This window comes from Triticum aestivum, chromosome 4D (genome assembly GCF_018294505.1).
Source record: "Triticum aestivum cultivar Chinese Spring chromosome 4D, IWGSC CS RefSeq v2.1, whole genome shotgun sequence".
In the NCBI taxonomy this organism is placed as follows: Eukaryota; Viridiplantae; Streptophyta; class Magnoliopsida; order Poales; family Poaceae; genus Triticum; species Triticum aestivum.
The window spans coordinates 504,137,686-504,200,419 of NC_057805.1; the positions used below are offsets into that span (position 1 = coordinate 504,137,686).

The window sequence follows — 62,734 nt, forward strand, 5'->3', positions numbered from 1 at the left end:
AGGGTTCCTACGCATAAACTTACCAAATATTTACCCTAAAAACAGATCTGACCATCATACAAAATAACACTAAGAAACATTGGCATGTATTTCTAAACTACTACTGTTTACACTAGGCACAAATCTGACAATGCATACCGGAGAGGTGGAATGCTTAGAGTTCGAATGCAGCCCGAGATCTTCGATGTTGGCGGGGGAGGGGGACATGGCCGCACGGCTAGCCATCGGGGTGGAGCTCGACGGTGGTGGCGGCGGCGATGAGATGCCTCCACCAGTGTTCGAGGAGGAAGCCATGCGCGCCCGCACTACTAGGGAAATGCTTATAGGTAGGACATCAGTAGTAGCGCTGAAAAATAGCAAGCGTTGCTGCTAATTAGCAGTAGCGTTGTTCTGGGGGGCGCTACAAGTAACGCTTTAGCAGTAGCACTGGAAAAGGAAAAAAGTGCTACTACTAAGTGGGGCCCAACGAGCCCACCGACGCTAGCCACAGTAGCAGCGCTGTCCAGAATACAGCCCTACTACCAAGATTTAGCAGTAGCGCTTTATTTGACAGCACTGCTACTGCTAATGGGCCCCACTTAATAGTAGCACTTTTCCTGGAAAGCGCTAGTACTAAGTAGCATAGCAGCACCGCTTTCTAGAAAACATCGCTACTGCTAGCCATGGCTGGTGCCACCTTTTCACTCCCTCTCCCCATCCTCCCCCTTTGCCCTCTCTCCCCCTCCTTTCCCCTCTCCCCTCTCTAAGTTAGTTCTCCACCACTATTCCCCTTCTTCTCTCTTCCTCCTACCTCTCTTCTCTCCCCATTAATGCCCCCTCCACCATAACTCTCCTCCATAAATGGCCTTCTCATCTCTATCTAGCTACCTCATTTATTTGGCTCTCCCTCCATTCCATACATATAGATCTAGCTAGCTCATCTCTCTCCCTCTCCATTAGTTAGCTAGTCATCTCTCCTCCCCAACAACTAGATCTAGCTAGCTATTTAGCAATCCACACTTTCGATCGTCCCTATAGGTAGCGAAAGGCCTCATCTAACCGTGCTCGACCTCTCTCGGGAGATAGGTGAGTAAAAAGTTGTGCATTTCAAGAACGGGAATATGTGTGTTTGAGATATGGAGATATTTGTGCGAGTGACATGCCCCTGAGTTGCTTATGTTTTGCCGAAATGTCGATTTCCGTTTCGGTGAATTTTGAGCAAACTCGATATGTCCTATTTTTAGGCAAGGTCATGCCAAATTTTTATATGACTTTGATGCATGCATGCATTTTGTTTATAACCCTTTTGCTTGTTATACCGTGCAGTCGGTCATGAAGGTGAGTGGATGGAAGGTGGAGCGTTACTTGCAATCCGCGGTGATGGACACGTATGCAAATAATCGGACTAGGATTAGATGTCCGTGTACAAGATGCAGAGAAGGAGTCCTTTTGGACTCTTTTGATCGTGGCAGTTTGAAGGTGCACCTGCTAATGAATGGTTTCATGTATGGATATACTTGGTGGATAAGTGAAGATGATGATGAGGACGTCCACATGGCAGGGAATAACGGCATGGGGCTAGACAAAGAGATGACCGATCGACACGAAGACGATGGCGCCGGACATGGCGGCGGAGAAGAGTTCGGACATGGCGGCGGCAGAGAAGATTCCAGACACGAGAAGAAGAGTCCGGGCATGGCGGACAAGAGGCGGCGGTCACACCGCAGTCTTTGATGCTACTAAGTGCAGTTGTGCAGGACCCTCATGTTCAAGACCTCCTTCGCAAGAGTACGACTAGCAAGAGAGATGCTTCTAGATAGGAGGCCAAGCTGGCGCAACTTAAAGTAGACTCAAAGACTCCATTGTATGACGGTTGCGATCTCGAGGTGACCCGCTTGAGTTTCATGCTCGAACTTCTAAAGACGAAGGCCAAAAACAAATGGACAGATAAAAGCCTCGATGAGCATTTGAAGTGTCTACATAATAAAGTTCTTCCCGCGGGGAACCCGTGTCCTACTAGTGTCGAGGAGGCCAAGAAAATCGTTTTCCCTTTTGATTTGCCGTACATTGGATACCACGCATGCATCAACGATTGCATCATTTATCGGGGGGAGTACGCGGAAAAAACCAGTTGTCCAATGTGCAATGCTTCTCGATACAAGATGGCAGGAAAGAAAGCTCCTCAGAAAGTTGTATGGTACTTTCCGATCACTCCCCATCTGCAGCGGTATTTCGTAGATCCGAAGGAAGCAAAGCTCATGCACTAGCACGCGGAGAGGAAGAAGCCCGACGATGGAGATGATCTGAAGCTGAGACACCTCGCAGATGCTAGCCAGTGGAGAGCATTCAATGTCGTATATGGATTTGCTGCAGAAGATCCAAGGAATATCATGCTTGGTGCGAGTACCGATGGCATGAATCCATTTGAAACCAGAACACCAACCATAGCACATGGCCCGTCTTTGTATGGATGTACAACCTCCCACCATGGAAGTGCATGAAGACAAAGTACATACACATGAGCATGCTGACTCAAGGACCGAAACAACCGGGAAATAATATTAACATGTATATGGGGCTTCTGAAAGAGGAGCTAGACACGTTATGGAAAGAAACGGCATGGACATGGGACGCCAGCAAAGGAGAGTATTTCTATATGAGAGTCATGCTAATGATGACGATGCACGACTATCTCGGTTACGGGTACACCTCAGGGAAGGTGTGCCACGGATACTGCGGATGCATGAGGTGCATGGATGATACAATGTCTTAGTAGCTTACATCAACGAAAGATGGCGGGTCTGGGAAAATCGTGTACATGGGGCATCGTAGATGGCTCGAGAAGGATGACATGTGGAGAAAGATCTCCACATGCCGCCCCGTAAAAAGTCGACGGAGGAGACGGAGACGGAGACGAAGGAGGGGGAAAGGGGCAGAAAAGTCAACAAGAAGGAGGAGAATTATTGCCCCCCTTGTTGCTTCACCTTAAGTGCGAAGGAGATCGATCAATTCAGCAAGTGCCTTACGGGATTCAAAGTCAGTTCCAGTTACTGTGGGAAGATAAGCAGATTTCTAGACACCAAGAAGAAAAGGTTCAGCGGGTTGAAGTCTTATGACTGTCACGTGATGATCATGCAGATACTCCCGTTTGCCATTAGAGGGATAATGGACCAGCACGTCCGTGACACGCTTACTGGTCTCTGCAACTTCTTTGATGTTATCTCTCGAAAGTCCATCAGTGTGAAGCAGCTCCGAAGGCTACAGGAAGAGATCATTGTGATACTATGTGAGCTTGAGATGTACTTCCTTCCCACGTTCTTTGACGTCATGGTGCATCTGTGTGTCCACATCGTGGACGACATCATCGACCTCGGGCCGACATTCCCTCACAGCATGATGTCGTTCGAGAGGATGAATGGGGTCATCAAAGGATTCGTTCGTAACATGTCCCGTCCCGATGGGAGCATCGTCCAGGGGTATCTGACGCATGAGTGCATCTCCTTTTGCGAGAATTATGTAGGTGTCAGAGACCCTGTTGTTGGTTTGCCCGTCAAGAAGCACGATGGGAGGCTCGATGGAGAAGGTCACAACAACGGCCGGAGGGAATTGCCCGTGGACTACTCGGATCGATGGAAAACTTTGATAGGGCTAACTTAGTAGTGCTACAAAACCTAGATGTGGTAGGTGATTATGTGACACAGCACAAAGAAACCATCGCAAAGAAGTACCATGATAAGGGGATGCGCAACAGCGCAAGACGGACGACGAAGTTACTGTAGAGCACAACACTACTTTCTTGCATTGGTTCAAAGAGCAAGTTCTTGCTAATCCCCCGGAAGAGGGCAGTTCGGACGGATTGCTCATACATGCCTTAGCACATGGCCCCGCACCCAAACTCGCGACCTAACAGGCATATGATATCAATGGGTACACGTTCTAGACGGAGGCCAAAGACATGGGCAGTGATTACCAGAACTCAGGGGTGACGATTGAATGTGTCACCGGCGCCAACGGCACAACTGAAAGATTCTATAGAAGGGTCGAAGAGATCTGGGAGCTTGACTACGCTGGAATGCATGATGTGATGATGTTCCGTGTCAGATGGGCTAAGTACGTCGTAAGAGAAAACAAGTATTTCACTACCATGTCTATACCCGACGCGAAGAGCGCTACTGTGAACATTAACGTGATCGCCAAAACTGAGCCATGGGTACACGCTAAGCACGTGACACAATGCTTCTTCATAACCGACCTGACCAATCCCAGCCGTGTTGTGATGAGGAGAGGCAAAAGGAGCATCGTCGGAATGGATGGAGTCACCAACGAGGAAGACTGACGAATACGGCAACCCGATGAGGGAAGAAGACGATGACGATGAAGCATACGTGAAAAGAAGAATCAATACTACATTACCTAAGAAAGATCGTACTCCATGGTGCCGGAAAAGTCCCAAGGAGGGGCTCAATTATTCAACAATTATCCTAATCCAGCGCTACTGCTATGTGTATTAGAATAAAATAAAGAAATAATGGAATAGTTAGCAGTAGCGCTGGATTAGGACCCAGCGCTATAGCTAAGTTATCTATAGCGTTGGATCCCAATCCAGCGGCTACTGCTATTTTGAGTTAACCCCCCGCCGCGTAGGCTCAAAATTTCACGAAGTCATTTCCCCCCTCCCCCCCCCCCCACTTTGTCGCCGGTCGTCGCCCCTGCCCGCCATCGACCTCGATGCTAGCTGTTGCCCGAGCACTTCCTCGACCTTACCGTCGCCGCACGGGCCCGCCCTCGACCTCGCTGCCGCTGCCCTATCCCCTGCCCTCGACCTCGCCGCCGCCGCCCTCTCCCCCGCCCTCGACCTCGCTGCCGCCTCGTAAGCCTCTCCCTCTCCTCTCCCCTGCCCTCCTCTCTCTCTCTCTCTACATTGTATCTGCTCTCTGCTCTCTCTCTCTCTCTCTAATATGAACCCTAGCCTAGCTAGGAGTTGGATGTATGAACCCAAAGAGATGTAGCAGAGAGAGAGAGAGAGCAATTTAGTTAAGGGCAATTTAGTTTAAGGAAATTTAGCAAATTTGTTTAGGGCAATTTAGTTTAGGGTATATAAAATACCTATAAATAAAAAGCAGTAGGAAATTTTTGTTTAGGGCAGTAGTAGAGAGATCATTTATGAAAAAGAAACGGTAGCAAATTATTGTAGGGAAATTTAGAAAATTTGTTTAGGGAAATTTAGTTTAGGATATATAAAATACCTATAAATAAAAAACGGTAGCAAATTTTTGTTTAGGGCAGTAGCAGAGAGAGAGAGAGAGAGAAAGATCATTTAGGACAAAAACAGTAGCAAATTTGTTTAGGGCAATTTAGTTTAAGGCAATTTAGCAAATTTGTTTAGGGCAGTTTAGTTTAGGGTATATAAAATACGTATAAATAAAAAACAGTAGCAAATTTTTGTTTAGGGCAGTAGCAGAGAGAGAGATCATTTAGGAAAAAACAGTAGCAAATTTGTTTAGGGCAATTTAGTTTAGGGTATATAAAATAGCTATACATATGTTGGTTAGGGCAGTAGCAGAGAAAGAGCTTTTAGCAATCTTTGTAAGTATATATAATAGCTATAAATAAAATACAGTATCAAAGGTTTAGTGAGGTCATTTTGCAAAGGTTTTTGGTTTTTGAAAAGACCACTATTTTGCAATGTTTAGTGAGGTCATTTCCCTATGTGTTCTTGTTTTATATATGTGCTCCTGTGATGCTCATATGTCATTGATGTTATATGATATATGTCATTGTTGTTATATGATTTTGCAATGTTGGTTGAATGTCGAAGAATATCCGAGTGGCCTATGTTTTGCCGGAATGTTGATTCATTTCCATTCCGGCAAATTTCAGGCGCTCCATATGTCCACTTTTTAGCAAAGATCATGCCGAAAATTTCCATGATTTGTGCTAGAAACTAGGACATATGGAGTGCCCGGGATTTTCCAAAAGAGGAATGAATCATCATTCTGACAAAATATAGGCCCCTTTTTTCTCTTCATTATATCTTTTATTTTCAATTTTTGAATAGGAAACATGTCTAGCCACGCCGAAATCGGGGGTTCTGGTCGCCTCAAAGAAGACCCCGTCGAGGCAGCAAATCATTATTTCGATTACCTGGACGAACACCAGTTGCGGGTGCAGGGTGGCGGCAGTGGCTGGCATCACGGCTCACTTCCAATCTTCAATTATTACCAGCTTGATTCTGGCAATTATCGATTGGTCGAAGAGCAATCCGGATAAAGGGCCAGCGGACTTTGCCCTTCCCAGCTACGTCGGGAGCAATTCGGTGAACATCACACCACCAGCACCTGCTCAAGCAACCGTGAAAAGTCCCGCTCCTGTTCATAGCAGCCCGACCTCCGTCTCTGGCATGCTCGGCGGGGCTTCGTCTATGGCTGAGCTTGACGACCTCACGGTAATTACGCATCATACCCTTTTCACCAGCATGTATATAGTCTTCCATTTCAGTTGCCTTTTGGATGTTTGACGTCGCAGACATGTCTTCGTAGACCGACGATACCCCGTGCACCCTACTGTACGACATCAACGGCCAGAAGGTGGCCGTGGGAAAGGCAACGATCGTGAAGCCGAAGGACCACATGTTCCACAACCGAGAGATGCCCCATGGCGTCTTCAAGGTTAACATGGCCAATGTCTTAGCGGGCTTCGAGCATTTGCCTCCTCCGGTACCAGTCGATGACGAGGAGACCCCTAAATGGATTGGCGCATGCAAGAGCTGGTTCTTGCCTTGGTCGAAGACTCTTCTTCGTGTCGAGGAGCCCAGTATCACACCAACGATAGCTTCTCAAGAAGGTATTAACACAACCCCACCTACCAAATTACCTGCACCTGTCGTGGCGGGTGATAGCGGACGACGAGAGGGAGAGCCTCCATTAGTGCCAGATGACGTCGCCCCCATCGAAGAAGCAAATGCTGATGATTTCATGGAGGAGGATGATGATGACCCTCTCAAGTATATCAATACCGTGTTGGAAATATGCCCTAGAGGCAATAATAAAAATGGTTATTATTATATTTCCTTGTTCACGATAATTGTCTATTGTTCATGCTATAATTGTGTTATCCGAAAATCGTAATACATGTGTGAACACATAGACCATAACATGTCCCTAGTGAGCCTCTAGTTGACTAGCTCGTTGATCAATAGATGGTTACGGTTTCCTGACCATGGACATTGGATGTCATTGATAATGGGATCACATCATTAGGAGAATGATGTGATGGACAAGACCTAATCCTAAGCATAGCACTAGATCGTGTAGTTCGTTTGTTGAGGCTTTTCTAATGTCAACTATCATTTCCTTAGACCATGAGATCGTGCAACTCCCGGATACCGTAGGAATGCTTTGGGTGTGCCAAACGTCACAACGTAACTGGGTGGCTATAAAGGTGCACTACAGGTATCTCCGAAAGTGTCTGTTGGGTTGGCTCGGATCGAGACTGGGATTTGTCACTCCGTATGACGGGGAGGTATCTCTGGGCCCACTCGGTATTGCATCATCATAATGAGCTCAATGTGACTAAGTAGTTAGTCACGGGATCATGCATTACGGAACGAGTAAAGTGACTTGCCGGTAACGAGATTGAACGAGGTATTGGGATACCGACGATCGAATCTCAGGCAAGTAACGTACCGATTGACAAAGGGAATTGTATACGGAATTACTTGAATCCTCGACATCGTGGTTCATCCGATGAGATCATCGAGGAGCATGTGGGAGCCAACATGGGTATCCAGATCCCGCTGTTGGTTATTGACCGGAGAGTCGTCTCGGTCATGTCTGCGTGTCTCCCGAACCCGTAGGGTCTACACACTTAAGGTTCGGTGACGCTGGGGTTGTAGAGATATTAGTATGCGGTAACCCGAAAGTTGTTCGGAGTCCCGGATGAGATCCCGTACATCACGAGGAGTTCCGGAATGGTCCGGAGGTAAAGATTTGTATATAGGAAGTCCAGTTTCGGCCACCGGGAAAGTTTCGGGGGTCACCGGTATTGTACCGGGACCACCGGAAGGGTCCCGGGGGTCCACCGGGTGGGGCCACCTATCCCGGAGGGCCCCATGGGCTGAAGTGGGAAGGGAACCAGCCCCTGGTGGGCTGGTGCGCCCCCCATGGGCCTCCCCTTGCGCCTAGGGTTGGAAACCCTGGGGGTGGGGGGCGCCCCACCTGACTTGGGGGGCAAGTCCCCCCTTGGCCGCCCCCCCCCTTGAGATTAGATCTCTAGGGGCCGCCCCCCCCCCCCCAGGGCCCCTATATAAAGGGGGGAGGGAGGGCTGCGCACCCAAGCCCCTGACAACTCCCTCTTCCCCGTAACACCTCTCCCTCTCGCTGAGCTTGGCGAAGCCCTGCCGAGATCCCCGCTGCTTCCACCACCATGCCGTCGTGCTGCTGGATCTCCATCAACCTCTCCTTTCCCCTTGATGGATCAAGAAGGAGGAGACGTCTCTCCCAACCGTACGTGTGTTGAATGCGGAGGTGCCGTCCGTTCGGCGCTAGGATCATCGGTGATTTGGATCACGACGAGTACGACTCCATCAACCCCGTTCTCTTGAACGCTTCCGCTCGCGATCTACAAGGGTATGTAGATGCACTCCTCTCTCTCATTGCTAGATGACTCCATAGATTGATCTTGGTGATGCGTAGAAAATTTTAAATTTCTGCTACGATCCCCAACAGTGGCATCATGAGCTAGGTCTATGCGTAGTTTCTATGCACGAGTAGAACACAAGTTATTGTGGGCGTCGATTTTGTCAATTTACTTGCCGTTACTAGTCTTATCTTGATTCGGCGGCATCGTGGGATGAAGCGGCCCGGACCGACCTTACACGTACGCTTACGTGAGACAGGTTCCGCCGACTGACATGCACTAGTTGCATAAGGTGGCTAGCGGGTGTCTGTCTCTCCCACTTTAGTCGGATCGGATTCGATGAAAAGGGTCCTTATGAAGGGTAAATAGAAATTGGCATATCACGTTGTGGTTTTGGCGTAGGTAAGAATCGTTCTTGCTAGAAACCTATAGTAGCCACGTAAAAGTTTGCAACAACAATTAGAGGACGTCTAACTTGTTTTTGCAGCAAGTGTCATGTGATGTGATATGGCCAGAAGGATGTGATGAATGATATATGTGATGTATGAGATTGATCATGTTCTTGTAATAGGAATCACGACTTGCATGTCGATGAGTATGACAACTGGCAGGAGCCATAGGAGTTGTCTTAATTTATTTATGACCTGCGTGTCAACTGGAACGTCATGTAATTACTTTACTTTATTGCTAACCGTTAGCCATAGTAGTAGAAGTAATAGTTGGCGAGACAACTTCATGAAGACACGATGATGGAGATCATGATGATGGAGATCATGGTGTCATGCCGGTGACGATAATGAACATGGCGCCCCAAAGATGGAGATCAAAAGAAGCAAGATGATATTGGCCATATCATGTCACTATTTGATTGCATGTGATGTTTATCATGTTTTATATCTTATTTGCTTAGAACGACGGTAGCATAAATAAGATGATCCCTCGCTAAAATTTCAAGAAAGTGTTCCCCCTAACTGTGCACCGTTGCGAAAGTTCGTTGTTCCGAAGCACCACGTGATGATCGGGTGTGATAGGTTCTAACGTTCGCATACAACGGGTGTAAGCCAGATTTACACACGCAATACACTTAGGTTGACTTGACGAGCCTAGCATGTACAGACATGGCCTCGGAACACAAGAGACCGAAAGGTCGAACATGAGTCGTATAGCAGATACGATCAACATGAAGATGTTCACCGATGATGACTAGTCCGTCTCACGTGATGATCGGACACGGCCTAGTTGACTCGGATCATGTATCACTTAGATGACTAGAGGGATGTCTGTCTGAGTGGGAGTTCGTTAATAATTTGATTAGATGAACTTAGTCTAAAAATCTTTACAATATGTCTTGTAGATCAAATGGCCCATGCTAATGTTGCCCTCAACTTCAACGCGTTCCTAGAGAAAACCAAGCTGAAAGACGATGGTAGCAACTACACGGACTGGGTCCGTAACCTGAGGATTATCCTCATAGCTGCCAAGAAAGCATATGTCCTTGAAGCACCGCTAGGTGATGCACCTGTTTTCCCAGCAACTGAAGACGTTCTGAACGCCTGGCAGTCGCGTAGTGATGATTACTCCCTGGTTCAGTGCGGCATGCTTTACAGCTTAGAACCGGGGCTCCAAAAGCGTTTTGAGCAGCACGGAGCATATGAGATGTTCCAAGAGCTGAAAATGGTTTTCCAAGCTCATGCCCGGGTCGAGAGATATGAAGTCTCCGACAAGTTCTACAGTTGTAAGATGGAGGAGAATAGTTCCGTCAGCGAACACATACTCAAAATGTCTGGGTTGCACAACCGCTTGTCTCAGGTGGGAGTTAATCTCCCGGATGACGCGGTCGTTGACAGAATCCTTCAGTCGCTCCCACCTAGCTACAAGAGCTTTGTGATGAACTTCAATATGCAGGGGATGGAAAAGACCATTCCTGAGGTATATTCAATGCTGAAATCAGCGGAGGTGGAGATCAAAAAGGAACATCAAGTGTTGATGGTGAATAAAACCACTAAGTTCAAGAAAGGCAAGGGTAAGAAGAACTTCAAGAAAGACGGCAAGGGAGTTGCCGCGCCCGGTAAGCAAGCTACCGGGAAGAAGACAAAGAATGGACCTAAGCCTGAGACTGAGTGCTTTTATTGTAAGGGAAACGGTCACTCGAAGCGGAACTGCCCCAAGTACTTAGCGGATAAGAAGGCCGGCAATACCAAAGGTATATGTGATATACATGTTATTGATGTGTACCTAACCAGCGCTCGTAGTAGCTCCTGGGTATTTGATACCGGTGCGGTTGCTCATATTTGTAACTCAAAGCAGGATCTGCGGAATAAGCGGAGACTGGCGAAGGACGAGGTGACGATGCGCGTCGGGAATGGTTCCAAGGTCGATGTGATCGCCGTCGGCACGCTACCTCTACATTTACCTACGGGATTAGTTTTAAACCTCAATAATTGTTATTTAGTGCCAGCTTTGAGCATGAACATTGTATCTGGATCTCGTTTAATGCGAGATGGCTACTCATTTAAATCCGAGAATAATGGTTGTTCTATTTATATGAGAGATATGTTTTATGGTCATGCCCCGCTGGTCAATGGTTTATTCTTAATGAATCTCGAACGTGATGTTACACATATTCATAGTGTGAATGCCAAGAAATGTAAGGTTGATAATGATAGTCCCACATACTTGTGGCACTGCCGCCTTGGTCACATTGGTGTCAAACGCATGAAGAAACTCCATGCAGATGGACTTTTGGAGTCTCTTGATTATGAATCATTTGACATGTGCGAACCATGCCTCATGGGCAAAATGACCAAGACTCCGTTCTCCGGAACAATGGAGCGAGCAACCAACTTATTGGAAATCATACATACTGATGTGTGCGGTCCAATGAGCGTTGAGGCTCGCGGTGGCTATCGTTATGTTCTCACCCTCACTGATGACTTGAGCAGATATGGTATGTCTACTTAATGAAACACAAGTCTGAGACCTTTGAAAAGTTCAAGGAATTTCAGAGTGAGGTTGAGAATCAACGTGACAGGAAAATAAAGTTCTTACGATCAGATCGTGGAGGGGAATATGTGAGTCATGAATTTGGCACACACTTAAGGAAATGTGGAATTGTTTCACAACTCACGCCGCCTGGAACACCTCAGCGTAATGGTGTGTCTGAACGTCGTAATCGCACTCTATTGGATATGGTGCGATCTATGATGTCTCTTACCGATCTACCGCTATCATTCTGGGGTTATGCTTTAGAGACTGCCGCATTCACTTTAAATAGGGCTCCATTGAGACGACACCGTATGAATTATGGTTTGGAAAGAAACCTAAGTTGTCGTTTCTTAAAGTTTGGGGATGCGATGCTTATGTCAAGAAACTTCAACCTGAAAAGCTCGAACCCAAGTCGGAAAAATGCGTCTTCATAGGATACCCTAAGGAAACCATAGGGTATACCTTCTACCTCAGATCCGAAGGCAAGATCTTCGTTGCCAAGAACGGGTCCTTTCTGGAGAAAGAGTTTCTCTCGAAAGAAGTAAGTGGGAGGAAAGTGGAACTTGATGAGATGACCCCTCTCGAACCGGAAAGTAGCGCAGCACAAGAAAATGTTTCTGTGGTGCCTGCACCGACTAGAGAGGAAGTTAATGATGACGATCATGATCAAGTTACCACTGAACTTCGTAGGTCCACAAGGACACGTTCCGCACCAGAGTGGTACGGCAACCCTGTCTTGGAAATCATGTTGTTGGACAACGGTGAACCTTCGAACTATGAAGAAGCAATGGCAGGTCCAGATTCCAACAAATGGCTTGAAGCCATGCAATCCGAGATAGGATCCATGTATGAAAACAAAGTGTGGACTTTGACAGACTTGCCCGATGATCGGCGAGCGATAGAAAATAAATGGATCTTTAAGAAGAAGACGGACGCGGATGGAAATGTTACCATCTATAAAGCTCGACTTGTCGCTAAGGGTTATCGACAAGTTCAAGGAGTTGACTACGATGAGACCTTCTCACCCGTAGCGAAGCTGAAGTCCGTCCGAATCATGTTAGCAATTGCCGCATTCTACGATTATGAAATATGGCAAATGGACGTCAAAACGGCATTCCTTAACGGCTTCCTTAAGGAAGAATTGTATATGATGCAGCCGGAAGGTTTTGTCGATCCTAAGAATGCTGACAAAGTATGCAAGCTCCAGCGCTCAATCTATGGGTTGGTGCAGGCATCTCGGAGTTGGAACATTCGCTTTGATGAGATAATCAAAGCGTTTGGGTTTACACAGACTTATGGAGAAGCCTGTGTTTACAAGAAAGTGAGTGTGAGCTCTGTAGCATTTCTCATATTATATGTGGATGACATACTATTGATGGGAAATGATATAGAATTCTTGGAAAGTATAAAGGCCTACTTGAATAAGTGTTTTTCAATGAAGGACCTTGGAGAAGCTGCTTACATATTAGGCGTCAAGATCTATAGAGATAGATCGAGACGCCTCATAGGTCTTTCACAAAGCACATACCTTGACAAGATATTGAAGAAGTTCAATATGGATCAGTCCAAGAAGGGGTTCTTGCCTGTATTGCAAGGTGTGAGATTGAGCACGGCCCAATGCCCGACCACGGCAGAAGATAGAGAAAAGATGAGTGTCGTCCCCTATGCCTCGGCCATAGGGTCCATTATGTATGCCATGCTGTGTACCAGACCTGATGTAAACCTTGCCGTGAGTTTGGTAGGAAGGTACCAAAGTAATCCCAGCATGGAACACTGGACAGCGGTCAAGAACATCCTGAAGTACCTGAAAAGGACTAAGGATATGTTTCTCGTTTATGGAGGTGACGAAGAGCTCGTCGTAAACGGTTACGTCGATGCTAGCTTCGACACAGATCTGGATGACTCTAAGTCACAAACCGGATACGTGTATATTTTGAATGGTGGGGCAGTCAGCTGGTGCAGTTGCAAGCAAAGCGTCGTGGCGGGATCTACATGTGAAGCGGAGTACATGGCAGCCTCGGAGGCGGCACATGAAGCAATCTGGATGAAGGAGTTCATTGCCGACCTAGGAGTTATTCCCAATGCATCGGGGCCGATGACTCTCTTATGTGACAACACTGGAGCTATTGCCCTTGCCAAGGAGCCCAGGTTTCAGAAGAACACCAAGCACATCAAGCGTCGCTTCAACTCCATTCGTGAAAATGTTCAAAATGGAGACATAGATATTTGTAAAGTACATACGGATTTGAATGTCGCAGATCCGTTGACTAAACCTCTTCCACAGGCAAAACATGATCAACACAAGAACTCTATGGGTGTACGATTCATCACAATGTAACTAGATTATTGACTCTAGTACAAGTGGGAGACTGTTGGAAATATGCCCTAGAGGCAATAATAAAAATGGTTATTATTATATTTCCTTGTTCATGATAATTGTCTATTGTTCATGCTATAATTGTGTTATACGGAAATCGTAATACATGTGTGAATACATAGACCATAACATGTCCCTAGTGAGCCTCTAGTTGAGTAGCTCGTTGATCAATAGATGGTTACGGTTTCCTGACCATGGACATTGGCTGTCATTGATAACGGGATCACATCATTAGGAGAATGATGTGATGGACAAGACCCAATCCTAAGCATAGCACTAGATCGTGTAGTTCGTTTGCTGAGGCTTTTCTAATGTCAAGTATCATTTCCTTAGACCATGAGATCGTGCAACTCCCGGATACCGTAGGAATGCTTTGGGTGTGCCAAACGTCACAACGGAACTGGGTGGCTATAAAGGTGCACTACAGGTATCTCCGAAAGTGTATGTTGCGTTGGCTCGGATCGAGACTGGGATTTGTCACTCCGTATGACGGAGAGGTATCTCTGGGCCCACTCGGTATTGCATCATCATAATGAGCTCAATGTGACTAAGTAGTTAGTCACGGGATCATGCATTACGGAACGAGTAAAGTGACTTGCCGGTAACGAGATTGAACGAGGTATTGGGATACCGACGATCGAATCTCGGGCAAGTAACGTACCGATTGACAAAGGGAATTGTATACGGGATTACTTGAATCCTCGACATCGTGGTTCATCCGATGAGATCATCGAGGAGCATGTGGGAGCCAACATGGGTATCCAGATCCCGCTGTTAGTTATTGACCGGAGAGTCGTCTCGGTCATGTCTGCGTGTCTCCCGAACCCGTAGGGTCTACACACTTAAGGTTCGGTGACGCTGGGGTTGTAGAGATATTAGTATGCGGTAACCCGAAAGTTGTTCGGAGTCCCGGATGAGATCCCGGACATCACGAGGAGTTCCGGAATGGTCCGGAGGTAAAGATTTGTATATAGGAAGTCCAGTTTCGGCCACCGGGAAAGTTTCGGGGGTCACCGGTATTGTACCGGGACCACCGGAAGGGTCCCGGGGGTCCACCGGGTGGGGCCACCTATCCCGGAGGGCCCCATGGGCTGAAGTGGGAAGGGAACCAGCCCCTGGTGGGCTGGTGCGCCCCCCATGGGCCTCCCCCTACGCCTAGGGTTGGAAACCCTGGGGGTGGGGGCGCCCCACCTGACTTGGGGGGCAAGTCCCCCCTTGCCCCCCCCCCATGAGATTAGATCTCTAGGGGCCGGCGCCCCCCCCCCCCAGGGCCCCTATATAAAGGGGGGAGGGAGGGCTGCGCACCCAAGCCCCTGGCGCCTCCCTCTTCCCCGTAACACCTCTCCCTCTCGCTGAGCTTGGCGAAGCCCTGCCGAGATCCCCGCTGCTTCCACCACCACGCCGTCGTGCTGCTGGATCTCCATCAACCTCTCCTTTCCCCTTGCTGGATCAAGAAGGATGAGACGTCTCTCCCAACCGTACGTGTGTTGAACACGGAGGTGCCGTCCGTTCGGCGCTAGGATCATCGGTGATTTGGATCACGACGAGTACGACTCCATCAACCCCGTTCTCTTGAACGCTTCCGCTCGCGATCTACAAGGGTATGTAGATGCACTCCTCTCTCTCGTTGCTAGATGACTCCATAGATTGATCTTGGTGATGCGTAGAAAATTTTAAATTTCTGCTACGATCCCCAACATACCGCCTATGACGATGGAGGATTGACGGCTCGGCACTATGACTCAGGCTATGAGCGTGGAGATGATGACTTGATGCTACCTGATTTGCCAGAGCCGGAACGTCCTAAGGCGGAATGCAAAAAGTCTCTCTTCATGCGATCCTCGCAGGAGATGCCTCCAGATGCCGCCTCTACCCAGCAACAACCCTAGGGCCATCCACTGATTAGCCCGACGACACTGGGGGTGGTGGTTAGGGAAGGTATGGTGGGCTCACTACCGCCACCCGCCAAGAAGCAAAAGAGGAGACCGGACAAGAAAGGCCCTAAAGGCGCCAGAGCTGCCTCAAGCAGCTCGCCGCCTCTAAAGTCTCGGGAGGTAGACAGAATACATGTCGAAGGTGCGGAGCGTTTGCATGTCGCTGGCCACCCGAACCTACCTCCAAAAGCGCTAGAGCACATACTGCACAATGATATAAGGAGACTTCAAGAAGATGTGCCGGTTAGAGAGAAAAACCTTCTCATCTAGGAAAACCCAGGATACCCGCTTTACGCGGCTCAGGTGCCGGGCGGGAAGTTGTACGTCGAGGGATGACCCGCGGATAAGTTCGTCCTGCGATTTGACTACATCTATGACATGTTCCACATGACCAAGTTGGATTTCCAGTTCATCCGCATGTATGCGATGTATGTCAACTACTTCATCAAGTGCGAGAACATAAAATATATCTGCGTCACGGACCCGTACTATATGCACGAGAGCTTCTTGGCAGTTTGCAAAGAGCACCGTGACTATGCGAGCAAGTACATGGGCGAGTTCATGTACGCTAATAAGGACAAGGAAGCGATTCTCCCGCCTTATCATCCCACGTAAGTCATCCGCGGATATCCTTTCATAAGGTTTAATCATTCCTTTGCAAGCATGGAGGCTAATTTGAGGTGTACTTATTTTGCGCAGCGGGGGGGGGGGGGGGCGTCCTCATCGTTCTGTACCCAGAATTCTCCCATGCTATTTACTTGGACTCATCGAAGAACATCGAGAAAAAGGATTACACGCACATAAAGAGTGTTCTCGATAGTGCCATGTTAACCTTCAGCCTGTCTGGTGGATATATCAAGGTGAAAAAAGTACAGGAAGAACGGGCTGTGTTTTGGCCATAAGACTGACTTCTGCTGCATCAAGCAACTGTACACCAGTAAGGCTGATGGATTCTACCTCATGCATCACCTGATTGGGTATAGAAGGGATAATCAACGCCTTCACATGTCAGCTACTACCAACGATACTGAGATTGTCAACTGGGCCACAAGCATAGGAAAGGCACTGGATCATCGAATCCGAGCTGAGTTTTATCACATACAGTGTGAACTTGCCCAAGTGATCATGAAGGAGGTCCTCGAACCAACAGGGATGTTCTACCATGCGCCAATCACGCGGGATGATATCCGAGCACTGCTACTCGCTCAGCGTATGGACCTGAAGCCTTTCAACAAGCTCAGGTGCTTCCACCCTGACTGTGAAGATTGGACCGCCGACATGGAGGACTGATTATCAATGACAATGTGTCACTACTGTCTTTCTATGGCAAAACTTTGAATTTATGCACGGCGAAACTTTGTGATGTAATTAAATCGTCCTCCTGAACTAGCGTAGATCGCTCTAGTTAATTAGTTTGGGTATGAGAAACTTCGTTATTTATGTTTACTATAGGTTGCTTGTATTTTGCTAATTATGCCTCTTTGTTTTCTTAAGTACATTATGTTGCATATTATCGTTGAATTCATCAACTGGTGATGCAGGTACATAGAGTATAGATGGCGAAGGACTGCTACGCCGTATTCGTTGGGAGGGTTCCAGGAGTGTACGACCACAGGCCAGACGCTCAGGCCCAGGTGGACAGGTGCCCGGGCGCTAGCCACAGAGGGTTCCACAGCAGAGCCGAAGCGGAAAATAGTTACTTGAGGTGGACGCTCCGGCAAGAGAGGGGGCGAAACCGGTGCGTCAAGAAGTACTACATAGTCGCGGTCTTGCTCATACTGATCGCTCTTCTCTTCTACATCATGGTTTAGATAGAGATGATGAAACTTGTGTGTGTGTCATGACCATGCAGTTGCATTTGTTCGAGACATGACATAACTTGTGTATCGCTATTTTCGAGATGTGATGATATTTGTGTTGAATGATGATGATGATGATGATGATGATGATGGTATGACGAGACTATTGTATGTGTATGATATGATGAGAATAGTGTATGTTTATTATGATCTGATGGAACTACTATAGGGAGCATGCACAAATACATCACAAATACGTAGAGGGGAAATAAATCTGTGAAAGCAGGAATATTAGCAGTAGCACTGGTAGGCATCTAGCTGCAGCGCTGGATTAGCAGCGGCGCTTGCTTGGGTGCAGTGCTACACATAGTTAATAGTAGCGTTGGTCCGGGCAGCGCTACTGCTACAACTTAGTTGTAGCGTGTTAGCAGTAGCACTGCCTCCGACGCTACTGCTAGAGGTATTTCAAGCGCTACTAGTAGGCTTTCTCCTTGTCGCGGCAGTGCGAGGAGGGGCGCGGCGGCGACGAGGAGCGTGGGGACGAGGGGCGACGAGGGGCGCGCATGGCAGCGAGGGGCGACACGGCGACGAGGAGCGACAGCACCAGGGGCACGTGCGGCGGCGTCTCGGGCGATATTTGAGGGGGAAAGAGACGGAGCAAGGAGAAATGACAAGTTTTGGGAAGTGGGGGACGGTTTTTGTGTGAAAGTTGAACCGCCAGCGTAGTGGAATTATAAGTGGCGGACGTGGTACAAAGCCCACCACACGTATGGTAACAAGCAGTGGCGGTCCGTACCAGGAGACCGCCACTGCTAAAATGACCTCCTGGAACCCTCCCCCCCCCCCCCAAACGAAATTTACCGCGATTTAGCTGTGGCGGGGCAAGAGACTTGCCCGCCACGACTGATAGAAGGAGCAGTGGTGGGCGCCATATGTCGCCTGCTGTTGTCGTGTTTCATCACGAGATAAGATTTGGAATGGTTCACCTGTGGCGGGCTATAATACGCGCTCGCCACTGCTACTCATGTAGTTGTGGCGGGCTGGTTTTGCTACCCGCCACCGTTTGCTTTCAAAAATAGTTGTGGCGGGTGCCCCGCCGACCGCCGTGCCCGCCACTTATTGGGGTTCACCTATAAGACCTTTTCCATTAGTGTAATCTGGCCTCAGGGATTCTTCCTCATCGTCATCACCAACGTCTTCACCATCATGATCTGCCAACTCATGTGTGAGTAATTTTTCTATAGGGACATTGGGTTGATGGAACTGGACGAGTTCTCTTATGTAATAGTTGACGTATTTGTTAGGGGTTGATGCCTAATACCCTTTACATTCTGAGATTGATGTTGCTATGACTTTGCTATGCTTAATGATTGGCATGAGGGCTTGAGTGTCGTGATTTCAGATCTGAACCGTTTATGTTTTCGTTAATATATGTGTGCTTTGGATCATATGTACAAGTTGTGTGATCATGCTATAGTTTTGAACCGAAGAGCTTGAACTAACAACAATCAGGGTATTAAATGAAATGGGTATGATTTGAGGATTACATGTGTTCGTTTATTGTAAATGCTTTGATCAAGTGCTTTCTGAAAGGAATGCCTTAACTACCCTTAATTTCCAAGGTAGGATCCCTAGAAACGGGGGGGGGGGGGGGGGGGGGGGTAGGACAAAAGATGTTGTGCAAGTTTTTACTGCAAGTATGCACAAGTACATACGGAATACATGCATGACTACATATGATTGATGAATTGGAGCTAGTTTATTATCGCTCTATGTTACCGCTATTACATAGTTTATTATATCCACACGACGTCCATTATCCAAGCATGTGGTTGCACTTTTGATCATTATTTCTTTCTAAGTCACTTTTGTTCTTGGCAATTGCTACGAACTACTGCTTTTGTTACTGTTCTGCAATCACCACTAAGACCAATACAACCCATTTCTACCAATAAATTCTTATGAGCAAGTATTTGTTTACAGGCGGGGTTGAATTTACAATTCAACTGCTAAGGCTTGTAAATTTTCTTTGGAACCCCTTGTGTCAAACCAATGAATTTTGGTTGTGATACTTCCCTCAAAGAAGGTTGTGATATCCGACACTTGTGGATTATCATTACCAACTCCTCTTGCCACCGACAAGGCCGCCATACGAAGTAGATGAGGGGAACATATGTGGCTACGGTTGGGGGGGGGGGGGGGGGGGGGTAAATAATTCATATGGACCCCCCTCGGGAGCATTGTTCGGTAATGGGCCATCTCATATAGGCAAAGTTTTCCAGCCAGTAGTGTCAAGGTTATAGAAGGTTTTGCACCCGTTTTCTATTTTTTTTTCTGTGTTTTTTCTTTCCATCTTTTCTGTCCTGTTTTGTTCTTTTTTTTAATTCTTGTTTCCATTTTTCATTCATGAACATTTTCATAATTTGTGACATAGTTTTAAAAATTTATGAACATTTATGAGATTGGTGAAGATTTTTAAAATTTCCAAACATTTTCTAAGTTTTGTGAACATTTCTTAATTCATGAGTACTCCCTTGTTCACTATTATAGTACATATTAGAACTCCTATTCTGTTCTAATTTTTTTCTGAATCGGATGTATCTAGACATATTTTTGTGTGTTTGTTCACTTGTTTCTGTCCACGTGTAGTCCATATTAAAATATCCAAAATATCTTTAATTAGTGAACGGAGGGAGTACTTTTAAAAATCCATGAATATTATTAAATGTAACAAATTTTGGAATCGGTCACTCAATTTTTCACTGAGCCAACATGCGCTGCTTTTATAGAGTAGCGAGTGATCTAAAAGATCTTATAAAAGTTTACTGAGGGAGTACTCGCAAGCAGAGGCTGCACAATGAGGCGAGCAAGCGGAAGAAGCTATTGGACCCGTGTGGGGTCTGCATTATAGCTGACTAAAATCATGTAGGAATTCGCTAAAAAACTTTCAAACCGGATGAGGCCTTAGTTGAAAGTTGTGCATCTTCAGTTGAAAGTTTTCAGTAAAAATCAGTTGGAAGCTTTCCATGTTTCCGTGACAACACAAAAAAAATGTATATCGACACTTGGTGATGACAGCCCAACCACCCAAGCAAGATGAGTTGTAGCCATCTGCAAGTTGACTTGGGGGCGAATTATTTTTCTAAGTCATTGCATAGCCATGATTCGTTATAGAATACTCCACTAATAATGTCGTTACGCCGCTGTTATTATACGTGCCCATGAACGGCTTTCTAATCTCGTAGTCTTCTTGACGCGTAACCTGTATAGGTGACCCTGGCACCCGGCGAAGACTACAGGCCAGCTCGTCGAAGAAGCCATCTAGGCGAGGAGTGACCCTTCAGCCCTTTTCTTTTGGATATTTAGTGGTTGATTGATTGATCCGCTTTTTTAAACATATTTTTGTGTCTAGTTTTTCTACAGTAGATTATAAATTAGAGGATACATGTACATTTCAACAACCGCGAGATGAGCCTAGCTTAATGAATAGGAAATAAGTAGTCGTGTTTTCCTTCAGAATAATCCGATTTAATGTTTGACAGGAAGCTATCTATCACTTCTAGTCCCTCCGTTTCTAAATATTTGTTTTGTAGAGATTTCAACAAATGACTACGTACGAAGCAAAATGAGTGAATCTACACTGTAAAATATGTCTACATACATTTGTGTTGTACTTCATTTAAAATGTCTAAAAAGACAAATATTTGGGAACGGAGGGAGTAGTTATTTATCTTGAGTTGATTTAACACTTGGGTGTTGCTTCATATTTCGTGATTATGTCTGATCCTGGATCCGTTGAAATTAACCTGACTGAACGAATGTATACTCCGTGTGTTCCACCTGGGTTCGCATACTTCACACTTTTCATAGAATGCTTTCGGTGTTAGCTTCTATTGGTCCTATTTAGGTTATCAAATTCGCAAGTGATTGTCTAATATGCACTGAGTCTAGCTTAAGGATCTGCTGCTGCGTCCATGCAGAAGAATCGATTTATTCTTTTCCCTCCCATGACCGTCTTCATTCCCTCCAAGCTCGCCTCCGGCGAACCTGTTGGTTCCTTCCAAACTCCTCCGACAAATCTGTGGACTCGCCTCCGGGCTCCGGCAGCTAGCGGTAGGGAGGGGAGTTCGGCTGCCTTGGTCCGGTTAGTAGTTTAGGTTTGGAATCTCTTAGTACCCGCAGTTGTGGTGATGTCACAGATGGTGACACTTCATTTTTGAGTTGGTCTTCCGGGTTCGGACCCACCTTGAGTTCGTCGGTTACGAAGTAGTTGACGGAGCTTACATGCGCGTGCGCGCATCTAGTACTCCTTCCGGTCCTTTTTAGTCTGCATATAAGTTTTATACAAAGTCAAAATGTATCTACTTTGACCAAAACTCATAGGAAAAAGTATCCAACATTTACAATACCAAATTAATATTGTTAGATTCATTATGAAATGTAGTTTCATATTATGTATATATTGGCATCGTAGATGTTGATATTTTTTTAATATAAATTTGGTCATCAACATTGGGTAAGAACGCTTTTTATGAAATGTAGTTTGACTCGGCACAAATCTAATACGGCAGAGTAAAAAGGATGGGAGTACAAGTCGATATATAAAGCCATCAACATTGGGTAAGAAAACTTTTTTCACGGGGAATATTGGGTAAAAAAATTGGTGTCTGTTTGCTCGGTAAGCACGCACCCACCGTAGACAGGTAATCTTCATCAGCTAAACATGTGGGTTTGTGACCAATCCATTGACTTTAGATGCTTCTCCACTAGGCTCATACCAGGCGCGAAAGTGCCTAGCTAGTTTAACAAGTGAGGAATAATCTGCTGCGCACCGTGCCGTGAGCTTCCATCACCTAGCTATATAGCTAGCTAGCATTCAAGGTCGAAGACATTATTAGTAGTTGTGACGAGACTAGCAAGGGCTGAGCAATGGACGACGGTGGCCGGGTGCTGACAGTTCCCCTCCTGGTGCTCCTGCTGGTCAGCCTCGCTGGCTCGAGCCCTCCGCCGGCGCCGGTGGTCTGTGCCCACGGCACGTCCGATTGCACTGTCTCCAACGCGTACGGCTCCTTCCCGGACCGCACCGTCTGCCACGCCGCCAACGCCACCTTCCCGCGCACCGAGAAGGAGCTAGTTGCGGCCGTGGCAGCAGTGGCGGCGGCCAAGCGCAAGGTGAAGGTGGCCACCAAGCACTCCCACAGCTTCCCCAAACTGGCCTGCCCCGGCGGCCGCGATGGCACGATCATAAGCACGGAGCGCCTCAACCGGGTGGTAAGCGTGGACGCCGTCAAGGGGCTTATGACGGTGGAAAGCGGCATGGTGCTCCGCGACCTGATCCAGGCGGCTGCCGAGGCAGGGCTCGCGCTGCCGCACTCGCCGTACTGGTCAGGGCTCACCATCGGAGGCCTGCTGGCCACGGGCGCGCACGGCAGTTCGCTCAAGGGTAAGGGTGGCGCCGTTCACGAGTACGTGGTTGGGATGAGGATCGTCACGCCGGCGCCGGCGAGCCAAGGGTTCGCGGTGGTACGGGAGCTCTGCGCCGACCATCCTGACCTCAACGCGGCCAAGGTCTCCCTCGGCGTCCTTGGCGTCGTTTCCCAGGTACGCCTTTGCCCTTTGCGGTTGCTTAGGATTCAGGCATGCATCAATTTCTCGACGGATTTTTGTGCGCGGGCGAGCCAAGGATTTTCCTTTTGCGAGGGACATCAGGGACTAGGTTAACCGTTGACACACCTTCAAATTGTCGAACGCAACCGCGCCAATTACACGCGTTATATGCTTTTCCTTTTTCCTATTCGTTTTTCCTTTTTCAAAAACTGACGACCATATATTAAGTATCACAAGCTCTTAAAATACATATTTATAGAAATTGAAAATTACACCAGAATTCATGAGGAACTGAAGTCTTCTTTCTCCTGCATACACTCGCAGCACGTCGTGAGCAAAACTCGTTGCCGTTTCTGGGTCTCTGCCTCAATGGAGAAACTTGTTAAAACCTTTGTTCGTCGTCGTCAGAACTGGAGCTGGAGGACCAAGGCACATAGTTGTGCCATCTGCTCTATAGAGGGGGAGGGGGCGTGATCTTAACGTGGAGGAGGTAGATCGACGACGCCGGTTTAGCTCCTAGGGTTCCACGGGAGGGAGGGAGAAGGGAGGAAAACTTTTCATGTAAGCCTTCTCTCAAAGTCTCACTCATTTCAGTTTGAGTGATTAGGATTTAGGCGTTGATGTGCGTGCCTTATGGCTCAAGGGTTAATTCTTGAAGTAGTACTAAAGACATTTAAAAGTTCAATTAATTAGTTTTAAGGTATATATAATAAATTAATTAATCAATCCTTTCTCATAGAATTTTCATAGCAATGTGTATGTGCAGGTTACACTGGCCTTACAACCGATGTTCAAGCGGTCGGTGACGTTCGTGACGCGTGACGACTTGGACATTGTAGAGCAGGCATCCAAGTGGAGCGACCTGCATGAGTTCGGTGATATGGCATGGTTGCCACAACAGGGCAAGGTTATTTACCGCGAGGACGACCGCATGTCCATCGAGTTGATGGGCGACGGCCTCAATGACTACCTAGCCTTCCGCTCCACCCCAACGGCAGTGCTCATCAACGCCAGAGTCGCCATGGAGCCTCTTGAGAAGAACATCAATGCCATTGCTCGGTGCAAGGCCGCTGAGGCGACAATATCATTGTTTGAGATGGCAGCATACGGCTACTCCAACAATGGCAGCTTGTTCACTGGGTACCCTGTGGTGGGGTTTCAACACCAGATCCAAGCTTCTAGCGGATGCATCGGCAGCTCAAAAGATGCGCTCCTCACCTCATGCGCATGGGACCCGCGCATCGAGGGAACCTTCTTCTACAGCAATGGCTACAGCATTGCGCTCTCTAGGGTGTCGGCATTCATCGCCGACATGCAGCAACTCCGTGACCGCAGCCCGCTGGCCTTCTGCGGAATCGATGCTAGTGTGGGTATGCTCCTCCGCTACGTCAAAGCATCCTCCGCCTACCTCGGCAAGCCAGAGGACTCGATCGACTTTGATATAGCCTACTATCGGAGTTACACCAAGGGTGAGCCCAACCCACACTCTGATGTATTCGACGAGCTCGAGCAGATGGCACTGCACAAGTATGACGCCATCCCACACTGGGGCAAGAACCGCAACTTTGCCTTTGAGGGCGCCATTGCCATGTACCCCAAGGCAGGTGAGTTCCTGGAGGTGAAGGGCAGGTACGACCCCGACGGGATCTTCTCCAGCGAGTGGAGCGACCAGGTGCTCGGCATCAATGGGAGCCCGGTCATTGTCGAGAGGCGTTGCGCCATCGAGGGGCTTTGCATCTGCTCAGAAGACTCGCACTGTGCACCGGAGGAGGGCTACTACTGCCGCCCGGGGAAGGTGTACACGGAGGCGAGGGTCTGCTCGTTCGAACCCATCTCGCACTGTGCACTGGAGGAGGGCTACTACTGCCACCCGGGGAGGTGTACACGGAGGCGAGGGTCTGCTCCTTCGAACCGGCCATCTGATGAATTGTTTTTCTTTAGATGGCAGCTTTGAAATTATTTCTACAACGTGCCCTTGGATAATATCGTGAACATGAATAATGCTTTTGCCTTCCAGGTCCTATCCTATGCGAAGGTTGTTACTTCACTTGTTGTAACTCAACTCCCACGTTCGTTCGTATGGGAAAGGCAAATGATTCTGGTCGGGCGTCCGGCCGAGCGCAGCGCCGGTCGCTCGCTCACGTGACACGCGGCAACGGGCCAACGCACCGCTCACGCTCCCTTATCTATTCACACGAATGGTTGCTCCTCGTCCACGCATTTTTCTCCTCGCGCAACACGTCTTCTTCTCTACCATCTTTTCTATAACTTCCACCTCCTGCCATGGAACTGCCAACCCCGTCGTGGCACTTCTCCATCTCAAAGGGCCATCGATGCACAAGGGGATGGGAGGAGTTGACTCCTTTGGAGACACCGCGAGCCCGAGTCTCCAAAGCAACTCTAGCAGACCCCTTAAATTGCCCCGACCCGCAAAATAATCGCCAGTTTACGGTTTTGGACGGAAAAAGTGACTCGAACAGGAAACTTAAAAGCGTCCGACCCGTAAAAAAATTGTGGGGCGCGGTAAAATACCCCTCCGACCCGCGAAAACACAGCCCCCCCCCCCCCCAACCCGTCGGTGCCATGTATCCCGCGGAAGCGGTTGGCGGGAGGGACATTTCAGCTCGCGCGCTCCCCCACATCCCCTCCCGCAGACGCCCGCCACCGTCGCCGCTAGCCGCCGCCTATGATTTCGGCCATTCCGGCCAGCGGAATTGCGCCGCCCGCCTCGGATCCGACGAGCCGAGCCACTGCGACGTTGCCGCCGCCCCGGATCGACCGCGTCGAGCTGCCGCCCGCCCCGGATTCGCCGAACCGCCACCCCGGTGAGCCATTTTTCCCTCACCTTGAGCTCGGCCGTAAAAAATTCGTTGATGCGATCTTCGAAGCGGGTTTTTTTAGATGGATTTGAGCCCGTGCGAGCAATTTTTGCTCGAGGATTCATCCTCATCCGACAACTCGGACGTGGAATCGATGCTCGAGCGCCATCGTCAGCAGATGGTCGTGGTGGTCCTAGCCGTGAAGGAGGAGGAGGATCAAAACCTCAAAAGACGGCGAGGTTCGACTGTCGGCCGTCTTTGCATCCCTCGCAACCGCCATCTCAGAAGTATGATGTTGATGCAAGACTACTTCGCTGACAATCCAACATATCCGCTGCACTTCTTCCGGAGAAGGTATTGAATGCGTCGATCACTCTTCGTACAAATCGTGCAAGCTTGCGATGCCAATTGCCGGTTTTTTAATCAAAGGAGAAACGCCGCGGGCTTGTTGGGTTTTAGCACCTATCAAAAAATATCCGCGGCTATGCGTTTGATTGCATATGGTATTCTGGCTGACTATGCCGACGAGTATCTTCGCATTGACGAAGATACTACATTTGAGTCAGTGCGTAGGTTTGCCAAAGTGATGATCCGCGTCTTTGGTCATGTCTATCTTCGTGCACCCAACAAGGAAGACACAATAAAGTTGATGGCAGCAAATGAGAAGCGAGTTTGGCCCGACATGCTAGGAAGCATTGGTTGTATGCATTGGACTTGGAAAAACTGCCCGAAGGCATGGCATGGGCAATTTTGTGGCAAGTCTCGTAAGGCAACAATTGTGCTAGAGGTTGTAGCATCCGAGGATTTATGGATTTGGCATTGTTTTTTGGTATGCCGGGTACTCTCAATGATAACAATGTGTTGCAACGGTCTCATTTGTTTGCTAGACTTGCTAGTGATGATGCTCCTGTTTGCAACTTCATGGTGAATGGGCAGGAGTACACAAAGGGGTACTATCTTGCAGATGGTATTTACCCTCTTGTTGTACATTAGTGAAGAGCATCAAAAGCCCAAAACCAAATGGCATACTGAATTTGCAAAGGTGCAAGAGGCTACCCAGAAAGATATAGAAAGAGCCTTCGAGATTTTGCAAACTAGATTTGCCATTGTTCGTGGTCCTGCTTGTTTTTGGGACAAGAAAACCCTGAGCAACATCCTGATATGTTGTGTCATTCTTCACAACATGATCATCGAAGATGAGAGGGACTTGAACTTGGAGTTCTTCACGACAATGTCGGTAGCCGTGTGAAGCTAGCTAGAGACCCTGACCGCATACAATCATTTCTTCAGACATACCGGCAGGTTGAAGATGCAGACACCCACCATCGGCTCCAAGAGGATCTCATTGAGCACCATTGGCAGAGGCATGGCCAAAGGCATTGAGCACATTTGCCAAAGGCACCGGCCAATTTTACATTCATTTCATTTAATTCATGTGTGATTAGTATCATTGTTGTATTCGGTGTTGGATTAATTATGCATCTATGGGATGCCATTAGTAGGAATTGATTGCAACTAGAACACCTAATTGACATGAACAGAGAAGGGTTTAGGGATCCTTTACATGTCACGGGAGTGGACATGATCGTCTGCTCGGTGCAGGCGTGATGCAGGGGTGATGTAGTCGAAGCAGAGGTTCTCCTTGACGTTCTGTTTCCTTCAGGACGCCACCGGCACTGGCCGGGGACAGCAGTGGCGGCTGGCTTAGGTCTTCCCGTCGCTGCAGCGCTCCCCCTGATCGGGTGGGGTGAGAATATCGGGAGGAGAGTAAACCTTACGTGAATTGTGATCTCGCTGGTGGCCAGCTCTCTCCCATATCCTTTTAATATGGCGCTGGCGACAGGGGACCCAAAACCTGAGTTGGTTTTTGGGCGCCCCCGATCAGGGCGCGTTAGTTCTGATCGAGGCTCACGTACGTTGGTACGTGGACCCCTTCACTTATCGTTATCCCCTTATTTTTTCTGTTAGACTAATAGATCTAACTGGCCTGTTAAGCCGTCAGATCAAAACCAACATTCTCCCCCTTGATCGTTAGGCTTAACTTCATTTGCCCATTCTACATAGGAATGATGTACAAAAGTGAGGTGTTACAACAGCTCGAAACGCCATAGAACCTCAACACTTATAGCACACCCGCCTATTTTGAAATGGAAAACATTTTGGTAATTGGGGAGTGGTTTATTTTAATGGTCCTCTTATTCCAGAATCATAAGGCTTCCAGTAGTCCCATGCCGGCAACATGCTCACGAAAAATACTGGGTGGTAAGCCTTTTGTTAGCGGATCCGCAAGCATATGCTTCATTCTTATATGTTTAACATCAATTGTTTGATCCTGGATTCTATCTTTCACAACACGATACTTTATGTCAATGTGTCTGGCAGCACTACTTGACCTGTTGTTACTCGTATAGAAAACTGCGGGTCCATTATCACAGTACAATAAAATTGGTCTAGATATGCTGTCAACCACTTTAAGTCCGGGAATAAAATTCTTTAGCCATACAGCCTGCCCGGTGGCCTCATAACATGCTACAAATTATGCTTGCATCGTAGATCCAGCAGTTAACGTTTGTTTGGAGCTTTTCCACGATATAGCTCCTCCCGCGAGTGTGAATATATAACCTGACATGGATCTCTTACTATCCACACACCCGGCAAAATCAGAGTCTGAATAACCAACAATTTCTAGGTTATCAGTTCTTTTATATGCAAGCATGAAATCCTTAGTCCCTTGCATATAACGCAAGACTTTCTTTGCGGCCTTCCAGTGGTCCGATCCTGGATTTGATTGGTATCTGCCAAGCATCCCGGTTATAAAACATAAATCTGGGCGTGTACACACTTGAGCATACATGATACTTCCGACAGCTGCAGCATAAGGAACAGACTTCATCTGATCAGTTTCACACTGGTTCCTTGGACATTGAAATGTCCCAAACTTATCGCCCTTAACTATAGGAGCAGGTGAGGGTGAGCACTTATGCATATTGAATTTTTTCAGTACTCTTTCAAAGTATGCCTTTTGAGATAGTCCTAACGTTCCTCTGGATGCCGAGGACATACGAGGATTCACCAAGATCTTTCATATCAAAATTGGATGACAGAAAATTCTTGGTCTCATGCAGCGTATCCTTATCGCTACATGCCAACAATATGTCATCAACGTATAGGACTAAAAATGTGAACCTACTGTCTTTAAACTTAACGTATATGCAGTTGTCCACAACATTTTCGGTGAAACCAAAAGTTTTGATAATTTTATCAAACTTGAGGTACCACTCTCTTGAAGCTTGCTTCAAGCCATAAATTGATTTCTTTAGACGACATGCTAAATGTTCTTTTCCTTCCACAACAAAGCCTTCTGGCTGAGCCATGTAAACGTTTTCTTTTAAGTCTCCATTCAGAAATGTCGTTATAACATCCATTTGGTGTAGTTCTAGGTCGTAATGAGCTACTAATGCCATTGTGATTCTAAAAGAATCCTTGGTTGACACAGGAGAGAAGGTTTGCTTATAATCAATGCCTTCTCTGTGTATACCCTTTTGCCACTAGCCTTGCCTTGAACCGTTCGACATTCCCTTTGGAATCATACTTGGTTTTGTAGACCCACTTGCAGCCTACTTTCTTAGCTCCATCGGGAACTTCTACTAAGTCCCAAACGTCGTTTGAGCCCATAGACTTCAACTCGTCTTCCATGGCAACCAACCACTAGGACGAATTTTCGCTTTTAATGGCTTCCTTATAAGAGGTTGGATCCTCCACCTTTCCCAGATCATTCATATCCTCAAGCAAGTATGTGATATAATCATCTGATATGGCTTTCTTTCTCTCACGACGTGGCCTGCCCACAGGAGGAGGTGGTGGAGGAGCATCATAGTTCTGAGGGTCATCTTCATTACGCGACTGTTGATCCTCTTCACCTTCTGGATTGACATTAGTCTCGGGATCACCATCAGCCTCAGGACCTGAAACTAGATTGAGGATTAGCTTGAGACGTCACTACACTTTGTAGTGGCAAAACAATCTCTTGAATAGTCGGGGATGGAACACACACCCGTTTCTCCTCAAGATTGATCTCCCTTATTTCGGTGGCTTCGTTATCCTCAAAAAATACTGCTTGTCGAGTCTCCACATACTTGGTGGTGTGACTTGGACAATAGAAACGATATCCCTGAAGGAAATATGCCCTAGAGGCAATAATAAAGTATTATATATTTCCTTATATCATGATAAATGTTTATTATTCATGCTAGAATTGTATTAACCGGAAACATAATACATGTGTGAATACATAGACAAATAGAGTGTCACTAGTATGCCTCTACTTGACTAGCTCGTTAATCAAAGATGGTTATGTTTCCTAGCCATAGACATGAGTTGTCATTTGATTAACGGGATCACCTCATTAGGAGAATGACGTGATTGACATGACCCATTACGTTAGCTTAGCACCCGATCGTTTTGTATGCTGCTACGCTTTCTTCATGACTTATACATGTTCCTATGACTATGAGATTATGCAACTCCCGTTTACCGGAGGAACACTTTGTGTGCTACCAAACGTCACAACATAACTGGGTGATTATAAAGGTGCTCTACAGGTGTCTCCAAAGGTACTTGTTGGGTTGGCGTATTTCGAGATTAGGATTTGTCACTCCGATTGTCGGAGAGGTATCTCTGGGCCCACTCGGTAATGCACATCACTATAAGCCTTGCAAGCATTGTGACTAATGAGTTAGTTACGGGATGATGTATTACGGAACGAGTAAAGAGACTTGCCGGTAACGAGATGGAACTAGGTATCGAGATACCGACGATCGAATCTCGGGCAAGTAACATACCGATGACAAAGGGAACAACGTATGTTGTTATGCGGTCTGACCGATAAAGATCTTCGTAGAATATGTGGGAGCCAATATGGGCATCCAGGTCCCGCTATTGGTTATTGACCGGAGAGGTGTCTCGGTCATGTCTACATAGTTCTCGAACCCGAAGGGTCCGCACGCTTAACGTTATGATGACAGTTTTATTGAGTTTTGATGTACCGAAGGAGTTCGGAGTCCCGGATGAGATCGGGGACATGACGAGGAGTCTCGAAATGGCCGAGACGTAAAGATCGATATATTGGACGACTATATTCGGACTTCGGAAAGGTTCCGAGTGATTCGGGTATTTTTCGGAGTACCGGAGAGTTACGGGAATTCGTATTGGGCCTTAATGGGCCATACGGGAAAGGAGAGAAAGACCCCAAAGGGTGGCCGCACCCCTCCCCATGGGCTAGTCCGAATTGGACTAGGGAGGAGGGGCGCCCCCTTCCTTCTTTCTCCTTCCCCCTTCCCTTCTCCTACTCCCACAAGGAAAGGAGGAGTCCTACTCCCGGTGGGAGTAGGACTCCCCCCTTTGGCGCGCCTCTTCCCTTGGCCGGCTGCCTCCTCCTTGCTCCTTTATATACGGGGGCAGGGGGGCACCCCATAGACACAACAATTGATCCTTGAGATCTTTTAGCCGTGTGCGGTGCCCCCCTCCACCAGATTACACCTTGATAATACCGTTGCGGAGCTTAGGCGAAGCCCTGCGTCGGTGGAACATCATCATCGTCACCACGCCGTCGTGCTGACGAAACTCTCCCTCAACACTCGGCTGGATCGGAGTTCGAGGGACGTCATCGAGCTGAACGTGTGTAGAACTCGGAGGTGCCGTGCGTTCGGTACTTGATCGGTCGGATCGTGAAGACGTTCGACTACATCAACCGCGTTGTGATAACGCTTCCGCTGTCGGTCTACGAGGGTACGTGGACAACACTCTCCCCTCTCGTTGCTATGCATCACCATGATCTTGCATGTGCGTAGGAATTTTTTTTTGAAATTACTACGTTACCCTACAATCCCTTTCCCCTATGAGAGTATCCAATGAAGAAACAACTAACTGTCTTTGGATCTAATTTCTTAAGTTGTGGATTGAAAATTCTAGCCTCAGCAGGACAGCCCCCATACACGTAAGTAATTCAAGCTCGGTTTCTTTCCCGTCCACATCTCGTAAGGTGTGTTCGGTGCTGCTTTAGTAGGAGCGAGATTTAGCACATGTGCGGCCGTCTTTAATGCCTACATCCATAGGCTGACTGGTAAACTTGCATGACTGAGCATGCATCACACCATGTCCATAAGTGTGCGGTTTCGGCGTTCAGCCACGCCATTTTTTTGAGGTTCACCAGGCATTGAATACTGGGCAACAATTCCATTCTCAGAGAGAAACTTAGCAAAAGGTCCTGGAATTTGCCCATAAGGGGCATGCCTACCATAATACTCCCCCGCAATCTGATCGTACAACTTTTATTTTAGCGTTTAGTTGGTTCTCAACTTTGGCTTTGAACACTTTGAATTTGTCCAAAGCTTCCGATCGATCACGTATAGGATAAATATATCCGTATCGAGAAAAGTCGTCTGTGAAGGTAATGAACGAATCAAAACCATCCATTGACTTAACATTAAGGGGTCCACATATGTCAGTGTGTATGAGTTCAAGGACACCCGTGGCTCTTACCGCTCCTTTCTTAATCGTTTTTGTGTATTTACCTTTTATACAGTCAATGCATTTGTCTGCATCAGAGAAGTCTAACGGAAGGAGTACGTCATTTTTAATAAGTCTTTCAATTCTCCCCCTCGAAATGTGGCCTAAACGACGGTGCCACAATTTCGAAGAGGTACTCGTACCCTTCCATTTTTTTCTCATTATTACATATATCACTCACATGCAGGATAGAATCATTCAATGATAACATATATAATTGGCCTCGTCTGACGCCGAGGCCTACGTTCTTATTACAATAATTCAAAACAAATTGTTTGTTCCCAAACTTGCTCTCAAACATGTTATCATCTAGGCAAGAGACAGAAATCATATTCCTACTTAAGGTAGGGACATAAAGAACATTATTTAAATGAAGACGGAAGCCAGTGTGGAGTTCTAAGGTGATTGACCCTATGGCTTCAACATCAACTTCAACTCCATTTGCCACCTTAAGTCTTCTTGCCCCCCTTGCCATGGTTTGGATTATATTTGAGTCCTGCATAGAATTGGCAACGTGAGAAGTTGCACCTGAATCAATCCACCAAGAGGTAGTAGAGTAATCAACATATAACATTTTATCAACGAAAGTAATTTCATCAGTACCTTTCTTCATCAACAATTTGAGAAATTCTGGACAGTCTTTCTGATAATGACCCTCATGCTTGCAGAAGTTGCACTTGTTGTCTTTAGGCTTATCGTCCGCCTTCTCCTTTGCTTTATATGAGTTTGATGAATTTGTCTTAAAGAACTTCTTTTGTGGCTGCTGCTTAGAAGAGCTTGCTCCATCGTGTTTTCTCTTGGAGGAACCAACCAAAAAGGCTTGGTCCTTTCCTTGCCTCTTAATCCTCTCTTCTTCCTCGACAATTCTTGGAGATATCTCCGCGATTGTCCATTTCTCTTTAAGAGAGTTATAGTTAATCTTAAATTGATCAAACTCTTCAGGGAGGGAGTCCAAGATCATGATGACAAGGAGATTGTCATTGAGCTCACATTGTAATGCCTTCAATTTGTTACAAGCATTCACCATCTTTAAAATGTGAGCCCTGACATCACCATCATTATTATACTTCCCAAGCAGCTTGTGAAAAAGTTCTTGCACATAAACCTTGTCGGAGCCTTTGAATTGCTCCTCCAGGGCTGCCATGAATTCCTTAGGAGTATCTTTATTGGGTAGTGCCCCAATTATGTCAGGTGATATAGATGATCTCATCACAAGCATAACAATGTGATTTGATTTTTCCCATATCTCCATCTTGGAATCATAAGTTTTCTTTAGTCCAGCATACCCCGTGACACCAGCAGTGGGAGCCACGGGTTTATCCTCCCGTAAAGCATAATCAAACTGATGGACGGCTAGGCATAATTCCATCGAGTTCTTCCAATGAGGGAAGTTACTACATGTCAACGGTTCGACAGTAAACGCAGCGGAAGCTGTAACGGACATGAAAGAATTTATGAGTAATTAACATGAATATGAAATTTTATGTTGGCAAAATAAAATAGACATGCCATGTATTTAATTTCAACTCCATGTCAAAACACCGTTGGGCAGAAAAAACATGGAATTAAAATATCATAAGTGATGACTCATAATAATAAAACAGCATTGGTCCGAATTAAAATCAGAGCCATTTCATTCTCAATTTAGACATCAACATAAGAAAAATATCATTATTTTTTTATGTCTAAAAATTCATCATGCAAACACATAATAAATCCTGAACAAAATATCTCGTTGGTTCAATTTTACCCAGAATACTAATGTGTTCATTATATTTTTTTAGGCATTTTCTGTTTTAAACAATGCAAAACATAAAAGATATTAACTTAAAATCACCGGGTCAAACAGAAAATAACTAAAACTTGAAGTGGGCCCAAAACCCACGGTTAGACTAAATGTAGCCTAGCCCAGCAGCTAAATATGTAAAAAAACAATTGCTGCTGGTAATTCATAAACGGGCCGAAACCCGTGGCCTAGAAGAGGCCGGCCCAACTTGTTGCTCGGTGCGCTGAGAGTCGTCCGATCGAAACGGACGCTCCAGAGATAACCCGAGCAGGCTAACCCTAGCATTCATGGGGAAAAAATTTGTCCCGCACTCATTCCCGATCACGCTGGCTCCATTTCGAGGTCGACGGTGGCGACGAAGCGCCGGCCACCCCAATCCATACCGACGCGGCGGCGGTGCTCGCCGGAGGCACTACTAGAAAAAGGCTTATCCTCAATATCTCTACTAGTGGCGCACCATGAATCAGGTGCACCATTGCTATGTTTTTACTAATGGCGCACCACATGAGCAGTGCGCCATTGCTTTTTTTTTGGTCCATCCCCCCACCACCAGACATAGCAGTGGCGCACCACACCTAGGTGCACCACTGCTATGCTACATAAGGAGTGGCGCACCTAGGCGTGGTGCGCCATTGCTATGTCTGGTGGGGGTGTGCCTGCGTGTGTGTGTGAGGTTAGTAATGGCGCACCCTCCCTGGTGCGCCATTGCTAGGGTTAGCAATGGCGCATCAGGAAGGGTGCGCCATTACTAACGTCTCACACCCGATGGATCGCCTTTTAGGTTTTTAAAAAATAAAAGATTCAAAAAATATATTAAAAAAACAGATGCCCTTGTGTTATGTGTTCTAGTTGTTAGGAAAATTAACCAACATGAATTTTGAATTCTTTTGCAAAAGGTCGCCGTGTTTCGGTAAAATGGCCGTAACTTTTGCATACGACCTCCGATGAAAAAGTTTTTTATATGAAAAATCATCTACTCGAAAAGTTACATCCAAATTCAACTGGCTATGCCCGTTATCGATTTTCTAGAATCCTCAAAAACCTAACAGAAAAAAGTTACGATGCTTTTAAGATTTGGAGGCAAAAAATGCAAGAAATAAATAAATTAGCAATGGCGCACTAGTGCATGGTGCGCCACTGCTATTTTCCCGCCTACAAAATTCAGCGGCCTACAAAAATAAAAAACAAGTTAGCAATGGCGCACCTTATGAAGAATGCGCCACTACTATTTTCCCGCCTTCACAATTCAAAAAATTCAAAAAAAATAAAAAAATTAGCAATGGCGCATCAGTGAATAGTGCGTCACAACTATTTTCCCGCCTTCACAATTCAAAAAAATAGCAATGGCGCACCAGTGCACGGTGCGCCACTGCTAAGTTGGGACAGAAGTTTAAAAGGGCCGGCCAGCCACTTACCCCTTCATTCTTCTCCTCCTCTCCTCCACTCCATCTCCTCCTCTCCTCCTCTCCTCCACTCCATCTCCTCCTCTCCGGCGACCTCCTCCTCCTCACGGTGCTCCTCCTCCGGTGACCTCCTCCTCACGGTGCTCCTCCTCCGGCGACCTTCTCCTCCCTCCTCTCCTCCTCACGGTGCTCCTCCTCCCTCCTCTCCTCCTCACGGTGCTCCTCCTTCCTCTCCTGCTCACAGTCCTCCTCCTCCTCTCCGGCGACCTCCTCCTCCCTCCTCTCCTGATCCTCACGGTCTCTCCTCCCTCCTCTCCTCCTCACGGTCTCTCCTCCCTCCTCCTCTACTTCCGGCCACATGTGGAGCTCCCCCGGCACAAAGAACGTACCAGATCCAGGTTGAGAACGAAATTTGAAATAAATTCAAGCCAAAAAACGAGCAAAAAACAAGCCAAAAAAATGAGCCAGATCTAGATCCAAATTCAAAATTCAAAAATAGCAATGGAGCACGGTGGGGGTTAGATGGTGCGCCACTACTATTTTCCCGCCTTCAAAATTCAAAAAAAATCAAAAAAATTCAAAAAAAAGTTACCAGTGGCGCACCTGTAGCAATAGTAATGGCGCACTACAAGGTGCGCCACTGTTACCTGCAATACTAATGGCGCACCAGAGTTGCGCCATTAGTATTTATTACTAGTGGCGTGGTAATAGTGGCGCACCTATAGTGCGCCATTAATGGCAAAAATAGGTGCGCCACTAACAGTCCTTTTCTAGTAGTGAGGAGCGGGCGCAGGACTAAGTCCGCGCGCTCTCCCGTCGAGCATGGCGGCCGGGTCATGTCCGAGCGGGGCGGGGAGGAGCACCCCGGCGGGATGGTGCACGCCAGTGGGCCAGCGGCCTTCTGAACGGCGACGTCGAGGCACGGCGGCCCACGGCGTCCTACCGCACTATCTCTCCGTTGGGAGGGAGCGGCGTGGCGTTCCGTGCGCCGACCTGAGGGACGGCGGTGTCGCGGCGTCTCCGCCCTCGCACTGCGGTGGACGCAGTGCGGCCCCCGAAGGGAAAAGGCGGCTACGCGGCGCATTAGGTGAGGATTCTCCTCATTTCTTCTCCAATTCGTGTACATTAGTGCTTGATTTGGGGGAAAAACAATCCTAATTTCAGAATTAGGGTTCTACCGAATTGGGGAAAACAAAAAACTAGGGTTCTTGAACAAGGGGTTTGCTACTGTTGGCGTACGTGTATCCCTCTACCTTCTAACTTGCTAATTCAAACGGAATCAACACTTAAAAACGATCAATTTCAATTAACAGGAACTTAATCATGAGCATGAATTCTTCAGAAGCATAAGTAAAACTGATTAGGCATAATAGGCAGTAGAGATCCGTTGCAAATTAGTATATAACATGATGATTTACAGAGGGCATCAAGATAGTAGCATGCATATTTGGGCTAACCAGGGGCTAAAACTTTCAATCTTGATCATGAACCCTAAACCTGACATTGATCTAAACATGATAGTGATCTACTGATCAACAATAAAGGGATCTATTGCAATCAAAATTGGCAATTGATACCATTGTTGGATTAATTATGCATCTATGGGATGCCATTAGTAGGAATTGATTGCAACTAGAACACCTAATTGACATGAACAGAGAAGGGTTTAGGGATCCTTTACATGTCACGGGAGTGGACATGATCGCCTGCTCGGTGCAGGCGTGATGCAGGGGTGATGTAGTCGAAGCAGAGGTTCTCCTTGACGTCCTATTTCCTTCATGACGCCACCGGCACTGGCCGGGGACAGCAGCGGCAGCTGGCTTAGGTCTTCCCGTTGCTGCAGCGCTCCCCCTGATCGGGTGGGTGAGAATATCGGGAGGAGAGTAAACCTTACGTGAATTGTGATCTCGCAGGTGGCCAGTGTTGGGGATCGTTGCAGAATTTTAAAATTTTCTACGCATCACCAAGATCCATCTATGGAGTTTACTAGCAATGAGGGGAAAGGAGTGCATCTACATACCCTTGTAGATCGCGAGCGGAAGCGTTCAAGTGAACGGGGTTGATGGAGTCGTACTCGTCGTGATCCAAATCACCGATGACCGAGCACCGAACGGACGGCACCTCCGCGTTCAACACACGTACGGAGCAGCGACGTCTCCTCCTTCATGATCCAGCAAGGGGGAAGGAGAGGTTGATGGAGATCCAGCAGCACAACGGCGTGGTGGTGGAAGTAGCGGGGATCCCGGCAGGGCTTCGCCAAGCGCAAGCGGGAGAGAGAGGTGTCACGGGAGGGAGAGGGAGGCGCCAGGGGCTAGGGTACAACAGCCCTCCCTCCCCCCCCCCTTATATAGGCCCCCTGGGGGGGCGCCGGCCCTGGGATCCCATCTATGGGGGGCGGCGGCCAAGGGGGGGAACTTCCCCCCCAAGTCAGGTGGGGCGCCCCCCACCCCCAGGGTTTCCAACCCTAGGCGCAGGGGGAGGCCCATGGGGGGCGCACCAGCCCACTAGGGGCTGGTTCCCCTCCCAATTCAGCCCATGGGGCCCTCCGGGATAGGTGGCCCCACCCGGTGGACCCCCGGGACCCTTCCGGTGGTCCCGGTACAATACCGATAACCCCCAAAACTTTCCCGGTGGTCGAAACTGGACTTCCTATATATAATTCTTCACCTCCGGACCATTCCGGAACTCCTCGTGACGTCCGGGATCTCATCCGGGACTCCGAACAACTTTCGGGTTTCCGCATACTAATATCTCTACAACCCTAGCGTCACCGAACCTTAAGTGTGTAGACCCTACGGGTTCGGGAGACATGCAGACATGACCGAGACGCCTCTCCGGTCAATAACCAACAGCGGTATCTGGATACCCATGTTGGCTCCCACATGTTCCACGATGATCTCATCGGATGAACCACGATGTCGAGGATTCAATCAATCCCGTATACAATTCCCTTTGTCAATCGGTACGTTACTTGCTCGAGATTCGATCGTCGGTATCCCAATACCTTGTTCAATCTCGTTACCGGCAAGTCACTTTACTCGTACCATAATGCATGATCCCGTGGCTAACTCCTTAGTCACATTGAGCTCATTATGATGATGCATTACCGAGCGGGCCCAGAGATACCTCTCCGTCATACGGAGTGACAAATCCCAGTCTCGATCCGTGCCAACTCAACAGACACTTTCGGAGATACCCGTAGTGCACCTTTATAGTCACCCATTTACGTTGTGACGTTTGGTACACCCAAAGCACTCCTACGGTATCCGGGAGTTGCACAATCTCATGGTCTAAGGAAATGATACTTGACATTGGAAAAGCTCTAGCAAACGAACTACACGATCTTTTGTGCTATGGTTAGGATTGGGTCTTGTCCATCACATCATTCTCCTAATGATGTGATCCCGTTATCAATGACATCCAATGTCCATAGTCAGGAAACCATGACTATCTGTTGATCAACGAGCTAGTCAACTAGAGGCTTACTAGGGACGCGTTGTGGTCTATGTATTCACACATGTATTACGATTTCCGGATAACACAATTATAGCATGAACAATAGACAATTATCATGAACAAGGAAATATAATAATAACCATTTATTATTGCCTCTAGGGCATATTTGCAACAGCCAGCTCTCTCCCGTATCCTTTTAATATGGCGCTGGCGACAGGGGACCCAAAACCTGAGTTGGTTTTTGGGCGCCCCCGATCAGGGCGCGTTAGTTCTGATCGAGGCTCACGTACGTTGGTACGTGGACCCCTTCACTTATCGTTATTCCCTTATTTTTTCTATTAGACTAATAGATCTAACTGGCATGTTAAGCCGTCAGATCAAAACCAACATTCGGAACAATTGTTGTAACGAATTATTAGTTTTATTTGGTGACTTGAATAATGTAATTTGGATTCATAATATTCACATTTTATATTATTTGAGATATGTGTTAAATTCTAAAAATCACGCGTTTTGCGGGCTCGAGCGGGCTGCGGCTGAACATAACCCGCGTAGCGGAACCGTAAAACAGAATCGGCCGCAGCCCGCGCGAGCCCGCAAAACGTGTTTTTCGCGAACTGTAAACGCGCAATACGGGTGGGCAATTTAAGGGGTCTGCAATAGTTGCTCTAAGGTACTCCCCACTATGACTATTGACTAGCCTTATGTGTTGCTGGAACATGCTAGTTTTTTTTTTTTTGCCACAATATTTTTCTTTGAGTTTGTTGGTGTGGCTATTTTATTGCAACTGATGTTATATCTAGTTGTACCCAACCAAATGTTTTGCTTCAACTGAACATTTGGAGGTTTTGTTGCTGACATTTTTTTGTGCTGCATTAGTGGTTGTTTTTGTTGCAACCGATGTTATTTTTAGCTAGAACCGACTAAATTTTTTTTGCTTCAATCGACCATTTTGGTTTTTGCTACTGAATTTTTTGCTGGATCATGGCAGTGCTAGTCGATGATGCCGGGAAGCCGGAGCCAGTGACGTGAGAGATTTTGCTGCAACCGTGGCGACTGTGCGCTGGAATCGGCCACATTTCGAGTTACTGTCATCGACAGCAGACGCCGGCACACAACGGCGGCCCTACTGCAATCTCGGCAGCCGTGACACGAGGGACGGCAAGCTGATGGAAGTGCTGGTGCTGCCAGGGCTGGTGACATCGACGAACGCGGCCGCTGCGTCTCACGAAGGAGCAGCCCAATAGAGAGGCGCGGTGCGCAGCGACTACGAGCTCCGCCTGGGTGCGTTGTGTGGGGGCGGAAGGTTAGGGACGAAGGAGATACCATATCTGAACGGCTAGGAACGAAATAATCAAATGGACAGGGTGAGACCGGCCCAAATTTGGACCGGCCGACCGCCGCCAAGCGCTGCCCTTTGAAATGTTGAAATTATTTACTGGACGCAACTTGGTGGCGCTCGTGCGCTCTACCACAGCCAAGGCGCACACACCATTATTAATGAAAAATAATCATCCTTGTCTTCCGACATGCCAAAAAGGCAAAAAGGTTGCTCTGTACGTGGTCTATTTCTCACATACAAAGATCAGCGGGACACAAACACCCAGCAGTACTACATCTACATATATACCGTCTGTAGAGGATGTCAATGTCATGCAAAAGTTGTCACGGGAATTAAAAATCACAACATTCATAAACGGTGCTTCTAAATTATATATTTTTTCACGGTGGTGTACCTCTGGTCGCAAGACCTTTAAAATAAGATCCCACATGCCATGTTCCGATGAATAGTATAACTTGTGCTAATACACATTTAATTATTAACTTGCAGTTGATGAAAATACTTAAAATCACAAGCAAACCCACAATTTGCACGAGATAGAATAGTGGAGGTTCATTTTTGGACACTTGGAATTCTCTACTAGCCACAATATTCTTATTGGTGTATAATGCTAACAAAACTAGTCACATTTATGTCATTAATTGATTATCTCTATGACAAATATAGCACCACAGAAGAAAGCATCATCTTCACTGCAGCCATGGAAAGCTAAGTCACCTCTTGTTTTCCTTTTCATATAGTATTTCTTGATCTTTCACGGGGGGAAATAATCTACACGAAATTCCTCAAAAAGTGTGCTTAGAAAAAAGCTCCCTACTTGTAATTATTTCACTAACCTTATATAGCTAGAATCATGTAGAACATATATAGTTTTGTTTCAGAGTTCAGTTGATTACTGGCATTTCTGCCAAAATTATGTGTAATAATAATATCTCTGGAAAAATTATATATCATGGAAAGATGGGCCATTTATCGGTATACTTAAGACAAATTTGGTAATATATGATTTGAATTCTTATGACAAGAGAGGCAGCATCCGTGTAGTGAACACATGTAAGTTGGTAGGCGTTCTTATAAATACCACACTAGGTTTCTGCTTGACTCGAGTCTAATGCATGACACATATAAATACTTCTTATATGCCGCACATGATAAACTAGAGACGGATTTGTAAATCACATCATTTTGTAAACAACTTGGGTATAGTCAAGTTTATCGTCATGAGTCCGTGTTTGTAAATCACATCCTTTTGTAAACAACTTGTGGTATACCACACTAGGATTCTGCTTGACTCTAGTCTAATTCATGACACATATAAATATTCCGCACATGATAAGCTAGAGACGCATTTGCAAATCACATCATTTTGTAAACAACTTCTGGTATAGTCAAGTTTATCGTCACGAGTCCGTGTTTTTGTTTTCAGCAAGGTTTTTTCATGTAGCGTGCAAGTTCTTGACTGTTCTTCTTATTTTTCTCAATTTGTAAGAAAAATCGATAGTATTTAAAAATACAGCTCTTTTGCATTGTTTTGACATCAAAACAAAACCATTTTGCCAAACGGTTGCATAAGATAACAAGGCATGCAAGTTATCCATCTAATTAACCCTCTGAATGTTTGGGTCTCAAAATAAATTATACTAGAGATGATACCCCATGCGTTCGTACAGGAATCGGTTGCTTTTATTTCAATGGAATTTGGTTGTATAAAACACTCACTACTGCAGGAATGCCTAGTATTGGCGGGAGCTAAAAGTCCATCAGTGACGGGCGAGTCTCTCAGGGGCTCCCACCATTGCTAACAGGTCATCTGTGGCGCGCACGGAGCCCGCCGCTGATAGGATGGGGGCAATAATACGGACTTGCCACAAGTCAGTGGACATACGTGCGGAGGGCATTTTCTTCCGCCTGACACTGCTATGTTTACTAGGATGCACTGAAAACTGACGGCGTTGTTCGCGCTGGTGATTCCTCTAGTTACCTCTTTGCCGGAGAAAAGGTGAGGGAGGCGGTGTTCAATTCACGTTGGTTGTTAGAAATTAGGAGATAAGGAGAGGGAGGCGAAGCAGTGGTGGCACTGTTGGGGTTCTGGATCTAATGACGCAGGGCACCACAGGTGTCGCATCCCCATGCTCCCGGCGATGCAACCATCTATAGGGGAGGTGGCCGAGTAGCAGCAGCATGGTCACTCTCGAGCTCGGGACGGGGAGAAGCTCCATGGGAGGAGGTGGCTTTGGACCCTACCACGGGTCCTCGTGGAGCTCGCTGGCAGGGAGAACTTCCACGGGATAGGTGGCATCGATGTTTTTTATGTAAGTATCTTTGCCACTGCATTTTTTCATATCGAAATTCTTGCAATTAACTGCCATATGCTTTCTTGTAGGAAGCATTTTCTTGCGTGGATGGTGAGAAAGAGAAAGCGACAAAAGGCATCGTGAAATCAGCCCGGAAGATACTCTCCGACGTCAAGCACACGCTGCGGTACAAAGCCGTGATGCAGTGTCGGTCGTTCGCTGACAAGGGGCTTAATATGACGAGGAAGTTTGCTTGCCAGACCAACTTGGAGAGAGAAGACTACTTGTCGATGGTAAGTGACAACATTGGCTGCTGGTACTTTGATTCGTCCGCCTCTTGTTAGTCAATGATTTGATTATGTCTGCCTAGGTGAGGGAACCCTGGATGAAGGAAGATTGTTGAAAGGCCTTGGTTGACATGTGGTGTGACCCGCATGGCAGGCACAATATGTGGAGAAGGGAAACGGTCGCGCCAAAATGCCAGGCACAATATGTGGAGAAGGGAAGGATGGCGCCAAGTTCTGCAGCCTGTCGGCGCAGGAGAAGTACGGGACCTTCAAAGAGGTCTTCCAGGAGGTGCACGGGTAGGACGCCGAACCTGCGTCCAAGCCCCTTGATCCTGAGCTGCTCATCATTGCTGGCGAAGGGAAGGGCCATGGCCGCCACCTCCTTTGCAACAGGATGATCGCCACCTCCTCGCATCGCAAGCTCGACGAGATACGCGCGTCGAGCACAAACTCAACTCTGTCCATATGGAGTCGCCCAACCGCCGCGTCACGTGAGATAGCGCATCTCAAGGTTAGTGTCATAACCATTCATTTATGTCCATGCCTCGAAATAGCATCCTTGCAACCTATATTAGCCTAATGCCATATTAAAGGATTTAATGTACCAGCGGGCTGCTGAAGAGGAGCAAAGGCGGCAGGCTGAGCTGGACAGCAGAGATAAGGAACGAGCAAAAATGAACGAAAGGTTCAAGCTGCTTGAGAATCAACTACAGGTAGAACATTTTCTAAACTAGAGTAGAACATTCATTATCTAGCGACGAACAATGCTTACATGACTCTACTCTTATAGGCTCAATCTCAAAGCAGTGCAAATGATGCCCCTCCTCCTCCTCCTCCTCCGGAAACTTAACCCGATGGAAATGATGCCCCTCCTCCTCCTCAAGATGTTGTATGAACATGTGAACTTCTATGTGATGTGCATGTGTTTTGCAAGTGATGAACTTTCATAAGTTAACATACTACCTCCGTCTCGGTGAATAAGTCATTCGCGTAGTTCTAGATCGACGATTTAACTACCTAAATATGTATTATATGTGATAAAAAATATATATTTAGAAACTACATCCGTGTAGAAATCTAGTGATATACTTTCATGACATATAACACATATTTAATTCCTCAAATCGATGACCTAGAACTACGCAAATGACTTATTCACCAAGACGGAGGTAGTATGTATGAATTTGTGAACTTGTGTGTGATGTGTACTAGTATGAAACATTCGTCTAGCTATATGAACTACTTTAAATTATGCCTATGTGTGTGATGTGTCGCTCGAAGAATTTCTAGGGAGCTAGGAGCTCCCATGCATGTTCATTTGTTATGATAACATTTTCTACATTGCATTTATATACAGAAATTGCACTGTAATTGTTTTCAGTTGCAGGGATCAGATAAGAAAACGCTTAACAACAGAAGCAATGGGACACATTTCCGAGAGCTACAGTCGGAAAAAGAGAGACTACCGAGCGCAGTTCGAGTACACCTTTGCCATCCTCATCAACTGCTGGCTGCTGCAAGTCATGCCGCTTCGATCTGATCCCCGCGGTTCTCGAACGAGATGTCGTACACTGAGATAACTGATGGGTACGGCAAGGCCGGAATGCTAGAGGAGATGGAGGATGCGCTGTCCAACATGCTTCAAGACGGGGATCGGCAACTTAGCGAAACAGCGCTAAATTGGTTAGCTGTCGCTGCATTTTCGCTGGATCGGCAACGATTCCATTTTTAACGGGCCGAAATAGAGGCCCATCCAGATATGAGCCCATTTTAAGCCAGAAAACCTAGCCTCGTTCCCCTTTCTCTCCATCCCGTCTGAAAAGTTGCGGCGGCTGGGCGGTGCGGGCAGGACGCAGCGGCGGCGAGGTGGCAAGGTGACGACTAGGGCTCCAGGCAACAAGCTGCGACCGGCGATGAGGGACTCTCCGCCTCTGCACCACGATTTGTCTCAACCAGTTCCAACTCCCAGTCCATCGCTAGCAGGTACTGTACATGTAATGTGCTGTCCATGGACTGCAGACCTCCGTTTCTGCATATGAGATGAACTTACGTGGTGAAGTAGTGATACTTGTTTGTAATAGTCCTTGAGACCTTGAATATATGCTGGTTTTGTTTGAGTTTCTTCTGAAAATCCCCTGTTTCTCTGCTGAAAACACTCTGTTTCTGATTCCCGCTAAATGTCTTAGCGCCCGCTATTGCGGCTGTAGCGTTTGGGAAAGGCAGCCGCGAAATGGTTTTGCCCGCGATTTTAATCTTTGATCTGATCTGATTGCACAAGTACAAAACCAGACAGAGGCAACTTGGAATATCTGAAAATGGAAGGGACTTTGGTGCAGCAAATAAGGTCAGGTTCAGAACTTCAGTCGAGTCCTAATTCTTTCTATGCGCAAAAAAAAAAAGAGTCCTAATTCTTTCTCAAAAGTGTCCCAATTCTTTCAAAATGCGCATCTAGGTCCTAATTCTTTCTAAGTTGTTCACCCGAGGTCCTATTTTCGGCTGACCGGCTCGCTTGGCGCTTTGACCGCTGCCACGTCGACACCCGAGCCCACGCGGGATAACGACCGGCCATGAGTTTTTTGCAAAAGAACCCCACAACCCTAATTTCTTCCCAACTGCACTCCTTTCCTCTTCTCCACTTCTCTCTGGCGACACAGAGGCGATCGACGGCTGTGGCGTTGGTCCTGCGAGAAGAGCCGGCAATCGCAGGCGTTTGCTCGGCAGCGGCGGCGCTACCCGGAGATCCTCCTCCGCGATACGGTCAGTGCCGTGCCCGTAACCCTAACCCTCGATCCTATTTTTCTGTGGAGGTGAAGCTGAATAGGTGGAGGCCTGAGAACATGAAAGAAGTTAGTTTTCACATAGGCATCGTGTTCTTGTCCATCATTGAACTGAGAGTAGAAATTCAAGAGTACATTGTGAAGCAAAGAATGCAAATTTAGTACATAAAGAAGGATAGGCAGAGGATAAGGGCAGGTTGTGTTGGAGATTATCCCTGGTTCCTGTTTGCTGCATCTGACAGCAGGACCAAAGCTTGAGTTGTGAAGAAGTATGTGGGTGAACATACATGTGAAAGAGAGTGGGCACTCAAGCAATTTACAGCCAGATATTTGGCTGGCATGTATATGGAAACCTTTAGAGCAGATGAGAAGATGTCACTGCAGAACTTTGCCAGACCAACGACAGCACACCTGCTGGTGCCGGCGATGAGAGGGGCGGCGAGAAAAGGGCTAATGCGGGAGGTGGAAGAGACGCTTGGACAACCTTCTTCCCGCGGAGCTTCACGGCTGGAGAGCTAGTGGCAGTGGACATGGCGGTGACGGCGACGGTGGCAGAGAGGGAGAGGAGAGAGCGAGCAATAGACCTAGGGATGAGGGAATGACAAAACCAGACGCTCCAGGGGCCGAATTGCAAAAAGACCAACTGCGAGCCGCGGGAAATCTCCTGCCTGGGCCCGGGTGTCGACGTGGTGACGGTCAAAGCGCGGTCAGACGAAAATAGGACCTTAGGTGAACAACTTAGAAAAAATTAGGACGCAGATGTGCATTTTGAAAGAATTGGGACTCAATCAACACTTTTGGAAAAGAATTAGGACTGTGCTTGCATTTTACTCTCGAGTATATATCCATGTCAGAGCGTGTAAACCTTCCGCCGTTTGGTTCTACAGGAAATTTCACTACCAAAACTAAGGGAGAAACAAAACAATGCAACAGAAATGAAAGACCATGTGGATTTTCTCAGAACTTTAAGCGCAAATGTCAAGAGCACAGAGTACACATTCTCAAAGAGAAGTTCAGTTCTGCAATCGACAAACCAGACACTTTAATTTTTATCAAGGAAGGGTTTACCCCTCCGATTTCCATTAAGAGAAACCAACAGCAAACTACAAGAACCAGTTATCTTACAAAGATAAAACCAAAAGCTACTTAGGAACCGCACCAGGCAACGCAGCAAATCCCGCAAGCGCAAAACCCAACAAGGGGGGAATTGTCACCACAACATCCAACCGCACACATGAAGACTAGGAGCAGGTCTATTACAAGTTTTATCGCAGGACCACCAAAAGCAATATCCAAAGTAGACAAACGCAAAGCCTACAAGACTGCTACTGCTTCAAGGCGGAGGATGCAACCATGCCCTGCCTGACAGACAAACCAGACACATGATAAAAGAAAATCAATATAGGTTCTGCTCATACTCCTGACGGTGGCGCGACCCTCTCTAAAATGTCCATCATAATCCATGGGCAGCTTGCTGTGAGATGCTTGAATCCATCAGTCTCCTTGACAGCTCGAAGCACCTCCTGTGAAGAAAGGTACCTGAGACAAGCATTCTTGAGTTGCGTGGCGTCGTGCTGCTCCGCTAAAGCAAGGGTGGTTGCAACTGTTTGCACATCGATTTTCTGGCATAGCTTCCCTTCACAAATGATCTTTAGCCTCTCTAGTCCATACCGATCTGCGGCAACCAACAAGTGCTGCAATTCCGCATTCTGATCCAGATCACAGTTACTAGGCCATGAATCTGTGTATATGAAGGGAAGAAGTGCCTCGAAGATGGCTGGCTCCATGTCATTGATCTTGACCCGTCTCTTGGTGGTCTCCTTCATCTGACCAAACAGCTCAGCCTTGAACACCAAGGATCGTGCGGCTAACACGCACCTGTGTGCACGAAGAGTTCGCGACCGACAGTGAATTGTTAGGTTGATCTCTTTCCGTGTGGGCCCAACGGCCCACCGGGCCCCTGATCCGCGTCCTGATCGGGGGCGCCCAACCGCAATATGATTGACGGGCCCCTGTCACGCAGCGCTACATAAAGAGGTGGGGGCCGGCGACACGCAGTACGAGGTTCACCGCGTTGCCAGTCTCCCCACCGAAAACCCCGACCCGATCTAGGTCTAGCGCTGACAGTGACGGGAAGCTCCGCCGCCGCCACTGCCTACACATCGCCGTCACCTCCACCTTGCCCACTCTCCGCCATCACCGTGCGCCCCAGCACCACGATGGCCTCCTCGAGTTCATCCTCTGCTGCACAAGGTGGGTTTACCGGATCTAATCTAGCCTAGTGATCCAGAGGGTCTATCATGAACGTCACATCCATGCCTTCTCCATGATTCAACATGTTTGTGAAGTGTGTTTGGAGGTCCGACTGCGGGACTTGAACCATGACTGTGCTTACATCTTCAGTGCGAGGCTCTTTCATCACGGTCAAAACGCACCTGATTGTGATGCAGTCGTCATTGCCCACGCCCCCGCGTCCACGGCGCCGTGTCGCGCCCATCCCAACCCACACCATGACTACGCGCGCTCAGGCCGGCAAGTTCCTGCCCAACCCCAAGTATGCCGACAACCTTACTGCCATTGTCACCGACACTGCCATCTCACCCATACCCCGATCGGTGCGTTCTGCTTTGCAAGATCCATGTTGGCTGTCTGCTATGTAGGTGGAGTACAAGGCGCTGATGGAGAATGCAACCTGGCGGCTCGTGCCACGGCCACCCGGCGTCAATGTCGTCACCGGCAAATGGCTCTTCCGCCACAAGTTCAAGGCGGACAGGTCGCTCGAACGGTACAAAGCACGCTGGGTACTGCGCGGGTTCTCCCAACGACCTGGCGTGGACTTCGACGAGACGTTCTCTCCCGTCGTCAAGGCCGCCACGATCCGCGTCGTCCTCACCATTGCTGCCACGCGCAACTGGCCGGTCCATCAAATGGACGTCAACAACGCCTTTCTCCACGGGCGTCTCGCCGAGCGAGTCTACTGTCAACAACCTGCGGGTTTCGTCGACGCGCACCACCCCGAGCACGTGTGCCTCCTCGACAAGTCGTTGTACGGCCTCAAACAGGCACCGCGTGCGTGGTTCGCCCGGTTCGCGGCCTTCGCGCACCAGCTCGGCTTCGTCAGCTCTCGCGCAGATCCCTCGCTGTTCGTGCTCCATAGCAGCGCGGGTGACGCCTACCTCCTCCTCTACGTAGACGACATCGTCCTCACAGCCTCGTTGACGGCGCTTCTTCAACAGCTGCAGCGCCAACTCTCCGGCGAGTTCTCCATGAAGGACCTCGGCTCCCTCCACTACTTCCTCGGGATCGCCGTCACCCGCACGGCACACGGCTTCTTCCTCTCCCAACAGAAATATGCTGAGGAGCTGCTCGAGCGCGCCAACATGACGTCCTGCAAGCCACTGCCCACGCCTGTTGACACGCACGGCAAGCTCTCTGCTGTCGACGGCGCACCTGTTCCGGATCCAACCGAGTACCGCAGCATCGTGGGTGCCCTCCAGTACATGTGCATGACGCGCCCTGACATCGCCTACGCGGTCCAACAATGCTGTCTGGTCATGCACGATCCGCGCGCACCGCACCTCGCTCTCGCCAAATGGGTGTTGCGCTACCTACGGGGCACCACGTCCCATGGACTCCATCTCCAGCGCGCGCCGTCGCTCGACCTTGTGGCATACTCCGACGCGGACTGGGCCGGCTGCCCCGACACACGCCGTTCGACGTCTGGCTACGCTGTTTACCTCGGCGACTCCCTCATCTCCTGGTCCTCCAAACGCCAGGCCACCGTGTCCCGCTCCAGCGCGGAGGCGGAGTACCGCGCTGTAGCCAACGCCGTTGCGGAATGCTGCTGGGTTCGTCAACTCCTGGCAGAGCTCTTCATCCCCATGCCGAAGGCAAGCGTGGTGTTCTGCGACAACATCTCCTCGGTGTACATGTCTTCCAACCCAGTTCACCATCGGAGGACGAAGCACATAGAGCTGGATATCCACTTCGTCCGCGAACAGGTGGCGCTCGGCAAGCTCCGCGTGCTCCATGTGCCGACCAAGCAACAATTCGCGGACGTGCTCACCAAGGGTCTCCCGACCACGGCGTTTCAAGATTTTCGTTCCAGTTTATGCATCCGCCCCCCGGATGCTTCAACTGCGGCGGGGTGTTAACTGTATAGACTAGAACCCCCGCTCGCCCATGTCCCGCACGCTCCAGTGCACGATCCCCACGATCCCCACGATCGACCACGCGCTCTCACTAGCGCTCGGCGCTCCCTCTGTACTGTCTCTATATAAGCAGAGATCAATCACAGCACCACCTAAGGTGGATTGCTCATTCTTTCACTCGTCCACACAATATACTTGGGCCAGCCCCATGAACCGGACCGAAAGGTACGTGTGTCGCTGTACAGACAAGTAACTTTTCCATCTTTCTCCAATAAACTGAAAGTGTTCTTCATCTGGACACCTGTTGTTGGGTTACTGCAGGTGCTCAGGAAGGCACTCATGTAGGCAGCTTTGTCCTCCTCCTTCCGCCCATCAGGGTAGATCCTGATGTTCCAGTTATAGCCGCCGACGCTGAATGTGCTGGAGCTAACGAACTTGCCGATACCCATACCCTCGAGCAGCGAGTACTCAGTCACCTCGAAGTTGTGGGCGGTGGTGACGCACTCTGTCCGGCATCTCGACGAGGTCTCCGATATGTGCTTGTTGACAGAAGAAGGCGAGCTGTTGGCCATGGCGTGGAATGGAATGAAACGGAGGTTGGGAGTGTGGCTGCAACCTGGAGGAGTACTTCAGGAAGAAGATGAGTAGTTGGCCATGGCGTGGGTGCAATGAAACAGAAGTTGGGGGTACGTGCATATATAAACTCAGGACATGCATGACTCTGGAAGACGTTTAGTCTTCAGTGAAGATGGCATTAAAACTTGAGAATACATTTAGGCGGCGTTGAACAAGTTCCCATGCGATTATTTAGACGACGGTGCATGCGTCGTTTCAAATTCCAATGCTGCCGCCGCCTTGTATTTATGGGGAGTAATCGACAAAAAACTACCATATTTCACGTATCTTTTCACGTATTCGTCCCACAGAACTACAACATTTTAAAAACTGACCAAAAACTCCAGATTAGTGCTAATTTCGTGACAAAAACTACCACTTCTGGAAAATGGCCGGTTTAGACGATTTAAACGTGTTTATGACAGGCGGGGCCCACTCGTCAGGGCTGACGTGGCGGCAAAGTCAACTCCGTTTATTTTGATCGTCAAGTTGACTGATGGGGCCCACGCGTCAGCATCACCTTCTTCTTCCTCCTCCCCTCTCTCTCTGTGGCATTTCAACAAACACTACATGTGCACACATGGGGACGAGCTGCACCTGTGCCCACGCACGGCCACCGGCTGCAGCCGCGGCCACACGCGACAAGTAGCAGCAGAGGCCAAGGCAGATGGTAGCTCTGGAGCTTTGTGGCTGATGCGTTGAACTCGCTTTCCCCTTTCTAATTTCCTTCCTGGTTGGCAGACTGCTGTATTTCCATTATGAAAGTAATGGAAAGGGGATATGCCCGGTTTCTTAAAACCACGTGTAAACGAACCGGGTACTATGCACAAAGGAAAAAAGAAATTTCATTGGGCAGACTCCAAATGGCATTCAGTCGAAAATGCAGTACTTCCTAGTGTCAAAAAACATCTTAATTATGGGACGTGGGAGTAGTTTTTTTAGGAGAATTCAATTGAAAATAGTATCAGGATCTGATCCCATGTCGCTCTTTCGAAAATGACGGGCGTAGGACATCTTTCTATCCAAAGATTGATTCAGTAACCCAATTTCTTGTATTACGTCTTCCATTGCATTCATGCTTGGCTATGCGATTATATTGTCGCCGGACATGACACAGTAGCCTGGCACCGATTTGTCAGACACGACACGCTCTAAGGACATGGCGGTGGAGTGCAACACATTTTTTACCGCTAGTACGAGCCGCTAGCGGTGGTTTTGGAATCTTGTTGTAATTTTTATTCTGTTTGAGGTGCTTTTGTACTTCCAGTGAATTTGATAATAAATCTGAATCATTTTTGCAAAGAAATAAAAAAATGCAGCAGCAAAAGCGTGTCTGTCCTCCCTGCCATTTAACTTTGACCAAGTGGAGAATCAAGCCTAAAACCAGAAGCTCGCCATGATGGATGGATGAATGGGAGATATTTGGTCCACTATGGGCCATGGACTCATTACCCCTTCTAGTCCCCATGGCCCCATGAACTAAAGATTATCTCTTTTGTTCTTCCCACCTACAATCTCAAGGGTAGCATTGGTTCTCTGTTAAGGATTCATAGCTTATACAAAGTCTGGTAAGCATGTAACACGTTCACTCTCACTGGAATAAACTTGAGGAAGGGGACTAGTGCTCCATGACTCGTTCGGAAGCTATAAGGTCGAGTCCGAGGATTCCCGTGCGACTAGGGCCAAAATCGAGGAAGAAAAAATTGGAGAGGGCGCCAAGGAGTCTCAAATGACTCGGGGCTGTAATCGGACCACCCTCGACGCCCTCCTAATGCAAGACTATGTCGCGGTCCATCGTGGTGAGTGAGCCTACTCCAAAAACACCAACGTGCCAATCTTGTCGGTTTGTGATGACCCTCTCTATAAGGCAAGTCATACAAACCCTCTAATTAAATATTTGTTGTGCTCGCCTTACTAGACCTCCTTCGATCATAGTCACATTGCTCCTAATCACACGTTGGTTTCCCAAAAAGATACCAAAAGAAAAACAATGATGGCGTTACACTTTAGGGCCTCTCTTTTTTGTTGCCGAGATACTTTAGGACCTCTCTGATTCACATGATTTTATAAACGCAAGGTTAGGAGAACAATGGGGATGAAATGTCATGCTCATTCAAACTTCAAAGCCTATAGGTTTTGAGTTTGTTTGGTTACATCACATGAAAAAATATAAGTTTTTTTTCGAGAGGTTTACATCACATGAAAACAGAAGTTGAGAACTAGAGAGAAAAAATCCAATGAACCGGCGGCACACGCACCATCACTACCTCTACCTGTCACTCCGGGTCCACGGTCGGCTCACATAATTCCGGAGAGGGCGACGCGGAGGCTGACCAATCCAGCGAGCCAGCGAGCGATCCCCAGATGGAGCCGGCCCGTCGGCGCCGGCGGAGGGCGCACACGGCGGACGAGGCGGCGGCGGTGCTGCGCAAGGCCTGGTGCCGCCTGCGGCTGTCTGCGCGCGACCCGGCGCGGGTGCCGCCGTGGGACGCCGTCGTGCTCACGGCCGCCAGCCCCGAGCAGGCCGCGCTCTACGGCCGCCAGCTCGCGCGCGCGCGCCGCCTCGGCCGCTTCCCGCCCTCCACCGCCGCCCTCGCCGTCCCGGACCCCGACGCCGCCCGCATCGGCTCCGGCGCCGCCACGCTCCACGCCGTCGCCTCCCTCGCCCGCCACCTCGTCTCCCAGGTCAGGAGGCCCTACCTCGCCCCGCCTTCCCCTTTCCCTCGCCTGCTCGCGCCACAGAACTGTACTGGCAGTCAGTAGATTTCTGCTCCTTTGACCTGAATTTTGACATCTGAACTGAATTTCTCTTGCAGGCCACCAAGGAAGAGATCGCCGAGTTCCTCCCCGAAGCGACCGGCTCCTCCGCCGCCGGCGTCCCTCTGGCCTCCGTGGTGCGCTTCATGGCCACGAAGCACGTGCTGCTGCTCCACGCCGGCGGCGACAGCAAGAGGGTCCCGTGGGCGAACCCCATGGGGAAGGCCTTCCTGCCGGTGCCTTACCTGGCCGGGGACAACCCCGACGGGCCAGTCCCGCTGCTCTTCGACCACATCCTCGCCGTCTCAGCCAGCGCAAGGCAAGCATTCAAGAACCAAGGTTGTCTTGTGACTTTGCAGGCAAAACTAGCAATTTCTGAGTAATAAATAGGTTCCATTTGATTGATATAGCCTGATCAGGTGGGATCTTCATAATGACCGGGGATGTCCTCCCGTGCTTCGATGCCTCGAACCTACTCCTCCCCGATGACGCTGCGTGCATCGTCACCGCGCCGACCACGCTCGATGTGGCCTCTAATCATGGAGTGGTGGTGGCGTCCAAGGATGGAACCGAGGGGCAGAATTGTTCTCTCTGTTTGGTTGATAATCTCCTGCAGAAGCCGACAGTGAGCGAGCTTGTGGAGGGCCAGGCCATTCTAGATGATGGTAGAGCACTGCTTGACACGGGGATAATAGCAGTGAGGGGTAAAGCATGGCAAGAGCTTGTTGCCCTTGCATACTCATCCAGCCAGACCATGATTGAGGAGATCATAACTAGCAGAAAAGAGGCAAGCTACCGTTTCCGGCTTTGATATGTGAGCTATAACATTTAACAAACATAGATGATTTCCTTTCTGATGATATGTTACTAAATCACTTCTCTGTGCCCCCACATAACACCTTTGCATGCCTCACAACAACCAATTTATGTTTATGCAAACTAGGTTCAGGAAATTATGTCAGTGCGTTTATTCCGCAAATAATACTTGATGCATTTGTTTACATTTTGTTATCCCTGAAAAATGCGAAATTGCAATTTATGTTGACCTTGTGTTATCACTGAAAAATACGAAATTGCAATTTATGTTGACCCTGTCTGTTTTGCTCTTAACCCTGATACGCCGGCAGCCAAACATGTTCTGTTATAAGAACTGAATATGCATCTCTATCTGAATGATCACTTTTCTGTCAAAAAGAAACACTTAACAGATGGACAAGTTCACTGTTTGTCTCATATTGAAAACAGATTTCTTGCAAAAGTAAGGGGAAAAGAAAGCAAATATTCAAAATCCAACTGTTTTTATCTTACCATGCTTAATTGAAACCGCTATCCTCAAAGACATAATTAAAGATGCTCTATTTTAGCTTTCATTATGTCTGCTCATACTTGTCAATCTACTGCAGCTGAGTTTATATGAAGATCTTGTGGCTGCATGGGTACCAACCAGGCATGAATGGTTGAGGGACCGTCCATTTGGCAAGGAACTAATTGCTGCTTTAGGAAGACATAAGATGTTCAGCTTTTGTTCATGTATGTCCCTGGTTATACATCCTTTTTATCTTGTTATGATTGCTTATTTGCTTTGTGGTACTGTATTATATTGATTTTCTGTCTCTAGCTTGTGCTTAAGCTTTCGTGGATTTATGAATAGTTCATCTGTTCTCTTGGTCCAGTTGTGCAAATAGAATGCTAAGTTGGGACTACTTTCCTTTTCAGATGACTTCTCATTTTTGCATTTTGGTACATCTGCTGAGGTTCTTGATCATTTGGCGGGTTCATATTCAGGACTTGTAGGCCGAAGGCACATGTGTTCGGTACCAGAGACCACTGCTTGTGATATTGCTGCCACAACAGTCATTTTGTGTAGCAAAATTTCTGCCGGGGTATCAATTGGAGAGGATTCATTGGTTTATGATTCATCACTTTCAGGCAGAGTAAGGATTGGGTCACAGTCCATTGTTGTTGGGGTGAATATACATGAGTTACACAGGGATAGTCCTCAAATTATCAGGAGTAGCACCTGTTTCACGCTACCTGATCGGCATTGCCTGTGGGAAGTGCCACTGGTAAACTCCATGGGAAGAGTCATGGTCTATTGTGGTCTTCATGACAATCCAAAAGTTGCTATGAATAGGGACGGGACATTCTGTGGAAAGCCATGGAAAAATGTTTTGGAAGATCTTAAAATCCAGGATACGGATATTTGGGACACATCCAACCTTGACAAGTGCTTATGGAATGCTAGGCTTTTTCCCATCATGTCTCCCCCTGAAATGCTGAGTGTAGGCCTGTGGCTGATGGGATCATCAGGACGTGATCCAGATGGCAAAGTTAGTCGCATGTGGAGACAATCACGGAGAGTCAGCCTGGAAGAACTGCATCGCTCAATCGACTACCACCAGCTTTGCGTGGATTCAGCCAAGCATCAAGCAGATCTTGCAGCTGCTGTAGCCAGAAGTTGCATGACATATGGCTTACTCGGGCGTAACCTGTTTCAGCTGTGTGAGGACATGTTAGGAAATGATAGTTCCAGTGTAGAAGTCTGTAAAGAACTACTTACGTTTTTTCCAAGTCATGGGGATCAGTACTCTGGTGTTCTTCCTCCGAGCAGAGGATATCAGGTCAAAATGGATCTACTTAGAGCTTCTGGAGATGTTTCTGCTGCTTCTATGGTTGAAGAGAAAGTATGGGCTTCTGTTGCAAGTGAAACTGCATCAGCTATAAAATATGGATCTAAAGGTACGTACTGCAGACAATGAAAATCACTAAGCCTTATACAGTACTATTTTTTATGAATGTGCTTCTGTTCCATTCCATGGAAATGGTAGTATTACTAGAACACTCTATTTCTAAAATTATATATTCTTTATGGAAGCAAAACGGAATTTAATTTTATCAACACCGCTATGACCCTGATCAATAAATGCACCTTTTCTTATAGAATCATCAAGCAGTGCAACGACGTCAAGTAATGGAAACCTGCGTCCTAAGAAGGCTGTAGTAGAATTACCGGTCCGTGTGGACTTTGTTGGGGGTTGGAGTGATACACCTCCATGGAGCTTGGAGCGTCCAGGTTGTGTTCTGAACATGGCAATAAGCCTGGAAGGGCGCCTTCCAGTCGGGGCTACGACAGAGGCAACAGAAGACCACCATGGAGTTCTGATCGAAGATGATGCCGACAGAAAGGTCTACATTGATGATCTGTCATCCATCTCTTGTCCATTCAAAGAAGACGACCCATTCCGTCTAGTCAAGTCTGCTCTCATCGTCACCGGCATCCTTGGCCATGAAATGCTGTCGACGTCAGGCCTGAAGATCAGGACCTGGGCAAATGTTCCTCGGGGAAGCGGACTCGGAACTTCGAGCATACTAGCGGCTGCTGTAGTCAAGTGTCTGTTCCAACTCATGGAAGACGATGGAGGCGATGATAATGTCGCCAGGGCTGTGCTGGTAGTAGAGCAGATAATGGGCACCGGCGGCGGGTGGCAGGACCAAATCGGTGGCCTGTATCCCGGGATCAAGTGCACCCAGAGCTTCCCAGGACAGCCGTTGCGCTTGCAGGTTGTTCCATTGTTGGCATCTCCCCAGTTGATCCAGGAACTGGAGCAACGTCTCCTTGTCGTGTTCACCGGCCAAGTAAGTTTGCATCCTCTGTTTTTGCATGGACAGATCATGTGAAAATCACAGCCTGAAACCTGAATGAACCGTTCATTTCATCGAACGAATGAACGAATGGCAGGTGAGGCTGGCGCACCGGGTGCTGGAGAAGGTGGTGACGCGGTACCTGCGGCGCGACAGCCTGCTGATCTCCAGCATCAGGCGGCTGGCGGAGCTGGCCAGGGCGGGGAGGGAGGCCCTGATGAACGGCGAGGTGGACGAGCTGGGCGGCATCATGCTGGAGGCCTGGGGGCTGCACCAGGAGCTGGACCCCTTCTGCAGCAACAGGCTGGTGGACGAGCTGTTCGCGCTCGCCGACCCCTACTGCTGCGGCTACAAGCTCGTGGGTGCCGGCGGTGGCGGGTTCGCCCTCCTGCTCGCCAGGAGCCCAGGCCACGCCGTCGACCTCCGGCGCGCGCTTCGGGACTCCGCGGCCGGCCTTGACGTCACGGTGTACGACTGGAACGTCGCCGTGCCACTGCCAAGATGATGGACGAGGAAAGCACATACATTTGTGGTGTAAGTATACGCGACACAAAGAACTCGCCGGACGCTCGCTCATTCTTGTCATCATTTCTGATGCAAGTATACGCGCATGGTTTGTAATTTTCATCTGCTTTGCATACAAATCTGGAATTTTGACAAAAATCAAGGCCATGTTCTTCAATATGAAATTCTCATCTACTGTACTCTGCATACAAATCAGAACAGCCATGCAAAGTTCGGTTTCAGTGGTTTTTTTTATTCAAAAGTAAATAAATAAAAAACATAATGAGGTTCAAGGAGCACGCCCTTGTGTGGATGGAATCCGATAATCCTACATGTCCACCATGAAAATTCTGGGTTTGTGACGAAAGTTTGATCCAAATCAATGGAATTTGTGATCATCCGAGTTCCACGAATACTCAGAATCCTCCTTGCTCCCTAGTTCCTCCGTATCATCATCATGATCCTCATCCTCCTCTTGTTCTTCAACAACTAGGTTGGTGGCAGCACTTCCATCAACATTGGTGAATCTGGGCAAATTTTCATAACCATATATGCTCCCAAGTTCCTCTAACTCATCATCCTTATGGTCTTGTTCAATGTCATCTTGCTCATCTACAATATCACTTTCCTCACCGTTGCTATGTTCCAACAAACTAATTAGCTCCTCTCTGCTTTCGGCCACTTGCGGGGCAGACGCGTCGGCGGCGGATGTCGACGAGCACGTCGTAGGGGAAGCAGGTACCGTTGGCATCGTCTTTGGCGCCCATCTCGCCGGCCACGACGCACAAAACGCGATATGGGAACCAAGGGAAAGAAAATGAAATGTGATCTTTGGACGTTATGGTGGATACATGTTTGTAGAGTCACAGAGATATATAATCTCACCATTGATCTTCCCTGAAAGAAGAAGGTCACCATTAATTTGTTGTAATCCAAGTACATCACGTAGAAGATAGCTTCCTCGTACGTATCTCACAGTGAGATTTACTCCAGCGTACATCGCAGGTTCTAAATTTACAAAACTACTCCTGTAACCACCAGTGAGAAACCTCAATACTTGTACAATTCCTTGTGATCTTCTATTTTGTGTGCGTGATATTATTGTAATCACAGCCATAAATGTAGATTGATTCGATGTATTTCCTGGCCTTTGAACCATTCCACGATATACGGCTCACCAACGAAATTCCACATTGCAATATTAATTAGAGATATCCTGTATGTTCAGTCACAGAGGATTGTAATGCAGGAAAAGCACACAGCTCAACTCTCCAGTACAAGTAATCCATGGGTGCTCTGCCAAACATGCATTCTGACAGGCTAGAAAATATATTGAGGAATGAAAGCAGTTCCTTGCAGTGGAAAATCCACAAATAAAATCAGTTGTACTAGCTAATAACGCCTTTATGTTCACCCTCTATAACAAAAGATTGTTATGGGCTAACTTTTTTGGCCATCCAATCACCGGACTCATCTCCTTCCTGGGTTCTTGTGAACATCAATCTCTGATTACTTTTCAGGTTCATGTAATCAACCTGAATATTGAAAACCAATGGTATTAAGCAACACGATAGGGGCATATGAATCTGCAATAAGTATAACTGATTCTGTATTTCATATTATAAGGGCAGATACCGATATGCAAATCATGAGCATGCAGCACAAGAAAACTTAACCTAACCTTTTCTGGATCAAGAGTCAGAAGACAATAGGCCTCAACTGGGCCAGCTGATGGATCGATATGAACATCCTTAACATGGTCATCATTTGCGACAGGTACCCCTGGAGATGGTCCTAAGTATTGCAATCTTGACTTCACTGAACTAGCGAACCAAGCTTTCTCTCGTTGCTGTGTGATAAACCAACCAATGTTGAGCAAAAGGATTATAAAAGAGCACTTAGTATCAATGAAAGCAGCTGTGCTGCGTTCGTCAAGAAAAAACAAATACAGTACTCATATATGCAATAGAACACAGTGTGCTGCTTCTAAGCATCACCAAAAGATTTGAAAGGTGAAAATTGCGGAGACATTAATACTCCAGAGGGAGTGTTAAGCCGCCATCTCTCCATGAGATGATCAAGCCCCATGTGTGAGAAACTATACAGAAGTAAACCATTCCCTCCGTTCCAAAATAAGTGTCGGGTTTTAGTTCAACCACAATACTTACTTTGGAACAGAGGGAGTATAGCTACTAGAACAGTTATGTTTAGCTTTGTGCAAAACCAAATATTTCATTACAGGTATCCTTTCATTTGCAAGGCATCTCCACCACGCAGAACAGAGCACAAGGCATACTCTACTCAGCTCTAACCTGGAGCTTGGCAGGATCGGGACTCGAACCATCGATCACATCTATGATACCGCTGATTCGGAACTGCTCCCACGAATCGGTGAAATACCAGCATATCTGCAAGAAACCCAACATCAGGCATTCCGCTGCCGGAACTCGGCACTCTTGATGCTTAAAATGGTGATACGCAATGCTGCAAGTTCTTCACATCCTATTCCTACCTCGCCGAGGGGCCACTCCTTGATCTCACCAATCTGTTCGTTCACAATTCCCACGACGAAACGAGCAAGTGAATCAGCAAGAAGCAAGAAGCGCTATGTATATAACCAGGTTAGAAAGCGAGGGATTAGTAGCGGCGACCTTGTTGCTCCGCGCATCTGTATTAATCTGAATCTTGTCAGAGTGCTCTTGGAAGCCCCTAGCAAGACCAAAATTCCAGATCAAAACCGGTAAGAAATGGAGGGGGAGGGCAGGGAGCTACTCCCAGCCAGGCGTGCACCTGAACACGACGGTGCGGTTCGCCGGCCTGCCGCCGCCGCCCACCGTGGCCTGAAACGATGGACCGTCCGTTAGGGTACCAAGTTTTTTTCTCCGGAAAGGTGATGGGGAGGGGAACGGGGGAGGGGAGCGTACGAGCTGGAAGAAGGTGGAGTGCTTGAGGTGCGCGTTGGCGTCCAGCGCTCGCTGCAGCAGCAGCCTCCATGGGCTCGAGAGCGTCGACGCGGCGGCGCCACCGCCGGCCATCTCTGCCCGTCGCCGCCTCCTGCCGTCTTGCCTCAATCGAACTGAATGTTCGCTTGACGCTTGTTGATGCTGGGCGGAGAGATTAGCGCGGATGAGCGGCTAGGATCTCCCGGGAGATGTCCCGCCGGGCCCACGGGCCAGTGACAGTTAATGGGTGGTGCCTTATGCAACACTAATAACAAAAATAAAAAGAGCTCGTACATGCAAAGGAGATAAAAAATACCGCACGGTCCTAACCCGATAATAATCATGACTCAAGACCCAATAGGTCCACGTCGCCAATGGTGGTCTTGATGCTCATACAATCACAAGCGTTCAAATATGATCAATCATAAGGCGCCTCTCTTTCAGCATAAGACGGGAAATTTGCTTTTTTTCGCGAGGTTTTGCTGGGACATGGATGCGTGGTTATAGATGATTTCTTTCTCCAATCTGGTTTTTGTTGAGGTATTCATTTTCAATCCGAATCGACATTGGTATGAAAAAAAGTCGGATCATGTGTTGTTGATTAAGGTTGCATCTTAAATAGCATTTAAAAATTATTGAGTGGCGACAACAGCAGTGACTCGCTCTGACGGCGGTAGTGGTCGGTGGTCTAGAGACCTTGGCATAATTCTTATTATTTTGGAGGTGCTTTGTATTTCTGATGAACTTTTATAATAGGGTTTTTTTTTGCAAAAAGTGAGATTTTCGTAGGGATATATAATGGATCATAGGGATATATAATGGATCATGGGCAGTGTGAAGCCATATGTGGCAACCTGGATCAAATGAATGAGAAAAATTGGAAATACCGTTTCGAGAAAACAGAGGAGCAACACATGATCAACTGGGATTTCTTTTTCAAATCATTGACTTGCGCATGTATTTAGTTGGTGCTGCGGGTCATGGCATCTCCTTTGATGTAAGCAAACGAAATTAGACTTGCTCCAAATCTCTGAGATGTTCATTAGCATGTTGTCGAAAGAGTAATTCAATGTCTAAAAAAGGAGACGCCAGTAGAGGTGACTGTGCAATATTTGGACAGTTACTACAAATCTCTGAATCTTGTCAACAAATATAGTATGGAGGAAATTATAAAAGGAAAGCTGGCAATGTGTGATGACATCCCGGATTTATCAAGTAAAATCGAACCATCTCCCTAAGTTGTGGCCACCACCGTAGTCGGGCTGGGTGGCACTTTCTGTTGATGGCTCCTTTTCGAGCATGGATGATCGGGCAGCGACCGGAATGGTCTTACGAAGGGAAGATGGCTCGTTGATTTTCGCGGCATATAGATGCATATTTCATTGCAATGACGCCCTTGAAGTGGAAATACATGCGATTATGCAAGGGATGGCACTGACGATTAAGCATTCGAATTTTTCGATGGTGGCACAATCAGATTTTGTTAATGCTTTAGCCATTCTTGCAGGCGACACCTTATCCAGGTCGGCATATGGACACAGCTGTTGAGATTAGAGAAAATATGGTCGTTAGAGTTTGTTTCTCCGAAGATTAGTAGGGAACAGAATAAGGTAGCATATTATAGGGGAAACGTTTGTTGCCGGCTGACCGGCCGAACGCTCGGCCGGTCGCGGCCACACGAGCAAGCGGTCCTCCTACCCCCGAGCGACACGTATGTATAGGGCCCACACCCCAATCGTTGCCTTATCTTCTCCTCCATCTTCTCAACCACTCGTTCCTTTCTTATCTGTTCTCTCTCTTCCACGCCGGCGAGCCCGCTCCGTTCGTCCCATTTTCAGCTCGACGCCGTTGAGCCGGCCGCGCGTCCCCGCAGCACCGCCGTGGCATCCGTTCCGTCCATCCCATCTGGCTCCACTCCGACGACGGCGACCTCCGCAGCCGCTGCAACCAAGTTAGACCGGCGAGGTTGCTTGCGCCGTCATCGCCATGGCCAGCAACCACCCCAAGATGCCCCAGGATGGCTCCATCGGCACTGCTCCGGCGAGCGCCACCCTCCTCCTATGCTGGAACTGCC

The 62,734-nt window shown here is 47.8% G+C and overlaps 4 protein-coding genes across 5 annotated transcripts; 2 read left to right on the forward strand and 2 right to left on the reverse strand.

Moving 5' to 3' along the window:
- Positions 1-22,640: 22,640 nt before the first annotated feature.
- LOC123100633 (probable L-gulonolactone oxidase 4) lies at positions 22,641-27,386 on the forward strand. Its single transcript, XM_044522527.1, has 6 exons — positions 22,641-23,312; positions 24,085-25,113; positions 26,220-26,491; positions 26,567-26,966; positions 27,074-27,104; positions 27,136-27,386. Exons 1-6 carry the CDS (start codon positions 22,641-22,643, stop codon positions 27,384-27,386), a joined length of 2,655 nt encoding a protein of 884 aa, XP_044378462.1.
- A 19,988-nt stretch (positions 27,387-47,374) lies between these two features.
- LOC123097179 (BTB/POZ and MATH domain-containing protein 2-like) lies at positions 47,375-50,772 on the reverse strand. Its single transcript, XM_044518911.1, has 6 exons — positions 50,379-50,772; positions 49,787-49,865; positions 48,742-49,499; positions 48,343-48,563; positions 47,475-47,950; positions 47,375-47,411 (listed from the first exon to the last, which is right to left on the reverse strand). Exons 1-6 carry the CDS (start codon positions 50,770-50,772, stop codon positions 47,375-47,377), a joined length of 1,965 nt encoding a protein of 654 aa, XP_044374846.1.
- A 2,340-nt stretch (positions 50,773-53,112) lies between these two features.
- Positions 53,113-57,903, forward strand: LOC123099075 (bifunctional fucokinase/fucose pyrophosphorylase). 2 transcript variants are annotated; one of them, XM_044521207.1, is made up of 7 exons: positions 53,113-53,500; positions 53,632-53,911; positions 53,992-54,359; positions 54,976-55,102; positions 55,289-56,311; positions 56,514-57,208; positions 57,312-57,903. In XM_044521207.1, exons 1-7 carry the CDS (start codon positions 53,180-53,182, stop codon positions 57,717-57,719), a joined length of 3,222 nt encoding a protein of 1,073 aa, XP_044377142.1. In that variant the 5' UTR covers positions 53,113-53,179; the 3' UTR covers positions 57,720-57,903. The 2 variants fall into 2 exon arrangements, with proteins under 2 accessions (XP_044377142.1, XP_044377143.1); XM_044521208.1 differs by lacking the exon at positions 53,113-53,500 and having other exon boundaries at positions 53,642-53,891; positions 53,983-54,359.
- A 1,001-nt stretch (positions 57,904-58,904) lies between these two features.
- LOC123099077 (pyridoxine/pyridoxamine 5'-phosphate oxidase 2) lies at positions 58,905-60,841 on the reverse strand. The gene is made up of 7 exons (XM_044521210.1): positions 60,643-60,841; positions 60,509-60,558; positions 60,370-60,427; positions 60,231-60,263; positions 60,031-60,126; positions 59,400-59,567; positions 58,905-59,253 (listed from the first exon to the last, which is right to left on the reverse strand). The coding sequence occupies exons 1-7, from the start codon at positions 60,751-60,753 to the stop codon at positions 59,152-59,154; spliced, it is 618 nt and encodes a 205-aa protein (XP_044377145.1). The 5' UTR covers positions 60,754-60,841; the 3' UTR covers positions 58,905-59,151.
- Positions 60,842-62,734: the final 1,893 nt, after the last annotated feature.

Bases quoted from the DNA above. Each gene is read 5' to 3' on its own strand.
- LOC123097179 (XM_044518911.1), bottom strand. From the start codon at position 50,772: ATGGCCAACAGCTCGCCTTCTTCTGTCAACAAGCACATATCGGAGACC. The intron at 49,866-50,378 runs GTGAAAGAATGA...CGTTGGCTACAG, and splicing joins CAAGTATATTGTGTGGACGA to CGCGGTACTCCGCCTCCGCG. The intron at 47,412-47,474 runs GTCAGGAGTATG...TTTGTCTGTCAG, and splicing joins TTAGAGAGGGTCGCGCCACC to GCAGGGCATGGTTGCATCCT.
- LOC123100633 (XM_044522527.1), top strand. From the start codon at position 22,641: ATGGACGACGGTGGCCGGGTGCTGACAGTTCCCCTCCTGGTGCTCCTG. The intron at 23,313-24,084 runs GTACGCCTTTGC...GTGTATGTGCAG, and splicing joins TCCTTGGCGTCGTTTCCCAG to GTTACACTGGCCTTACAACC. The intron at 27,105-27,135 runs GTATTTACCCTC...ACATTAGTGAAG, and splicing joins GGGGTACTATCTTGCAGATG to AGCATCAAAAGCCCAAAACC.
- LOC123099075 (XM_044521207.1), top strand. From the start codon at position 53,180: ATGGAGCCGGCCCGTCGGCGCCGGCGGAGGGCGCACACGGCGGACGAG. The intron at 53,501-53,631 runs GTCAGGAGGCCC...TTTCTCTTGCAG, and splicing joins CCCGCCACCTCGTCTCCCAG to GCCACCAAGGAAGAGATCGC. The intron at 53,912-53,991 runs GTTGTCTTGTGA...TAGCCTGATCAG, and splicing joins GCAAGCATTCAAGAACCAAG to GTGGGATCTTCATAATGACC.
- LOC123099077 (XM_044521210.1), bottom strand. From the start codon at position 60,753: ATGGCCGGCGGTGGCGCCGCCGCGTCGACGCTCTCGAGCCCATGGAGG. The intron at 60,428-60,508 runs GTGCACGCCTGG...TGGTCTTGCTAG, and splicing joins AACCGCACCGTCGTGTTCAG to GGGCTTCCAAGAGCACTCTG. The intron at 59,254-59,399 runs GTTAGGTTAAGT...TTCAATATTCAG, and splicing joins TGACTCTTGATCCAGAAAAG to GTTGATTACATGAACCTGAA.